This window comes from Uloborus diversus, unplaced genomic scaffold (assembly GCF_026930045.1).
Source record: "Uloborus diversus isolate 005 unplaced genomic scaffold, Udiv.v.3.1 scaffold_776, whole genome shotgun sequence".
In the NCBI taxonomy this organism is placed as follows: domain Eukaryota; kingdom Metazoa; phylum Arthropoda; class Arachnida; order Araneae; family Uloboridae; genus Uloborus; species Uloborus diversus.
In genome coordinates, this window is record NW_026558985.1 from 1 (window position 1) to 72,089 (window position 72,089).

General features: G+C 34.1%; 2 protein-coding genes across 2 annotated transcripts; one reads left to right on the plus strand and one right to left on the minus strand.

The window, feature by feature from the left end:
- Positions 1-783: 783 nt before the first annotated feature.
- Positions 784-12,973, plus strand: LOC129233885 (isocitrate dehydrogenase [NADP] cytoplasmic-like; the record flags this gene model as incomplete). The annotated part of the gene is made up of 8 exons (XM_054867814.1): positions 784-944; positions 4,074-4,220; positions 6,350-6,417; positions 7,545-7,613; positions 8,284-8,435; positions 9,600-9,740; positions 11,999-12,161; positions 12,660-12,973. Coding segments are annotated over 8 exons (983 nt in total), but the record flags the coding sequence as incomplete, so codon positions are not given.
- A 47,172-nt stretch (positions 12,974-60,145) lies between these two features.
- LOC129233886 (histone deacetylase 6-like) lies at positions 60,146-63,040 on the minus strand. The gene has a single exon (XM_054867815.1). The coding sequence runs from the start codon at positions 63,038-63,040 to the stop codon at positions 60,146-60,148; it is 2,895 nt and encodes a 964-aa protein (XP_054723790.1).
- Between the last annotated feature and the right edge of the window lie 9,049 nt (positions 63,041-72,089).

The following is a 72,089-nucleotide window of genomic DNA, read 5'->3' on the forward strand; positions in this document are numbered from 1 at the left end:
GATTGTGCACCGGCAATTTTCCCATTTTTAATCCTGTTTTTGGTTAACTGAGATAAAGAGAGAGAGTTTCTAAAATTCATCGTAATTATTACAAAATTGAAGTTTTAAAACAAAAGTTTTGAATACCTCTTTCAACTGAAAAAGTTCATCCAACGGGAAAAAAACGGGGGTCTCCTTGGTTAAATCTCTATATTTTAGTTGTTTTAGATGAAATGCTGTGACAGCCCCACCCCCCTCCAGAGCATGAAAAAAAAAATATGTTGTAAGAAGTAAGTTAAAAAATCAATCGCCCCTTCCTTGAAACATTTAATTGCTGTTATTGATGCACCCTGTTTAATCTGTATCACACGTATATACTATAGGTATATACTAGTACATAAGTTTATTTCCAGCATTAACACAATTCTCATATAATTTTATTTTGTTTATTGGTCTTCATCTGAAAGTGAATTTCATAATACAACTTTTAAATTGAATACAAACTTTTCATTTTGATTTTTGAACTTACATAGGCAATAGGAAAGCTTAAAAACAGTGGCCACCGCTTATATGAATCATGTTTGTTACAGTTTTGATTCAGTACAGTGGCTAATTCAATAAAGCTGGATTTTGTTCGTTTTTTTTCACGATTTGATTCAATCAACCACTGATTCAATTAACCAGCATCCACTGTAATAGCTTATATCGAAGAATAGGTCAATACATACCTTAAAGTAATGTAATCATATTTCTATTTTTTTTATTGAAATTCATAATATAGTTCACTCTTGTTGCTTTTTCCAGAATTCAACTTGAAGCAGATGTGGAAATCTCCTAATGGTACAATCAGAAATATACTAGGAGGAACTGTTTTTAGAGAAGCAATTATATGCAAGAATATTCCTCGTCTTGTGCCTGGCTGGACCAAGCCTATTATTATTGGCCGTCATGCATACGGTGATCAAGTAATGTATTTATTTAGCTTTGTAAATTTACATCCACAAATGAGGTAGTGAGAAGCAAAGGGATGCAAGTGGCAAAATTAAAAAATTGGAGATAACCAGTACACATTGATAGGTGAACCCCTCCTCAGTCTTGGGGCTAGAGATGGTACTAGTAGCCCTGGTAGGGGCTGCTGTATAGCATGATTTAGGAAAAAAATTCAACGAAAGTCTACCTAGGAGCTAATCTTTAAACGCGTTTTACTCGAAACTGGAACTGTCCACTTACATCCCTTTGCTTCTCACTGCCTCAAATGTTTAAACAACATTAGAAAATCAGTTTTATGGCGTATTTAAAAGTAATTAATGGATTGTTTTCAGCATATAATTTTAAACAGATTCTTTTTTTTTAAAGTCAGCAAAGCCAGCCGTTATCTTAAAACATATTTAAATATTAAATTTTTGAAAATTTAAAAATCTTTTACAGAATGCAGTTGAGGCAGTGAGAAGCAAAGGGATATAAGTGTCAAAATTAAAAATTTGGAGATAACCGGTACAAATGGTAGGTGAACCTCTCCTTTGTCTTGGAGCAAGAGATAGTGCTAGTAGCCCTGGTAGGTTCTGCTATACAGCATGATTTAGAGAAACATTCCAATGAAAGCCTACCTAGGACCGGAACTTTTAACGTGTTTTTCTCAAAACTTGAAAATCTCTACAAACATGACTTTGCTTCTCACTGCCTCAGTTGAACTCGATTAATACGGACTGACAAAAAACCACAAATCTAAAAACTAGTACATTCAGAAAAATTAAACTTATTTCTTAAACTTGAATGGTTGTGGTAAAAAATTGCAAAAGGAAGATGAAAATCATCAATTGCGAGACTTTTGGTCCTCAATGGAAGATACAGTTTTATCTCCAAACATCTTCGGACAAACAAGTTTATGGGCTTTATTCTATGCGCAAAAGAATTAACATTTTCTTCTCAATACTCAACTGGCCTTATTTCTTAAAAAAAATGTTACAGTATTCAATCTCAAACGTTTTCTATAAAGAGGTCTGAAATATTTGTTTTTCTTAGCCGAGAAGAAACCCCCTTTTCAGTGAAAAAGAAGCGAGCTAATGGATGAAAAGACATTGGTATATTGCATGTAGTTCTGCCTTAGCCCTGTCTTAGGGACGATAACTTACTGCTAAATATCCAAGTATTGCCTTCAATTCCAAAGTAAAAACCGCACCATACTGAGGACACTCGCTAGTGGGATAAATTTACTTTTATCAAACAGTTTTTGGCTCTCTCAGCTTGAATGAGATGACATCTGCCTGCAGCTTGGTTATTAACTATTCTAGACTGATGAGTTATAATAAGAACAAAACTGCAGTCTCTGGATGTGATGTCTATGGTTTTAGCTTCTGTCGGATGTTATTTTCTCAATCATCTCACTTCTTTGGCGTTGAAAAACGGGTTCCTTATAACCCCAAAAGACGCGCGTGAAGTTTTCCTGATAATTTGTGCTTTTATGTTTTTTTTTAATCTTAGACTAAATTCACAGTTAAAAGGGGGGAAATTTTTTTAGCATTTCCTAAAAAAGTAGCCATTTTGGTACACTTTGACTAATTTGAAACAGAATAAATGAAATGTTTTGCCTATTTTTAGCCTACTTTCCCAGTAAAAGTCAGAAAAAGAAGAAAAAAGCATGAAAGAAGGCTTAATGCATCTTAAAAATATCGTGAAAAACAAAAAAAAAGTCAAAAATAAATAAAATAATTAAATGAATATTGAAAAATTAAAAATTGGAAAGTAGGGTATTGAGATGGGGAAAAATGTCTGTCGGTCTGTCTGTCTGTCTGTCTGTCGGTCTGTCTGTCTGTCGGTCTGTCTGTCGGTCTGTCTGTCGGTCTGTCTGTCTGTCCCCCCCTAATAACTTTTGAATGAATAGTCCGATTCGAACAAACTTTTTTTTGTTCGAAAGATCTCGGCGAGGACACCTCATTCCCATATTTCACTTTTTGATTTGAACTATTTTTTTGTTCAATTTTGAACAGTTCAAAAAAACTTAACATTAGCGCCTACGGGGAAATTCAAAGCAATTCCAAACTGTGAGGCGAATTTGCTTCAAACAAACTTTGTAGGAAAAAGCTTTTGATAAAAAACTTGTATATAAGATATCTTTTTGATTTGAACAATTTTCCGTTCAATTTTGAACAGTTCAAATCCCTTAACATTAGCGCCTACGGGGAAACTGAAAGTCAATGTAGATTCCGTACTTGAAGGCGGATTTACTTCAAACAAACTTTGTTGGAAATAGCTCTTGACGACCAACTCCCGACTCCGACTCCGAGAATTTAGGGGGACCTGACACTGACTCTGACTCCTGTTCCCGACAGTTAATCGGACTCCGACTCCCCGACTTCGACTCTGACTTCGTAGCTTTGGCAAACATTTATACACGGAGGACAAATGACTGACTCCGATTCTTGGATATTTGACTCCAACTCTTTTATCCCAAAATGAGATTGACTCCGACTCCGACTCCGCTGCTGTGGTTTTAACTGTGAAATAATTATTGTTGATATGATTTGTTTTTATTTTCACGCTAAAGTTTTAATTTAGGTATTTAGTTTTCGGTGAATAAACTCGTAAAATATGCGCAGACGATTTTTTTTTTTTTTTTTTGACAATGAAAATTATTTCTTTAAGTTGACATTTTATTGTTTTTTTTTATTTTGGTAAGTGCATTAATTCGTTTAAAAAATTATTTTCGGCAACAGGGGAAAAAGAAGCGATTTTTTTTTTTATATGATGTATTTATTTTAATGAACTTATTATTATTTTTTCGTTTTGAAAGCTGTTAAAAAAATTTTTTTAATGGAAAGAAGTGTATTAGCTGCTTTGTTTAAAAGGTGCTGCTATTTTATTTGTTCGTTTTTTTTGAAGAAAAGTAAGGAATATTTTATTCCTAGAAATCAGCTTAAAATATTAAAAAATATATGTTTGAAAAAATTTGCGATTTTAGCTATTTTTGAGAATATTGATCAGGTACTAGAAAGTAGTATGGGTATACGGGAAAGTAGGCTCGTCTAGTTCTAGACGGAACTTCTTGTTTTGAAATAAAGATTATATTTTAATTGCAAATCTTTTTTTTCCTCTAGTATCGAGCTACAGATTTTGTTGTTCCAGGACCAGGGAAACTGGAAGTTACATATACGCCTACTGATGGCACACCTCCTTTAAAGTACACAGTATTCGACTTTAAAGATGGTGGTGGTGTATCTCTTTCAATGTACAATACTGACAAAGTAAGTTTCTCTACTTATGCTTTAATTTAATTTTTTTTATGTACCAAAAATAAAGTTGATTTTGCTTTTTTTTGCTCAGACCCGGATCTGCGTACCCACAGACTCCGCAGTGTGAGGGATGCATCATTAAGGGGCCCAACGGCCCAAGAAATTGACAAACAAAACTTTTAAAAAAACTAGCACTAAGGCTTATTAACGATGCAGTGCTGACCTCTGGGACGGGGCCCTACAGGTTTTATTGTAGGGGGGCCCAAAATTAATAGATCCGGGATTCTTTGTGCTCTTTTTGTCTTACTATTTCATGCTTGCCATTTGTACAACAACCACGCTCAACAGATGGCAGCACGAGCCCAGTTTCCTTTACGGAAGTGTGTAAAGTTTTCCGGTTGACGCGGAGCTTAACTGTTTTCCCAGAGACTCGTATCATGCTTGCCATGTGGTAAAAACACGTTTTTGGACTCTTGCTTCGACGACTGAAATGCTGTGCCACACGAATTTAGATTGATTATGTTCAAGTATTAGTTCAATGTTTTGGTCATGTGTTTTTGATTAATAATGTTTACTTAAGCTTGTGATAATTACCAAAACATCAACAACTAAAGTACTGTTTTTTTATGGGAGGTTCCTGGAGTTTGAGCATTACTCTCAATTGTGTGTAGGATGTAAGGAACTTGCATTTGACTGTACTTTGGAGGATTATAAAAAGAGTTCCTATTCTTCCCTAAATAACAATGATAAGTTCAACATTGCTGCGTATTGCAATCGGCTGCTGGATTTTTTTCCTAGTAGATGTTGGCAAGGCAGATATGCTATTTCACCAACTTGTGATTAATTTCTATGTGTTTGTCTTTTATAACTTTTGCCTTTGTAATGTATATCTCCTGTGGCCCTCCTAGCACTAGGTGTCGCCCAGAGAGATGGATCTACCATGAAAGTTTAAAGTTTCTATGTTGGTGCCAATCAAAGTACCATCTAACTATATTTTGCCAAAGTATTAACTCAAGTAATTTTTTAACTACTACACAATTGTTGCAAGTTGTAACGTTTTCATATTTTATGATTATGTGATGATTGTCTCTGCCTTTTTTGTGCATGTTTTGCTAAAATCGTTTTGTATTTTATGTGCTCATAATAGGCATTAATGATCTGTTATATAAGTAAGTGATAATGTATTTTGAGTAATTTACAATTCATTTATCTTTATCAAGCATGCAGTTACTCTAAATCCAGTTTTTAAATGCAAATAATTGTATGTTTCTAAGTAGCTTTCTTCATCTAAATTTTGGTTTTTTTCCTCCTCCAATCTAGTCATTCCTTTTGTTTTCTCTTGCCACTTTTAATTTGCCTCTAACATAGTAATAGTAGAGCCATTATGTATGTAGGCCGAGGCATCAGCTTAAGTTTAGCCATTTTGGATTGAATTTTCCATTATTGTGGAGTTAGGGTTACCAGAGCAACGATTTGGGTATTTGGCCAAAAATTATATTTTACTTAATAAGCAATTCACACGTTGCTAATGATTGCTTGCAGTGAACACTCACCAAATGCAACACTTACCAAAAAAGACATCCATCCAAACACGCGCTCCAATCCAAAATGGCTGATATTAAGCTCATGTGTTGGCTCTTATATTGTCACCTCAGAGCAACAGTACTTAACAGTGTTGCTCTGAGCCGACGATGTATAGGGGCCTTAGGTAATAACAGGGGCGCCCATATGGGGGGGGGGCTCGCCCCCCCCCCCCTTAGAAATTAGAACTTCCTTGTTTTTAATACTTTTTTCTTTGCAAAAATGTAAAAATATTTCTTCTCCAGCCATTAATGAATAAGTGATTAAAAATGTCCAATTTTAATGACTCGAATCTGTCCTGAAATTGGTTTTCACGGGGAAAATATCCTGCTAAACCATGGTTAAAATATCTGAGCCCCCCCCCCTTACAACTTTGCATATGGGTGCCCACGGGTAATAATATGCTAAACAATTGTTAACAATTGATTAAACAATGTTAATTTATAAATAAATTATTGTTACTATCATCTTATTCAAAAATATTTGAAGTGTATTTTAAACAGTTGCAGCCTGAAGTATTTAATAAAACCAGTTTAAAAAAATTAATTTGTTTTCTACAGTCTATTACAGATTTTGCTCACAGCTCCTTCCAGTATGCTTTGCAGGCAAAGTATCCTCTATATTTGAGGTTAGTGAAGTTTACAAAAAAAAAAAAAAAAACTCTATTCTTTTAGTAATTTGTTATGAATAAATGGTTGATTGAGCACTGTCATTTGAATTTCTGTTGATTGCATAATTTGTCATTATGACTTCTCAATACATTTTTTTCTGACATTGGGGCACTTGTCTTTTTTGACATTTGCCTTTTATAATTCCGGAATAAGGGACATTTCTTAAGAAGCACCTACTAGGTAACCACAACCACCCCTTGACATAGAACAGTACTTTTTTTTACTCATGCGCTGCACCTTATTCTAAGATGAATCTTGCAGGTCAAAACTCATATAAAAATAAAATACATTTAAATCTTTGTAGGTAACAATATGGAAAAATCAAAAAGAAAAGTAAATTGCAAACCAAGAATTGTTATCATATTACATGACCTTAGCTACATGCTTAGGGAATATTTTTCTTTTTTATAGGGAATTTTTGAGCCCATTGCCCTCATGGTAATGCGGTTTAAAAAGACTGTTGTCCTCATTCAAGTGAGGATTTTTTAGGGACTAATTTTGAGATTGTAGGATTTTCAGGAACTGTTGTCTTATTTCTAATGATATTTATGAGGTCTGTTGACATGACACTGTTTTGGGACTCTTGCCTTTATTTTAATGACCCTTTTAACAATATATACCTCCTTATTCATTCGTGTATTGGAATTTTTGGAAGTCAGTTTATTTTTGAAATTCTCTTATTCGAATGGGGAATTTTTTAGGAATTAATATCCTAATTTTACTAAGGATTTTTAGGGACTGTTGTGACTATTCACGTGGGAAATTGTTAGTTGTTCAGATTAAGCTTAAATGCTGAACACATATCACTTGACACAATTTTTGTTTTTTGATAGGTGCTGCAAAGCCAGCCAAATCAGCTACTATAGTCAAAACAAAACAAAAAAAAAAGTATTATTGAAATTTTCAGTAGATCTGATTAATTTGTTATCCATATTAAAATTTCAATTTGAAAAACTATTCCAATTTTTGAATTTGATATTTCTTTTTACAAATATGTTATTTATATTAAAGGTAGTTTCTACAAACTACTTCAATTAAAATTTGCTGTCTCACTCATATATTAATTTTTGTAACTTTTATCTAGTACAAAGAATACCATTTTGAAGAAATATGATGGTCGCTTCAAGGACATATTTCAAGAAATATATGAAAAGTTAGTTTTTTTTTTTTTTTTTGTATTACATTTGAATCTACTTGTGTCAATGTGTATAATAATCTTTAAATTTGTGCTAGGATACATATTTGGGAGTATTAAGACTGACATTCTGAATCTGATTTTAGTAGAAAATAGTCTGCTTTTTTCAAAAATATAAGAAATATAAAATTTGAGAAAAATTATTGGTAAACTTTTTACTAAATTCTATGTTGCTAGTAGCATTTTGTATGAAATTTGAGTTAGAATTTTCAGATGTCAGAAGCTATTATGAAAGAAGAAAATTAAAATTTGTTAAAGGGCGATTCTCGAAAAAATGTCCCATGTGTAATGCTAAGGTTTAAATTTTTTCCAGCTAACCAAAGCCTTCAAAAAAAAAAAAAAAATGCTGTTGGGGAATAATACATGCTTTAATATACCATTAAAGCATAACAGCTACTCCTATATTTAATAGTTACTTGAATAAAATTAAAAAAACTTAGCGTTACCCATGGGACATTTTTTTCGAGAATCTTCCTAAAGTGAAACATTGAAAACTATATTATCAGCACTTAGGAATATATGTACACGATGCTTCAAAAAAAAAACTTATTTTTATATCTGTCAAATAAATTTAATTTCAATTTGGCTAAATGAAATAAAGCACTGCTTTTCTGTTTTATCTTGTTAGAGAATATCAATCTCAATTTGAAGCGAAAGGAATTTGGTATGAACACAGACTTATAGATGACATGGTAGCTCAAGCAATGAAGTCTGAAGGTGGATTTGTTTGGGCATGCAAAAATTATGATGGAGATGTTCAGTCCGATTCAGTTGCGCAAGGTAAAATGTATAAGTTTAATTTTCTTTCTCAGTCTTAAATTGGCATGCAATTTAAAAATTTCATAACAAGCCTTTATTGAAATATGAGAAATTACTTTTTAAAAGATTTTTACATTTTACATGTTTATTAGAAACTGTTTAGGAACTTGAACTACATTTTCAAAGTTATACATGTATTTTCAGTATGCAATTAGGATAGCATTTACAGTTTTTTTCACCTTTATTTCCCCCTGTAAACAAACTAGATGATGAAGTTTAGAAAAATACTGCATTTATAAATACAATTTAAGAAATTACTCGTTTATTACATATTTTTGTTTTTCTTTAGTAAAAGTGGTAGAAAAGATTTTAACCTACATTAGTAATTTCTGCTATTTGTTAAAAGAAGGATTTTGAAAGACTTTTCTTTAAATTTAGAAAAATCAAATTTTTACTAGGCCATCTTTTGAAAGCATGAAATCATTTCTAAACCCAAATTCATTACACTATATATTAGAGTTATGCCCCAATAGGAGGTCATTATGACCTGCTGAAAAGTTCCTTTTTTAGCAACTTTTATCTGATCTGGAATCATGGTGACAATATTGAGCTGCTTTTTTTTTTCTTAATTTTTTAATAATGCCTAATGTATCTTCTCATTAGATGTACAAGTAGATGTTATTTAGTAAAATTCAGTTTTATTCAATAATTTACGAATCCCCCCCCCCCCCCTCAAATTTTAGTTCTGAGTGCTCTGACAGTATACAGTGAAGCACTGTTTATGTGTTTCTCTTTTATATGTTTTAATCATTTATGTGTTTTTTAAATTGGTCCCTGCAGAGTTCAATGCATATTACATGCACCTATAATGCGTTTTTTCCCTTTATATGCTTTTTTTCATACAGTCTCTTCCAAAACATATAAACGGTGCTTCATTGTATGTGTAAGGAAAAATAACTTTTGAACTCATAGAAATTTGTTTTTCACATATTTATCAGAATGATAAGTTAAGTCAGTATGAGAAAGTATAAATATTTATGTATTAAAAGAAAAACAAATTTTTTTTTGCTTCTGCATTCAGAAAAAAAAAGTCTTCTTCTATATCCTGCTAAGGTTTTCCTCTTCAATTTATTTTTGAAGTTGAATGCTTTTTAAGTGTGGTTTTCTAAACTGACCCTTTTGTAGGATATGGTTCATTGGGCTTGATGACTAGTGTATTAATATGCCCTGATGGAAAAACTGTTGAAGCAGAAGCAGCGCATGGCACTGTAACTAGGCATTATCGAATGCATCAAAAAGGACAAGAAACGTCTACTAACCCAATAGGTTTGTGTTTTATTTGATTAGTCGAGTGTTAAGAATATTAATGTATGTAAAAAAAAAAATCTTGAAAAAATATGGGTCAATTTTTTTATGTTGGTGTTATTTTAACATAGTTCAATCAATACCTCGAACTTTTATGTAATATTTGGGTTTAATAAATATTGGTTTTTGCATAATGTGTACAATAATACATGTTTAAAACAGAAAGAGACTAAAATGATAAGAACTGAAAATATACTGAAATATCGATGCAAGGCTGCTGAAAACAAAGCCATGAAAAAAAAAAATTCAAAACAAGCACACTTGACATTATCTGGTTTTCCACCCTTTGACCACCTGCTTGCTGGTTAACATTTAGTTTACTGTTCTGATTTTTTGAAGGCTCTTGGTGGAGGTTGCATGTAGGTTGTTTTGGACCCTATTTGCAATGCAGAAAAAACCTTGTGAAAGTGGGTCTGGTTATAACACTTAACTCAACTCCAGTCCTTGCTTCAAGTTTTTTCTTCAGTTTTAGCCTTCTCATATTGCAATTCTTTTTGTTTCTTCATTTGTAGATAAATGAAGTGTTTGTTTTGAAGAATTGTAAAAAAATTGTAATATGATAAGGCTAAAACTGAAGATTAACATAAGCAAGGACTGGAGTCATCAGGTGGGATAACTAGATCCCATATCACAAAGTTTTTTTCTACATTGCAAGTAATGGGTCCAAAACACATGAAATCTTCCCCAAGAGCCTTCAAAAAACCAGAATACCAAACTAAATGGTTAACCAGTAAGCAGGTGGTTAAAGGTTTTAAAACAAGATTGTGCCAAGTGACAGTGAATATATAAAAGTACAGTGCCAAGTGACCATAGTGAAAACTAGGTTAAAAAAACTTTTTTAGAAGGGGGAAAATAACTAATCAAACTACATTAGACAATTTTCAAGAAAAATATCTCACTAGACTTTCATAACTTGGGAAGCATTTCCGTACTTTAAATGTAAAGTAAACAAGGTGAGAATGGCACATTAAAGGCTATCTACAAATGAAGTCATGTTCGGGGGGGGGGGGAATCATGAAATTGTGAGTTTGTGACAAGGTGGAGGGAGGAGGTAACAAGATGTGACATCACTCATTTTTACAAGAATATGTTTAAGAAAAATAGCTTGACATGTGACATAGGCGTGTTGAAAAAAAGTGACATTTACAGACAACTCCTTATTTGAATCTAAATTACTTTTCTGTCATTTATGCTGTTTATTATCAATTTCCTTCTACTGATTAAAGCATTACAAAATGCCTTAATGTAAATACTAGAACTCTGTGATATTGGCCAAATACCAAATTATGTAAAAGTTGAATGATTGGAATTTGACTTTCAATGAAAGGTATGCTTTTTTTTTTTTTTTTTTTGTCTGAATGAATAACAAATATAATGAAAAAAAATGTATGAAAGTTATCTTTTAAGCTGCTGTGTGTTACAGGTGCCTGCTATTTAAGAGAAAATGTATGTGATGTTCGAATAATATTTGAATATACATATACTAAAAAAGTTTGGAGAAGGTTTCATAAGGAGAAGTATCAGTTCTGGGAAGCTGTAAAATGAATATAATATTTAAAAAATGACCAAAAATATTACAATTGTTTAAATGGAAGAATTTTTCTGATTCATTAAAGTTATTTATTGATCCATTACTGTTAAAGAGTTGTGATAAAAATGAATTCAGCAGTCATTTGTACATACTTCTTTTGAGTCTAGGCTTGCTCCAGCATGAGGTTTTAGCGAATGCTGGGGTTGATGCAGTTCTACCCTCTAAGCGGTGCCATAGCCAGAAAAAAAAATCTATGAGGGAATATCTCTCCTGCAGCCAGAATTACCTTCTGGAGGGGTTTTTTTTTTTTGATCAAAACAATCCATAAATGTGCAAGACAATCCAAAACATGTATAAATGTCCACTACTGCGTTAGGATTGACAATAATGTAAAAATCAAGACCTTTGGGGGGTGTTTTAGCCCCAAAACCCCCCTCTGCTGCACCAGTAGGGAATATGATTAGGTTTAGTCCTTTTCTATGGGCAAAAAAGGTAAATTTCTGGGTTTCGGTTGAGAATGCATCACCGAATCTCTCTTACCCCACGGATACGCCACGGGTAAATAGGATAATGAACACCACATGTTTTTTAAAACTGTTGTTCTTTTCATTTTTATTATTTCTCTGATTGACTTCTTATCCAACAAGTATTATACTTGCATTCATTTGTTTTAAAAATGCTTTTTTAGCCTCAATATTTGCTTGGACTAGAGGATTAATGCATCGAGCCAAGTTAGACGGCAATTCAAAATTGGATGAATTCGCCAAAGCTTTGGAACAAGTTTGTATAGAAACCATTGAATCTGGTTTCATGACAAAAGATCTTGCCATTTGCATCAAAAGTTTAAAAACGTAAGTGCATAAAACGTTATTTTTATGTTTACTTTTTTTTTATCTGACTATTTTATAGTACCAAAATTGGTATTTTTAAACTGTCAATCTTGAATTTCACGGGATAGAAGAAATGATCTAAGACACAGAGGTTTTGATCAAAATTGCTAAAATAAGCATTTGGAGCAAAATCGAAGACTTTTGTGACATGTTGTGATTACATGTTTTACTTATTTTAATGATTATATCGATGGCAAGTTTATGGAAATCTTTTAGAACAAAATTAATCGTTCAATGATTGTCGTTCAAAAATGTTGCAATTTTTACTTTTTTCCTGAAGCAAAATAATTTAAACATTAAAAGGGCATGAACAGAGAGAACACAGAAAAATAACTGTTCTGGAAGCCTCAAAAGTAAAACTCTAAAAAAATTTTAATGCTTCTAACTTCACTGTTCCAAAAAACATCAAATTCTCTCTTAAAATAACTCTTTACTGACTAAAAAATATCTTTATTTCAGTGTTACAAGAAGTGACTATTTGAACACGTTTGAATTCATGGATAAACTTGCAGAAAATCTGAACAAGAAACTGCAGGCATGACTGAAAGAAGCAAGTAAATTGTAGCATGGAATTTATTGGCAATTACATTAAGGGCATCTGCTTTGAAACATATATTATTTCCTACTTATCAATATCAGTATTTTTCAACTGAGTTGCATCTGAATTTATTTTATACAGTGATTGTGAGAATTTATCTGTACTCAAAACTCCTGTTGATCTTGGGGAAAATCTCTTTTTTACATATTGATATTTACAATAAAATGATTATTTACATTTTTTGTGTGTGGGTCAAATCTCTTTTTCACAAATGCGATTTAAGAACAGGGAATTTATTTAGAAATATTCTTATCCAAGATAACATTTATTTTGTTGATTTCCAAACATTGTTGTCAAGCCCTCTCCCGCCAGGGGGAGGAGGAATAGCACAGCCCCCCCCCCTGTGGTGCATCTCCCCCCCCCCAAAAAAAAACATGAAACAATGGCTTGAAATTTTTAATTGCGCTGTCTGCATCCTGAACTGGGTCAAATACAGGGTGTCCCAAAAGGTCGTTTACAAACTTAACATGCAAGTCTGTCATGTCATGATGAACAAGATTAACATAGGAACATGTGCTTGCAAACGCAATGTTGGCGCACTACATGCACTAAAGTCAGACACTAACGGATACACGACATGTCGCATATCTCTTACACAAAGACGATTTTACACAAAATTTTAGTTTTTATGGAAAGCTTGAAGCAATTGCTAAAATTTGCGACCCGCCAGCTCTCATAATCACGTTGCAACGACAACGCAGCTATCGGTGAAATCTTGTCGGAATAGATCGTTATTACGACGGTCGGTACTTTGTCGTTGCGACGCGTGTATGGCAGTTAAAGGCAACAAATTTCAACAACAGCTATTAGCCTTCCTTGACAACTAAAATGTTGCGTAAAATCATTTTTGTGTAATAAATATGCGACATGTGTGCATCCGTTAGTGTCTGACTTTGTGTGTATGTAGTGACCAACATTGTGTTTGCGAACGTATGTTACTATGTAAATCTTGTTAATCATGATATGACAGACCAGCATGTTAAGTTTGTAAACGACCTTTTGGGACACTCTGTATAGCCTTGTCAGCACTTTGATGGTAGTGTCTTTGTGTCGTACAAGGGTACCTATCCTTCTTAAGAGTGATGTCCCCCCCCCCCCCCCCCATCTCAATAACGCGACTCCCAAAATGAGATCAGACCCCTCTAAAATACCTCTTTCCAAAAGTTTCAGTGGTGTAGTCTTCGCTATGACCCCCTCCCAGGCACCTCTGCGTTACAAAACAAGCGGATATGTTTACTTGTGTACATGTTTTTGCAGCTCTATTTTTCAAATTCATATTTTTTTAATGAATTTCAGCATGAATGAGTTATAAATTAATATGACAGATTGAGTTTGACATCAGAAAATTGTATATGTAATTCACAACATCATGAAGTTTTTTGAACCAGAATTTCAGCCAAGAGAAAAATTCAGTATTCAGATTTCAACCTGCATGAAATTTCAATTAAATATCCAAATACATAATAAAATTAACTCTTTTATTAAAGAAAAAATAAATTTCATGTTAAATCTTTCTGCAATGCGATTTTGAATTACAAAAAAAAAAAAAAATTCCATTGCGGTGAAGTGATTTGATGACATTACTAATTTTGATGAATTATCAATTACATCGATAACATTATCATAAAATTTTATCTGATAAGAATGAGGAGAGCTAAAAATTTGCTATGAGCTTGTAGGTACTAATTTTTGCATGCATCTTTTGCTCATCATTCATTTATAAATACAGTATCTTCTGTTTATTTTCATATTATGAATGCATAGTCTTCTGCTTTTTTCGTCTAGAAACCTGCATCATTTTCTTAAAATTACAATTTGATTGAAAACCGGTTGAATTTTTATCATCTTGTAAACTACTCATTTCTTCACAAATATTATTCAGCGATTGGAGCATATTCGATCCCAAGTGTAAAGCAATGCGCTTATAAGACTGCCATAGCTTATCATTGTCCATATTTTGATTTCCAAGTCTACAACGTTGATTATAATATGTGACGCAAATATCAGTTAGAGATTTCATAAAGTCCTTACTGCATGCTAAGCCATCTTTATCTTTAGAATTGCTGATGTTTGAAATATCCATTGGCTCATTAAGTATCTCATCTAAATGAGTAGTGTTTTCTAAATTTTCAGCTTTCCCGTTGCATTCTTTTTTTGGTAAAAAGGGATAACCGTTAGTTCCGTTTGAATTCTCGGGATTTTTAAAATTATTTTCAGCGCATTTCAACTTGTTCTCACCATTTTGATTTATATTTGTTTCGAAGAAGGAATTTCCGACGTCCTGTTTCGTTTTTTCTTCTGAATTGGTTGCTCCATCATGGAGCTGGTTTTCTGACAAATTTTCCTGATGTAGAGTTATTTCTTCTGAAACAAAATCGTAAGAGTTGATGACAAATGAGTTTTCCACATTTTTGGTAAAGGAAGACACAACTGTCGTTTGGCAATTTTCCTCTTTTGCATCAGCAACAACTGATATCTCCGACTCGGTAATCGTTTCTTTGCTATCCACTTGAAAGAATTGAACACCTTCTGAAATTGCATCAGAGTTCGGAAATAGAATAAAAATTTCAGACTGTGTTCCACCTAACATGCTTTGCAATATATTTGCATCTATGATACTAATGACATTTGCTGATTCATCGAATTTTTCAGCATTGTTTGCAGTTCCTTCAAGTTTTGAGGGAATTGATATTTCATTGTTCCCATCACTCTTAGCTTCGTTTGCATTTGGAACTTGATCCCTTGATGAATTGCTCGGCAATGAATTATTGCAATCGATGAAGGAGCTGATGGTATTATCAATGTAATTGGCACTAGTAACGTTCACACCTGCTGGAAAAATTTGGTTTTCCTGATATTGCTTTATTTGAACGCTATTATGTTCAAGTGCGAGTGGGTTTTTTCTGTTCAAAGCTGTTTCATTCCCTGCTGCAAATTGTGGAAGAGGCAAATCTCTTTTATTTTCTGTTGCATTGATCTTTAAGTTTTGACTTGGATAACAAAGCTTCTTCTCTGTTTCATGTCCGAAATTACCGTTTGTTTGAGATGGAGTTTGTTCGGTTTTTACTGGGAAAATGGTAATGCCTTCCAATTTCGTTTGTCTATTTTCCAATAAATTATTCTGGATTATTTCCGGATTTTTGTTCTACCACCGAATCATATGAGGGTTGATGAGATGACTGAACTGTGCTGCCAGTTCTATTTTCTCCTCTCTTCCGATTTTTCCTTTGATTCACTTTGCATTTCTCTCTTCCTCCGCAGCAATTTTTCGTTTGAAAATTTGAATTCTGCCTTCTCGTGTGATATTGCCTACCCTGCGCAAGCGAAACGCAATTGCAGTCACTTATATAAGGTGCTGTGTTATAGCAAGGTGCTGGACTCTTCTTGACGTAATTATCTAATGCATAGGCATTGTAAAGTTGCGCGTCATTCAATTCATAAGGGGCAGTTGGTTGCTTTGTAAAGTCAAACTTTTCAATGTCTTAGATAATTTGGTGCACATAAATTTCTTTGACTTGGGAGATATCTCACTTCGTCCACATCGTACTCGTAATCTGATTCTCTGGGCCATTGTGGAATCTGATGCATGTTCCATAATGGAGAAGCTCCCCAAGTCATTGATGTTTCGGTAGGAGTTGCGTTGGCAAACTCATCATCTAAAAATTAATAATTAAATATATTTTTAAGTGCGCAGATATGCATGTATATACACATTGAAGTATACTTTTTTGACAACGTCTAAAATGCAGGGTTTGCCGATATATATCATGATATATATCACGATATGTATCCGATATAATTTTGAAAATATGATATTTTGGATATTCATTTTTTCAACTACGGTATTTTCAATATAAAAATTATATTAATCATAGTAATATTGTTCATTTATTATTAAAAATAACCAAAGAGTTATGCACTATATTTTTATGATGTATTAATGCATCATTAATTGACATTTTCTTTTTGTTTAAGCTTCGGCTTAATTTTTGACCAATTGAATTCCTTCTTTCGGTTTTACTGTACCTCAGAGAGAGCTCTTGGCCTTTGTCTGTATTCCTGTTGGTTCCTTATCGGTTTATAATTTTCTCATTGGTGTTTGGCTAATCCGCTATTTTTATCTTTTAAGCTGTATGCTTATCTGCTCTTGGCTTTTGTCGGATGTCTTTTCATTCATAAGCTCATTACTTTTTGCATTGAAATAGGCATTCCTCATAACGCCGAAACACGTGTCTGCAGTAATCTGCAAATTAGTGCTTTTTTGAGGTTTTTTCTTACTTTATGGTGATAATCTTTTACATAAAATAAGGTACAAAATCTTTTTTCCAATGAAATTCTTGTATGAAATTAAATATTCTTAAAACAAAATGACGAAAAATTAAGATAGAAAAGAAATCCCTTTTAATCATAAATTACCTTTGAGCTTACAAATAGTACTTGCAAAGTGTTTTTATCCATTAATAATGTTTCCTGATGTTAGGAATCGAAACAAATTTAAACCCATTAACACTTTCTAAATTCGCATACAACTCCTAATGAGGCTCTCTTGCTGACATCATAAAATCTTAAAAAATCATGTTTTTCAAAACTTTATTACTTGATCGATTTTGGTCGCAGAAGAGTGATTTTTTTTTTTTTTTTTTTAGTTTAAAATGTTAGTGTGTCAAGAATGTTTTTACTAAATATGATTGCTAAGATGAAGCTGATCGATAAGATGATTGCTGTATCAAAAGTTAAATTTTGTAATTTTTACAAAACTTTTTAACTCAAATTTCATAAATTTTGATTCCTAATCATGTATTTAATTTTTTTTTTCCCAATTGGAACAATGTGCGTTATCTCCAACGGTATGCAATTTAGCTATTGGACATTGATCAGGGTGACACCTCATGTAATCTTAACTTACTGGGGGCAGGATTCTAAACCACAGTTGTATTTTACTAAAATAAGGGGGGGGGGGATGTTTATTTTACAGGGTGGCAAAAGAATCTGGAAATCAGGGAATTTCAAAAAATAACAAAAAAATCAGGAAAAATTGATTAAATTAAATTTTTTTTTTGAAAAATTAAGTACCATAATTATCCACCGATTGCATGTTAATAAAAGTAAAATGAATGAGCTGTGGGTTATATGCTGCTGTGTATTTCTGCTTATTTTTAACTTATGAACCAGAATTTCATTCTGAAGACTGCTGTGTCTGCAGGGTTATTTTACATAGCTTGAATTTTCCTTTCAAACGTTCCATGCTGCATAAAATAAACAACCCTACAAGCAAAGAAGAAGCCACATCAAATTTCAAAAGTAAAACATATTTAAAGTTTCTTTTTTTCTCCTTCATTTGCAAAAAAGAAGCAAGTCACCGTTTTTGCTATTACTGTAGCTCTCCGAGCGGCCACCCCTCCCTTTCATAAAAATGTGACCGCTCTTAAGGATTTCATTATTGAACTGGAACTATAATACTAATGGTATAATTCAACACTTTAGAGCATTTTTTTTTAAGAAACAAAAAAAAAAAAGTTTTATTTCATGATTTCATCTGTTTAGGAAAAAATGACGCAGTGTGTTTGGTAACAGTTTTACATAAACTACTTTTTCTTTTCAAATTTATTTTTAACTTGTTAAAGCAAAACCCGAAATAAGTCATCAGCTGTGGCTTTCGAATTAGCGATGCAATCATCAGTATCGGTGATAACATGATTTTCTCCAAAATTAGCTGTGTTGAAAACTTTACTTTTTTTTTTAAATCCCGAATCATATTAAAAACTTTAGACCGTATATTGGATTTAGATGATAAAAACCAAAAAACTTTTTTACAGTCATCAATTAATGAATGAAAAATGGATTAAAGTTTAAATACAGGGTGGTTATATAAAATAACGTGAGGTGTTCGGAGCCCTCTAGCAAGTGAAGTATTGGACGAAACATTGCCAAATTTCATGGGCTTACATAGCAGACCATGGGATTTCGATTTCTACAATAAAAAATAGTACCAAAATTCACCACCAGGAGGAATTTTGGCGCTGCAAAAGTGTGTTACTTGCGAATACTGAAGAATTAAATGCCAAAAATTGTCAATTAAAAGCACACATCAAGTTTTTTGCTACAAATAATTGTTGCTTACAAATGAGGTTCAATAACACCAACAAGAAATTGCAATTTGTAACAAGAGAAGAATTTAGGTGCGGCAGCAAGGATTTCTTTCTGAATAATATTCATGTAAGATGGTGCACCACCCCATGTCGGGCTTTAGGTACTGAGTGTATGGCGGCAACATTTCTTTGATAGAATTTTTATTAGTCATGCATTTCCTACGGTAAGGAAACCGTTGTCGCCCAATCTTTCACCTTGTGATTTTTAACCATGGGGATTTCGTAACAGTGTTGTGTATCTGAGACATGTTCCCGATATCTCAGCTTCCAAAACTAGAAAATGTTACAGGTAGGCAAAATTAATCACCCCCAGCCCAGAGGGGTGGAAAATATTGTGCAATGTATGCAGTACCTGGAAAATCTCGATGTTGGTCATATTGAACCTCACTTGTTGGTAAAAATCATATTTTGTGAATAAAATTCATACATATTTTATCAGGTAGCATTTGATCGTTCAATAGTCGCAGTAATACACCTTTTCAACGTCACAATTTCCCACGGTTGGCGATTTTTAGTACTAATTTTTTTAATTTCGGAAATGGAAATCCCATGGTCTACTGTGTATGCCTATGAAATTTGGCAATGTTTCCTCCCCTACTTCACTCGCTAGAGGGCTCTGAACACCTGACGTTATTTTATAACCACCCTGTATTTACCATAAAGCTAAAAATTATTGTTTTCCTTCTACGGAAAAAATATCAGTCATTACATATTACTAAAACAGCCAATTGGAGAATCAACAGTTTTACACCTACACGTGCCTAAATCTAAAAATGCCCCCCTCCTTTCCCGGCAAACTGAAAACGCATAAAGAGCTCCTGAACGTTTACGAAATTTTAGTCAAAAAAAAGAAAATAAAATAATTGAATCCTGAGTCGTTACCAATTTTACGTGAAAAAGAAATTAATTTAAAAAAAACCTTTCAAATTTCCAAAATTAATTTAAATTCTGAAATTTTGAATTCCAATTTGTTTTTCGCAATCACAAGTTGCGACAGGACACTACTCATTGGTTACTACCCCACTCGCTTGTTTCTATAAACGGTTCCTGTCCCTTTTGGGCGGTTACGTGTGCATAGTTGTGTGTGCGTAGACCTGTGTGTATGCACGTTGACATGTGTGTATGTGTGTGAAAGCGAATGTTTATGTGTGTGAGTGTAGGATATGGATGCCACCGACCAGGAGCAGCGGCTGTACTGGGAGGAGTCGCGCCTGCAGAGAACGGTGTGGTTGAAAAAGGAACCAAACATCAAAGACGGTCAAGTGAAAACAATTAACAATCGTGATTGCTTTAAAAAAAAAAAAAACGAAATGAAAGAGTAGTCACCAGTCTGTTTCGAAGACCAGGCTGGCGACTACCATGGCCCTCAGAGGAGTTTGAGAATATGGGAATTTACGGGTATGCGCCGCACCCCCAACATTTTTTTTTTTTTTTTTCAAAAAAATTAAGTAGTATTATGTACATTTAAAAATTGATGTATAACACGGATTCATGAAATTAAAAACCAAACACAGTTTTTTAGTTTAAAATGTTAAACTAAAAGAACAGAAGAAGTACTGTAGTGGAAAAAACGTTTTTCAGAAATCGCTATTGCAAAAACTAATTCTTTACAGAAATCGCACTCGCAAGAACTATACCTTTATAGAAAAACGCAATCGCAAAAACTGAACTTTTTATACGATAAAAAAATAGTTTAAAAAACTAAAAAAACACGCTTTCGTAGCAAAATGAACTAAAAAGTGAAAAATAACCTTTGGATGATAGTAGTTGACCAATCACTTAATTTCAATGTGATACAAAAAAGCGTGGAGTGCTGTCTATTTACATTTTTGCTTGGACAACAAATGGGAGAAATTCAAGACAACTGATAAGAAGCCCCCCACGCTTTTTTGTATTACATTAAAATTAAGTGATTGGTCAACTACTATCATCCAAAGGTTTTTTTTTCACTTTTTAGTTCATTTTGCTACGAAAGCGTGTTTTTTTTTTTTTGTTTTTGTTTTTTAAACTATTATTTTATTTTTCTGTTTTTCAGTCTTTTCTTGGAGAATTATCAGGCGACGAAATGATTTATAAAACGAGTGCGAGGTAATATCTTAAAGTTAAGACAAGGACACCCCGATGGGAAGCTACTGTGAGTCATCGATGTATGTTTGCGGAAATCATATTTATATTACTTTGAAAATTTGAGATGCATTTGAATAAAAGTTTTGTTCAACAATGGTCTGATCAGCAATGAATTTCCAATTGAAGGCTCACCTCAATTTTGGCATGAAATTAGTTAAAAACAGTTATGTTTCATGTTCTAATTACCTTGGAACATTGGAACAAATTTTGTCTGATGCAGAAAAATTACAGGTTTTTGTAGATATTTTTAAATAATTTTTGCGAGTATTTTTTAATGTATTTTTTAAAATTTTTCCTTTTTAACATTGTTGGATTTATGCCAAAATATTGATTAAAATTGGAGGAAACTCACAATTAAAAGAGTTAATTAATTAATTTGATTATAGAATATTGCATTGTCATCGGGTCTGAGGTCGCGTGTCAAATTTCAAAAGAATCCAATCGCAGGAAGTGGGCGAAATTTGAGCTGCAAGATTCCGTTACAAAATACATACATACATACATACAGGTGAAGCTAATAAAAGCGTGTTAAAAATATTAACATCACGTTTCTGGTCGTGAATATTTTATTTCATTTCATTTTCTCGCTTTTTAAAACGATTGCTTTCAAAAATAAAACGCGGTAAAACTCCCCCCCCCCCCGGGTTACTAAGGGGTAAACTTATAAGCGACTTTCCATTAAAAATTTGTTTCTCCTGGGGGGGGGGGGGAAGCGTTATTACGTATTTTAGTTACATTTGCTAAAATAATAGCCGCCGTTTTTTATTATTGATTGCAAAATAGTCGTTATTGGCCATATTTTCGCTAAAATGGTTGCCCTAATAGTAGCTTTAGTCGCCATTGGTTTGCCAATGGCGACTAAAGCTACTATTTTTGCTGTCAAAATAGTAGCTTTAGTCGCCATTGGCAAACCTGTACCCCCCCCCTCCCCCCACACACACCGATCTCCAGTACTGTTGTACCCCCAGAATTCACAGCCTAAATCCACCTATGGGTTTGGTTGGCCGTTCTCAATGGTTGATTTAACATTATATGAATAGACCAAAAAATTCCTTGCCGTGGGAAACTGGGGTGGCCGAATCGATTGGTTCTACTGTACACACACACACACAAAACTTTAAAAACCGGATTCTTTAATTATTTCTGTCGAGCGCGAATGCTTCGGAAGGGTCAGCTAGCTAATAAAGCAATAGTTTAAACTTTTCTGGAACAATGAACTTGGTTTTTTCGCCAAGAAATACTGCCGGATAACATTCCGAAAACAATTTAGTAAATCAAACGGTTATGATGTCCAGTACATATTGACAAATCATTCTTAACTTCGAAAACCAGCTATCATGGCAACCGATTCTGTAAAATAGGTGCATGTTAAATTAACTTGGTCTAAAACAGTAAAAGTCACTTGTAGCTAATCTCCTCGCCTGTCACTTTCCCGATCGCAATGAATGGACTCTGTAAAACACGTTTCACTGTCAGCACGGTATCGATACAGAGGAAACAAGTTCACTTCCAATCTTCTTCTACGACACGAGTATTATTTTACAAGGAATTTTACAAGAGAATTTTTTAGAAACTTATTTCTCTTCTGAATCAGACTAGCCATCTTCCATGTTACAATAGCAAATTCTAGCCTAGTTCTTTTACTTTGCTCGATGCCAGACACTTTTTGATACTCGACGTTAAATCCCAGTTATCACAAATTTGCCAATTCAACTGCGCTTGCGCGCGGACTTTGCTGATTTCAAAACTCTTGCTCAAAGTAATTAAAAACATTTTAAATTTGTAAATAAATATGAGATAACAACAGATAAAAATTAGAAATTACAAAGCTTTCTTTGATTTAGCTTTTACGCCCCTGTAAAGATTGAGTTTTGCGTCTTAATTATTAATGGATTCGGAGTCTGATTTTTCTATCAAACAAAGGCCCTTTTCGGGGCCAAATTTTTAACCTCAGAAGAGCGTACTCGAATTGCAACATCACTTCTAATATAAAGCCGAACCCTCAACCTAAATACAAATGTATAATACTAAGCTGTTTACACCTAACGTAAAATATCCGCAAAAGACGGATATCTGTAATATTCCGATCATTTTTGAAGTACATAACGTGTTTAACGCTTACGTTAAATAAATATTTCCAAACCAATAAATATTGAAGTGTCATTTTCTCTTTTCTTTATAAAGATTATCAGTTATTCATATCCGTAGTTTCATATAATGTATCCCGAAATCGCCGTGAAAATGTTCTACATTCATTAATTTGTTGGGACTCTAGCTCAACCTAAATATAAACAAGCAACACAAAATCTTAAAACAGAAAGCCCAAAAAGCAAAGTCCGTGCGCAAGCGCAATGAAATGGCAAATTTGTGATAACCGGGATTTAACGTCTAGTCTTTTTGATTGGTTACGCTTTCCGTTTTTCTCTCTTTTTCCCCCTTTGTTTGATCAGTTTAGAAAACAGGAAATAAAACAATGTGCTCTGAAACTAAATTGATTTAATAAAGCGCAAAAATACATATATATGTATTTCGGGGTTCAAGGAACCACGCTTTCAAAGCATAAAAAGAGGTTTTATAAATGAAAGAACATCCTACAAAAGCCATTCGGCTTTCTTTTTTAGGCTTATATCGAATGCTCTTTCACTCAAAACAAACCACTTTTTATTCATTGAAAAAGAGATCTCTTGCAACTCTTAGTATGCGTAGACAATAATTTGCAATTTTTCAGCTTTATTGATGTTGTTTTTGTCCATTTAATTTCAGCGAACTTTTTTTTTAAGCCAATCATGAATTGCTCATATTACTCTCACTTAACCGCAGATATTTTTGGATCTGGGTTGCTGCGAGCACTACTGTCTACCGGCCTTCGAGAGAGGAACCTCCTCCTGGGCGGTGACGTCCATGTCCTATACACACACGCCACTGCTCATGAGGAGGAACATGCTCGCAGAGATTTGTTGTATGCTGGATGCCGTTTTGTTCTAAAGAGAATTCTGTAAAGTACAAATAAAGTCGATTCTAGGGGCATTTGTAGTAACAAGAAACCCTACGAGTAGGGTCGTGTTGCAATTCGTGATTGCAAAAAACATAATTTGAATTCAAAATGTCAAAATTAAAATTAATTTAAATATTTTTTTTCTTACACACAAATGGTACCCGCCCTGCTTTGCCCGTAGTAGAAGATTAAAAGGTCATTTGGTTCGCCTGTATATTTTTAATGATGGATGATGAATTTATCGCCAATTTTTTGTTGTGTTAATTTGCTCGCCCATGTTATGGTAATTTCCTCGTCCATGTTATGATAATTTACTCGGTTCTTCAAATTGGAATAGAAAAAGAACAAAATCGAATTTCCAAAAGCACGCTTCGAGGTGCTCACCCCCATGCTACGAACTAATTCTGTGCCAAATTTCATGAAAATCAGCCGAACGGTCTAGGCACTATGCGCGTCACAGAGATCCAAACAGAGAGAGATCCATACATCCAGACAGAGAGACTTTCAGCTTTATTATTAGTAAAGAAAAGAGAGGGGAGAAAGAGGGAATTGCGAAAAGCGTTGCTGGATAAAAAAAAAAGACCTGGCATCGAGCAAAAAAAAAAAAAAAAAAAAAAAAACTAGACTGCATTTACGCAAAAGATAGGCCAGAAGTAAACAAACAGGTTGCCAACGGTTTACCACTATGGGAGTAACTTTTGGATTTTTTTTCCCCGGAACAAAAAAAAAAAAGTAAACCAATAATATTCGCATTCGCCGTCTGCTTGGCACCGCTTTGTTCTTGTGCTTGCCAAACACGTGATCGACGTCTCACAAAGGACGCATTTCTTTGTTTACATCTATAGCAGGAGAAAACCTAAACTGGCAACATCATAAGACTGTGATAAGGATCTGCATTGCCTTCACAATGCTGCCAGGTTGACTTTGTCTCAACTATAGTCTATGTTTTCCTTGAATGCAGTATAGGCTCACATTCGCTGTTATAATACGGAAGATGATTAGTGTGATTCAAAAGAGAAAGTAGTAAGTTTCCAAAACAACAACAACCTAGTATTCCAATAATACAGAAGGAGCAGAGGACTTGAAGTGTGGTTGTTTTGTCTAGATTTACACTATGCTGACAGTGAAACGAGTTTTACAGAGTTCATGCGTATTTAAAAAAAAAAAAAAAATTCGAAACTCTCCCGCGTTCTAGACGACAGGGTATAAATGAAAGGTGCGAGAAATTGAGAAATAGATTACAGTAGGTTGAAAATGTGAAGTTATTATGACATCTGTTACCGAGTCCTGAATTCGGTCTATTTCATTTTACTTGGTTGTAATTCAGAAGTAATATCTTTCTGTTTTTACCACGGAGCCGTGTTGTGCGTTAAACATATATATGCATTATAAATAGTTCACTGTAAATAAGTGGCTTTATTCTTCCGGTATCTGACTGCTCTCTTGTCTTAATCTGGCCCTGGCAACGATGTATACATTTTTGTGATGAATGTTCATAAATTGCTATTTTATAATGATTTTAGCTAAACTGGCATAGTCTAAATACAGAAGACATGGAATCTGGCAAGTAGTCAAGTTAGGACGATTCCATTTGAATGAAAAACTAGCTGTGGAGAAGGGAAAAGAGTGATGAGATTTTGATGCACGCATTTCATAATGTCCATTAAGGTTTTATTAATTTACTAATGGTACCCCCATGGTTCTTCCCGTAGTAAAAAAATTAAAAGGTCATTTGGTTCGCCTGTATATTTACAAATAATGGATGATGAATTTCTCACCAATTTGCTATGTTCATTTGTTCCCATGTGTTACGGTTCCACGTTATGATAACTTGGTAATTTACTCGTCCATCTTATGATAATTTTGTTCTTAAAATTGGAATAGAAAAAAAACAAACTCGAATTTTCGGAAAATCGCTTCGAGGTGTTCAACCCTATGCTACGAACTAATTCTGTGCTTAAATTCATGAAAATCGGCCGAACGGTCTAGGCGCTATGCACGTAACAGACACACAGAGATCCAGAGACACAGACTTTCAGCTTTATTATTAGTAAAGATTGCATTCTCTGAGGTGAAAATGAGTGTTCTAAATCGTCATTCAGAAAATGTTGCATTTTTTTCTTGTACGTCAAACAAAAACAAAACCATGTTTTGAGTTAGACCTGAAAATTCCAATTTTTAGTTGGTAGCCAGTAGCTGGGAGACACTTTTAGTTTAGTAGCCACTTATTTGTCATTTGAAGCCACTTATTCCAAAACTTATTATATTGTTTGTTTTTCACGAAAACGAAAAGGCAGTAACGAGAATGTATGCTGTGCATTATGGAAGGAAATATAGGCTCAAATGCAGGGGCGGACTGATCCGCGGGCCGATGCGCTCTCCCGCCTGTGGCTCTCAAACGTTCTCTGTGCGCATTCGTTTTTTTTTCTGTGGAACTTTTTCTTTTTTTTTTCTTTTTCTTTTTTTTTTTTTTTTTTGCTGCCTTGAACTTGTGCGCCGTCTTTTTTTGTTACGCCATCGAACCTCTGCGCTTCCATTTTTTTTTCCTTTGTGCCCTCAAACTTATGCAACCTAAGTATTTTTTTTTATTGGCTCCCTCAAAATTGTGCGACTTTATTTTTCTTTTATTATTATTGTTATTACGAGAAAGTCACCCGTCAAGATATGACGGGTGAAAATTGCTTCTACTCTTCTACATTTTAACGAAGCAACTGCCTGTTTGGTGATATTTTGACAGTTGAATTTTGACCCTAACTCCAGTGGATGAACCCTAAACTCCAGTAGATAGCGTTCATTGTTGACCACTTTTTCGTTTCTTCACTCTCCTAAAATGAGTCTTACCAGCAAAACAGTTAAGTGACAGGATCCAGTTCAGCCTTGCCAAAATAAAGCATTTCCCTGCATGTCAAACATTACCAAAAAATATTATCAAATTACCATGCCGTGGCACGAGTTTCATTGTTGGTGACGTCAGGAGCGTTACTCGATCATCCGCTATTACATATATGAGGATTATTATTATTTTCGCATTTCTTCTCCCCCCCCCATATATGAATAATGACTTTCCTATTCGTTAGCGATATGGAATACTGTGTGAGAACTTGAGATTATTTTTACTTCTTTACTTCAAAATAGGAATGAATTGTCTTGAAAGAAATAAAAACGAAATCAATAATGTAGAGTGTATCTGAAAAAGCTAGTATGTTGGTAATATTTTACAGTTATTTTAGGAGAATAAAATTAAATAAAGGAGCCGCCCTCGTTTCCACGACTTCCAACTTCGAAATCACGGATACGTAGCGGTAAATCATATTAATCTTTTGAGTCGAAAAAGGTTGACTGCATCCCGAATGTGTTACACATTTAGTGTGATGAAGCAATTTTTCATCTGCGGCAAGCAACTGGGGAAAATTCTTTTCTATTTACCAAAAAATCTTTAATATTTTATTTATTGGATCTTACATGGCCAAATATAACAATTGAAGGGACAGTAATGAATACTCTTCGACTTAGTATTCTAGTTTAAATAAGATTAAGATAGCAAGAAGTTTGAATGCAGTTGAAAATTGAAGCCGACAAAACCCTTGTCAAAGCAAATTTTAAAGCTGTGTAGAAAAAGGGTGGTTTAGGAGATGCGAGACATCAATGACAAAATACCGGTGTTCGGAATTAAAACATTGATTATACACGGGTGCCCCCCCCCCAACCATCAATTTTGAATAATGTATTTAAAAAAAAACTATACTTCAATTTAAGATGTCAAAGAGAGCAAGATTTCGGGAAGTTTTATGAAACTCTGGGAGGGCGAAGTTGAGGAACAATATTTTTTGGTTGGTTTGACATAATGACCTTCAAAATGAGCGAAATGGAATCAGAAGATTATTTTTGCTTTCCAAGAAACTTAGTACACATAACATTACCGTTTTGACCGGTAGCCCTGTATACTCAATAAACAGAGGAACACAGCCGGATCGCTGGCTGGCATCATACTTGTGGTTAGACGACGAGAGACTCCCTAGCTTTCGCTAGTTCCCTGAAAAGCCTTCGGGTGGAGCAGGGCGGGGAGTCTCGATGGGTACCTACCTGAATCCAACTTTTCCGTTCTTAGGTTAAAGACAGAATTGAAAAAAAGAAAAAAAAATATTTTACTCAGTCTGGAATAGCTATAACCGAGCTACAGACAATTAATATCATATAGAAACAGAATATATCTTTACATCGGTAGCGCGGTAGCTGCAAATATTTTAATACACCAACGGGAGGTCCGCAAACATGGTTCATATCGAAAAAGTGAAGATAAAAGCTAGAGTACGAAGCTACAAATAAGCGCCTCAGAATCGGAACCAAAGTAAATTTGCCAGCAAATACCAAACAACTCAGTCACAGCATCCAGGACTGTAATAGCGGTTTTTTTTTGGTGGGAGCACTCATCAATCTGGAATAGCCATAACGGAGCTGCAGGCAAACAACCTCATAAGTTTGCCAGGTGTTCTCATATAAACCCCAAAGTTACCTCTGCCGTGAGCAGGTAGACGGTATTATCTGCAGAAATGGGATATAACTATTGATCAATTTTCCGCTTAAAACTTTATCCACTATCTAAAATATTGCATTTAAAAAGAAGGAAATTATTTCCACTTACAACATGCGCTACTACTAAATTATTGAACTAGTTTAATAAACATTAACATTTACGCATCTGAAGTATTTTTGTAAACTTTTCTGCATGCAGACGCATTTAACGCATTAAATGTTTTAAAAACATGCAATTTCAGGTTATAGTACAGCAACCAGTGTTTATTGCTCGATTTCTTTCTTTTTTTTCCTTCCTCAAGAAGTCATAGACATTTTCAAAGGAGTGAACAATTTTTTTTGGAGTGGTGAAATATACGAAAATAGTGAAGACCATAGAAGCAATCAATTCTAATTTATGCTGGCAATACCAGCAAAGATGAAATGTATATAGCCAAGTCTTTGGCATCAAAAAATTTGACGAAAAATGGGAAAATTGCCAAGACTCCCATCTCCCAATAATCGAAATCTTTCCGAGTCTTGACTATCCCGAAACAACAAAAACTCCACTCAGGGATTTTTGATTTTCATTATGAATCATTATTTCAAGTCGCTTAAATTGCTATTGTAAATAAGTTTATTACAGTGAAACTCGGAACTAGTAATACGAAGTTCAAATGTGTAATTTTTTTTTAAACTGAAACAGAAAGTAAAAATAATTCATTCTTTCTCTTTTTTTTTTTTTTTTTTGTTGTAGCGTGTTCAAGAAAATTTAAAAAAATAAATTAATTTGAATTTTGGTTTCTTGAATTTAATTTTGTTTTCCGCAATCACGAGTGTGTGTATGTAGGCTTGTGTGTTTGTGTCTAGGCATGAGTGTGTGGGTAAGTGTGTGTGCTTATGTATGCGTGTGTTTATGTCTGTGTGCAGACATGAGTGTGTGTATGTGTGTGTGTGTGTAGGATATGGACGCAACCTGGAGACGGTTTTCGCAAGAAGAGCAGCATCGGGAGTTGCCGGTCGACGGTGGTACTGCAGAGGGAGGCGGAGGGAAAATAAAATCATAGGAATTCAAAACAGTCAAATGAGAACAATAAGCAATTTGATTGCTCAAAAAATAAATAAATAAATAAAATATATATATATATATATATATATATATATATATATATATATATTAGGGTTTCCCAAGATATAATGGCGAAAAAAAATTTTGTGAAATCGAATACGCATACCCTCCAAATTTTTTCCTTTTCACCTCAGAAACATGAGAAAAAAGTTTTATTGCAATAAAATAACGGGAACCCGTGCCGACTTGCGGTCAAAGTTGGACTTGAAATCCTGTACAGCGACTACAGTGGAAATATTGCTTACTGTATAATTCCTTACTATACGTGACATCAATTTATTTAAAGCAGATATTTATAACAATACTAGCAAAAATACCCGGCGTTGCCTGGGTCAGTAATAATTATTAGAAAAAATCGTTACTTGCTTTTGTTTTTTGTTTTAAGTAAAAAAATTTAAAACACATCTTTTTGACGTGATTAAAAATCGAGTTTCTTCCTTACCCATAAAACTAAAATAGCAATAAGTATAAAGAACAAAGTAGTATTGATTTAGAAACGAAAGCACTATATTTAAGCATATACAAATTTAAAAAACATGAAATTAATCTTCTCATGTTTAAAAAGATTAATCTGTTGATACTTTTTTTTTAACATGGCGTCTAAAACCTTCTCTGTATGGCTAATTAAGTACGAAGTGATTAAAAAAATGTAGCTGCGCTCGTAATCCCCTTATACTTGCTTTAGTTATTTCGGGAAATTTCAATCATTGTGGCTCTTGGTGCGATTTTACCGAATTTGCGAAAGTCGTTTCGAGGTACCTTCGATGATGCTCCCCCATTCTTTCCTTACTTTGTAAAACGATATGATATTAATTTTCGTTACAGAGATATCGTCGCCAGATGCTGAGACATTTTTGGTCACCATAAAATGGCGCTAAACAGTTTCATCTGAAATGTTACCAAAATAAGTAATAAAATTTGGTGATTGTTTGAAATTGTGCAAAAAGGAAAATTAATGGAAGTTTTTGTGCTGTTTAAGGATTTGCCTAATTTAGTTGCTGGATTATTTAAAACAGTAAAAAAAGTCTTTTGAAAATTCTTTGATTGGCGATATTTTGTTTACATGGTGAAAGCTGAGAAACATTATGACGTAGTCTTCGGCTTCAAAAACAGCAACGTTGAAAAAACTGCCAAATGCATCAGCTACGGAAATCTTTCTGCAAAAATTTTGGCGATCTGCTGGTTGTTTGGATAATGAGTAAGTGTTCAATTAGCATAAATAATAATAAAAACCATTAATTACATTAAAGTTCCGTTTAAATGGAAAATCATCAGCCAAATCATGTATTATTTGCCAATCTTGTGCAAAAATCTTACTTCAAGATTTGACTTGAGAAAAGCCTTGAACAATCACGAAAAGCAAAGAAAGTCAACAATACAACAATTGTCGCTATCGACAGGGAGTTGAGATGATACACTAAATACTGTATTGAGTTGAGGAAAGCCTTCGAACATGGATCTAAAAAGCTCATAACTCGTTTTTTATTCTACTTAGAAATTTCGAACAGGTGCCATCTTCAGCAGAAAAATCAGAGCTTTCGATGGACATATAATGTTAATATGTGCAAGTATTTTTTCATCCCAATATTAGAGAATTTATACAAAAATTGTGTTTTATTGCCCCCCTAAGGGAGTTTTGCCCCCCATAACGGGACGAAAACTACCCTATGTGTTATTCTGATGCATAAGCTATATTATTGTAAAGTTTCATCAAAATCCGTTCAGTAGTTTTTGCGTGAAAGAGTGACAAACATCCATACATCCATCCATACATCCATACATCCATCCATACAGACAAACTTTCGCATATATAATATTAGTAAGATTAGACTACACGAAACATTACTGTACATATTTTTATTTCAATATTTGCTTTTTGCAGTCAGGGTAGAGCTTCTGGTGCTCTTGAACGCAACGTAACACAAATTGTTTTTGTTCCTCATCAGCTGTAAGCAAACCATGAAAGTCCTGCATCATTTTTCCCGCTTTTTCAGCTGCATCGTTTACTGCTTTCAGGGCTGGATTTGGAAGTGTGGAGGCCCCCAGTCAACGAAGGAGTGGAGGCCCCTAATCAGGGTTCGAAAAGATCATCATATTTTCGAAAATATCCGATACTTTGAAATATATCCGAATATTTTGATATACATGTATATATCCGATATTTTCGACCCGTGAAAGTTAGGATATTTTGTAAAATTTTATTTTGGGGTCCATTTTGTTGTGGAGGCATTGGGGCAGTAGCTCCGCCTGCCCTCCCCTAAATCCGGCCCTGACTGCTTTAAACATTGAGACAGCCTTTTTCACATCAAAGAATGAAATATTATTGACCATACCATAAAAGCTGGATGAATTTTTGTAGAGCAGCTTTTGAGATAATTGGGTCCACATTTTCGTACACTTTTTCGAAAAGCATATATCTTTGTTGGGTGCTTTGACTGCCAAAATGCATTGAAGCCATGGTTTCACGTATATTGTTACTACAAACAAGCAGACATCAAACAATGTTTTTTTTTCCTTCGTATCTAATTTTAGTTGTGAACTAAATAGTAATAGTTTTAGGGAGTAAATCGCTCGAGTCGTCCATCGAGCTTGGTGCATGACTCATATCTTATTTTAAATTTATTTTCTGTATTTCCACCTAAAAATATGATAGGCAGTTCTATCAACTCTTGATAGTCATCCCTGACCGTAATATTAGTGAGTTCAGCACGGTAAAAGTCAAGTAAATTTTCCAAGCTAGGGTACAGTTCGGAACAACTTCACAGGTCCTCCATAGCACTGTATTTTAGTGGGATAGATCAGTTCATATATATGATGGCGGCAAGCAAAGGAAAGCATTTCTCTATCATATATTTTCTCAAGAATAGCGCAAGAACCGCTTAAAGGACCTGTTTTGGAAGCTTCAGTATTACAATAAAGAGTTTTGAACTTTGTCTTCGAGATTTCAATCTAAAACTGCCCTTCAAACAGCCTGGTTTTTGTACTTTTCCTGTAGAATTATCCAGTTTAGACTCAGCAATGAGTTGTTTGTCACATCCTTGTGAAATAACTATAGATAAGCGATATTCTTTTGATTTTTGAGCACTCAAAACAGGCAACACTTTCATATCCCAAGGTAAATTCACTACATGTGGTACCTCGTACTGAAAACCAATTCTGATATACTTATTCCAGATCGTATTTTATGCAAATGTTTTCTTCTCTGACAGCTCAAAGTCGATCCCTTTCCTCTTTATCGGCCAGTTTTTTATCCACCTTACCTAAAGTGACCACGTCGGCCAGGCTCTGTTTGGTGTTGCAAGAAAATCCCATCTTCCTCTTTTTTGATTAACCGAAGTGCATCAGCATGTAAATATTGAATAAATTGTTTAAATTACTCTCAAATTCTTGTTGGCGGTGCCTGAATACTTCCTGCAGTTTTTTTTTTTTTTTTTTTTGCATTTTTTTTTTGTAAGTCTCTCCAAATTTGATACAGGTTTTTAAGTTTATTCACACAATTTGGCAACGATTTAGTGGGATTGCGTGCCTTTTCCCAAAAGATGATGCATTCCCAAATGTCGAGATTTGCACTTTTACTGATGGTTAAATTTACTTCTCAAATGTTATAAAACAAAACAGACAGAACTTGTCCGTTAGAGGGAAGTTTCAAACCTGTAATTTGATGCTTTACGACTCCTATTAAAAGTATCTCTTTTTTCAAACTTCGCAATTCCAGTGCCATGTTTTTTTCCCTATGGAGTGACTATACTGCGCTCGCTGACCGGAATGTATCCATACTGACACGTTTGACGGTTTGCAAATTGAGACCAATAAGCCCCCCCCCTCCCCAACATATGTTTTTTTCTGTTTTCATTTGTTTTCTGTGCCCTATTTACAGCTGTTTGCTGTACAGAGCTTCGCAAAGTATCGCGTCACCAGTGTTCGCTTGCTTATGAATACACGTGCTATTTGCACGTTTAGACCTTTAGGCGCAAGTTGGCACGGGTTACCGTGCTTCAAATTGCATGAAACTTTTTTTACAACGGTTTTGATGTAAAAGGAAAAAAATAAGAGGGTATGCGTTTAAAAAAAACGACTTTCATTTTTTTGGGACACCCTAATATATATATATATATATATATATATTAATTTGAATTTTTGGCATCTTGAATTCAAATTATGTTTTTCGCAATCACGAGCGTGTGTGTGTATGAATGCGCGTGTGTATTTGTGGAGGCGCATGTGCGTGTGTGCGTAGGATATGGACGCACCCTGGAGGCGGTTTTCGCAAGAGGAGCAGCATCTTGAGGCCGGTCGACGCGGCGGTGGTGCTGGCAGAGGGTGCTGGTAGGGAAATAAAATCTTAGGAATTCAAAACAGTCAAATGAGAACAATAAGCAATCGTGATTGCTCAATAATTAACACCATCGTCACACTCGGAGCTCTTAACTGGCTCATTTATTTTGAGGGATGGAAACAGCTATGCGTCTCGAAACTGTAGGAGCTCTATGGTGTTGTTCGTTTTGATAACATGAAAGATAAAATAATTCTTCAATAAAAATTCAGAGAAAAATTACCTATTTCGTATTCCATGACTTCCTTGCTGGTATTCAAATAAAACACTGATGTATTAGATAAAAATTTCGTCGGATTTTTGTTGCCACCCAGGTAAAATTTGTTTGTTAAAATGTAAGTTGAAGCTCTATAAATTTAAAGCAAATCAAAGGCTTCTTTAAGAAATAACAACAACGTTGCAAAGCAAAATGGCTTATTGTACGTCTCAGATTTATGGGACCACAAAACCCATTACATCTACAGTGTACTATGGCAGGCGTAGAGTAGGGTGGTTAAAAAAACTTTTTTTCAGCTAGAGTCCAGGCATGAGTCCAGGACACCCTCTATTTTTTTTTTTTTTACACTTACTAATAGTATTATGCTGTAAAAGTTCCATCTTTTTACTTAAATTTTAAGAGGGTGCTCAATGACCCCTTCATTTAACATTAGCCATAGCATAGAAAATGCCAAAAATTTAGAAACGTTTAGTTTCTCCAGCTGTTTTTTTTTTTGTAAATAATTATTTTATAGCAATGTAAATGCATATTATTAGTGTACATTATAATATGTATCATTGTTTTTTTAGTTTAATGTATTTTTTAACCTCCCTCCTCATACGTTTGAAGCTTTGGGAGGCGATTGACCACCCTTTTTCAGTTGAAATAGGAAGCTAAAACTCTTCCAGTATATTACTATCCACAAGTCTAAAAATCTTGAGGGGGTGTCCTGGTATCTAGGAGAAACTTTTTTTTACATGTATTTTTGAACCACCCTAGCGTAAAGCCTATATATATATATATATATATATATATATATATATATATATATATATATATATATGTGTGTGTGTGTGTGTGTGTGTGTGTGTGTGTGTGTGATTATATTTCTATTTTAATAACTTCTACTTTAATTTAAAGAGGGCGCAGTTTTTGTTTTGTTCCATGGAAGGATAATAAAAATGGCAGTTTCGGCTGAAAAACTCAATGATGTTGTGTGGCTTGTTTTTAACACGCTTTTATTTTATTAGCTTCACCTGTATGTATGTATGTATGTATGTATGTATGTATGTATCTTGTAACGGAATCTTACAGCTCAAATTTCGCCCCCTTCCTGCGATCGGATTCTTTTGAAATTTGGCACGCGACCTCAGACCCGATGACAATGCAATATTCTGTAATCAGATTAGTTAATTAACTCTTTTAATTATTAGTTTCCTCCAATTTTAATCAATATTTTGGCATAAATCCAACAATGTGTAAAAGGAAAAAATTAAAAAAATACATTAAAAAATGCTCGCAAAAATTATTTAAAAATATCTACAAAAACCTTTAATTTTTCTACATCAGACAAAATCTGTTCCAATGTTCCAAGGTAATTAGAACATGAAATATAATTGTTTTTAACTAATTTCATGCCAAAATTTAGATGAGCCTTCAATTGGAAATTCATTGCTCATCAGACCATTGTTGAACAAAACTTTTATTCAAATGCATCTCAAATTTTCAAAGTAATCTTATACATATAAAATCTGAGTATCTATCTATCTATCTATGTCCAAGCTTCTTCTCCCGAACGACAGTGAACTGACCATCGAACCAGGTATCGATGGATTCGTAATCCTCCCGTCTTCATGTTTGGCTATTTAACATAATTCTCCGATAATAATTAGCGGAGATATCAATTAAAAACTTTTAATTATGACTCTTAGATTTCAAAATCAAATCACTATTTTTCGAAGGCTTTCCTCCATTCAAATTATTATTCAGTGCTTCAACTCAACTTTCCGGATGAACGCTTTTATTAAAATTTACAGCGTGAAGAAAATCATTGAGATGAAAGATCTGTTGCCATTTCTTTTTCTCGAATATGAACAGGTAAAATTCTTGTTTTTGTTTTGAGGCTTTTCCTGTAATCAGGGGATTTAAATTGTTTACTTTTTTGGGGGGTTTTCCGCAATCTGCCGCAAAACTACACTGCCCTTTTTTTTTTGGTTCAAGCCTGAGTGTTGAACTCGCGTCACTTGACATAACTTTTATTTTCGAGGTGGACCGAGCAAAGCCGGGCGACGCAGCTAGTATAAATATGATTTCCGCAAGCATACTTCGATGACTCACAGTAGCTTCCCATCGGGGTGCCCTTGTCTTAACTTCAAGATATTACCTCGCACTCGTTTTATAAATAATTTCGTCGCATGATAACAACATAAGACTAAAAAACAGAAAAATAAAATAATAGTTAAAAAAACCGAAAAAACACGCTTTCGTAGCAAAATGAACTAAAAAGTGAAAAATAATCTTTGGATGATAGTAGTTGACCAATCACCTAATTTTAATGTAATACAAAAAAGCGTGGGGGGCTTCTTATGAGTTGTCTTGAATTTCTTCCATTTGTTGTCCAAGCAAAAATGTAAATAGACAGCACCCCACGCTTTTTTGTATTACATTAAAATTAGGTGATTGGTCAACTACTATCATCCAAAGATTATTTTTCACTTTTCAGTTCATTTTGCTACGAAAGCGTGTTTTTTTAGCTTTTTCAACTATTATTTAAATACATAAATTAGTTTTTGTGTACGTGGAAATTTTTCCTCTGATGCAACGTACTATATATCTTAATATATAAAAATCTTCTGTGCGGACGTTTGTCACCATAAGGCTTTTAAACGACTGGACCGATTTTAATCAAATTTTTTGTCTGTAATTAACTTGTGGCAAGCATGGTTTCGAAGCGCGATGGATCGAATCGGAAACATTTTTGTCAATTAATTAATTAATTTAAACATTGGATGGTTATGTCTCCCAAATGATAAATATTTATTTTAACCTATTCGCAACTCCAACGAACTATAGGGGGCACTGAAGTCACTGTCTAATGGCGGAATTGAAAACTAAAACAAACGCACATGGTAACGAAAAAAATGCTAAAAGTGTTGTGATTTTTGTTCGTACGTATGATTTTTTCGCTTTATTCTTTTTAAATTAATTTTCAAAGTCTTGTGGATATTCTGGCCCACGTAGAAAGAAATGAGAATTCAAGAAGCATTACTAAACGTCAAAGATTAATGCAAACTACGTAGTTCGTAGTTCTAAGCAGCTATTTCCACGATGTTGAATTCGATATTTATCAATTCTTGATAAAACTAAATAATAATTGTGGCCTGACAAGAATAGCAATTAATGCTAGAAAATTCAATGTGACATTACAAATTGTTATCGAAAGAAGATGATACTTTTTTGCCTTGCTTGGCTAGCGCTTATTTTTTTTCCATTTGTAGCTGAGTTATTTCTCTCGAATTCCCGAATCGGTTCATTTAAAAATTTTCTGTTTCGATTTTTCTAATTTCTGAGTTACGATTTAATTGTGTCATGTTATGCAAATTATCAACAAAATTCTCACGGATATATGGTGGTAGTTTTCTTTTCAGTTGATTGACCATTATTTCCTTTCACTTATCGAATTCTGTAATCTTACTACCATTTTATTCCACTCATGATAAAAATTAAAAATGGTTTAACTAAAAACGCGAAATCTCGCCAAGGCTACTTTGCTCGCACTATACTAATACTATAACCCTAAACAAATTTGGCGAAACCTTTCAGCTGAGAATAAAAGGAATAAAGTAAATTCTTTCTCGGTTATTCATTTTGTTCTACGATAATATATTCAAGAAAATATTTTGCATACTGTCCATTCCAACTAAATGCTGCTGTAAAATATGGTAAGTTTAATTAATTTCAGATTAAAAAAAACCCCATATTCTTACAAATTCATACAAAACAATAAATTTTTTTACCTTGTATAACGTTATCCAAGTTTGTTAATCCAGAATTTTCGCTTTCACCAATTATTAAGGAAATAATGAAAACTAACATTATTTTGAGAAGCTCGAGAATACTACTAAGGGACGAATTAATTTCTGTAGCTGAAAGCAAACTAAGACACATCGATTGCGTTAATAAATACTCAGAACAAACTGCTTGTGTTTACGTCAACTGACAAACGTGGAACGCAACGTGGCAATGCTTAAGTTTCATTTGCAGTTTTGTAAATCACCGCAAGGTAGCGTATTCGAGCGCTGGAGTTCCGAATTGTTGAGCGAGAACTGAAATAAATATTTAACCCGTTGCCAAAGGACAATAAGAAAGTCAGCTCTGCTTTTTGTAATGAAATTTCCTACTGTGATATATGTCAATCAAAAATAGATAAAACGTAGAGAGAGAGAGTGTGAAGCCTTCATTTGTGTGTTAAAGACAACGATTTTAGGTCCCATGATATATTTAAAACTAAAGTACTGGAAGAAATCAGGTAAACGTGTCTTCTTTCGTCGTAGTTGAATCATATGGCCGGATCGGTGCTTTAGGTTTTCTTAAACAAATGATCAAAAACTACCATACCTAGCAACATTTGTTTCTCGGCTCAAATCCATCTGAGTTTCGGCACCAATGGTAAGAACGTTTAAGGATTATCAAACTAATCAGTACATAGATAAAGGAAAAAAAGATAGTGGAATTTAAAGACAAGACAAATTTTATTTTAGTCCAACAGGGCAGCTATGTACACAAAAGATTAGTGCAGGGGAAGATTTTTATCTTCGGTGGAAAGAACAAATTAAGCATCATATGAAGATCGTCCAAGTACGCAAGGAAAAATAGCAAGTGAGACAAATGCTGAGCGAGAGAGCTGGATTTAAAAGTTTTCGTTCAAAAGATCGGACCGCTAATCGGTCGGAGTTCGCTTCGCTTTATGATTGACTAGATTACAGTAACGTGGTGGCTTGGCGACTTTGGTCATAAACAATAGTTACGTGATCATTTTTTTACATTTTAAAGCTACTGTTAATGTAATTTATTGTATTTTTTTGTTTATTTGGCGAAATATTTTAAATCGCAAAGAATTGCTTTTGGTTTTTATAGAGTGTTTAGTCTTTTAGTTGAAGAATGTGTTTATTTTACATCGGGAGGGGGGGGGGTGATTTTCGCTAATTCAGGGAACTGTTTTTACTTTTATCATTTTTTAAACGATATCCTTTCGATTGTTTTATTCTTTTTCAAATGTGGGACGTTGCAGCGGGATTTCCCGTTTGTTCTAGATAGGTAGTTAGTTTTTTACACTTAATATCTGAGGACGATTTTTATCCTTTGAGTATGACTGAAGGAACAAACCATACAATCTATGAAGATCTTTCAAATACGCGAGAAAAAATAGTTAATTAAACAACTGCTCAGTGGGCGTTAGATAAATCAAGTTGTAATAAACACACGCATTCTGACACCAGGCATCTTAAAAACATTTTCCTTTTTATATTTTTTTCAACAAAACGATTCAAACACTTAATAGTTTATTGAAATATTTTAACTTTTCAATTGACAAAGTTTGAACAGAACAACATCTGTTGGGTCCTCTAGTCTTAATATATAAAAATCTTCTGTGCGGACGTTTGTTACCATAAGGCTTTTAAACGGCTGGGCCGATTTTGATCAAATTTTTTGTGTGTGATTAAGTTGTGGCAAGCGTGGTTTCGAAGCCCGATGGATCAAATCGGAAACGTTTTTGTTAATTAATTAATTAATTTAAACATTGGATGATTATATCTCCGAAATAAATATTTAACCCGTTGCCAAAGGACAATAAGAAAGTCAGCTCTGCTTTTTGTAGTGAAATTTCCTACTGTGATATGTCAATGAACGTAAAGAGATAGAGAAAAGTCTTCATTTCTTGAAAGCAACGATTTTTTTTTTTAGTAGTTCCCGTGATATACTATTTCAAAGTTAAGTACTGGAAGAAATCGGGTTTCTTTCTCTAAACAAAAGTACCGTACCTAGCAACATTTGTTTCTCGGCTCACAAACCCATCCGAATTTTGGCACCAATGGCAAGAATACTTCAAGGATTATCAAACTAATCAGTACATTATTAAAGGAAAAGACGGTGGAATTTAAACACGAAAGAAATTTTTATTTTCATCCAGATAAATTACAACAAGGTAGTTCTGTACAGAAAAGATCAGTGCCGTGGAAGAGCTTTATCTTTGGCGGAAAGAACAAATTTGGCAATATATGGAGATCATTCAAGTACGCAGAGAAAGATAGGGGGATATTTCGATAATTGGAAATCTGACACGATCGTCTCATTCTTGGCGTTAATAGTTTTATTTTGGCAACAATGCTGATTTATAGTAACCCTATGTAAATAGATGTTTCCGTTCTCTTTGTTTAACTTTGCAACGAAAAATACCTCTCGCGCAGGCGCTGGAGCCAAAAATTGACGCCAATGAAGAAAGATTGCCAGATTCCCAATCATCGAAATATCCCCAAAGATAGCAAGTGAGAATGCTCAGCGAGAGAGCGGGATTTAGAAGTTTTCGTTCAAAAGATCGGACCGCTAATCGGTTGGAGTTCACTTCGCTCACTGATCGGCTGAATTACAGTAACGTGGTGACTTGGCGACTTTGGCCATAAACAATAGAGCTGCGGGATTATTTTTTTGCATTTTAAAGCTACTGTTAATGTAATTTATTGTATTTTTTGTTCATTTCGCCAAATATTTTAAATTGAGAAGAATTGTTTTTGATTTTTAAAGAGTTTAGTCATGTAAGTTGAAGAATATTAGTTTTATATCGGGAGGGGAGGGGGTGAGTGGTTTTCGCTTATTCAGGGGACTGTTTTTACCTTTATCATTTTTTCAAGTGATATCCTTTCGATTGTTTTATTCTTTTTGATATGGGGGACGTTGCAACGGGATTTGCTGTTTGTCTTAGATGGGTAGTTAGTGCTTTACACTAAATATCTGAGTACGATTTTTATCCTTTGAGTGTGGCTGAAGGAACAAATCATAAATTTTATAAAGATCTTTCAAGTACACGAGAAAAAATAGTTAATAAAACAGCTGCTCAGTGGACATTAGATAAATCAAGATGTAATAAATATGCGCATTCTGACACCAAGCAGCTTAAAACATTTTCTTTTCACTCTTTTTTGTCAACAAAAAAGTTCAAACACTTGGTAGTTTAATGAAATTTTTCAACTTTTCAATTTACAGAATTTGAACAGAACAGCGTCTGTCGGGTCCTCTAGTATATATATATATATATATATATATATATATATATATATATATATATATATATATATATATATATATATATATATATGGGCCTTAGGCAGGCGTATATTACAGAAACTTGCGCCATATTAATCGGTAATATTCATCCAATCACCTTCTTATGGCTCGGATTCTAAAGTTAAAGCTGTAGGTTCTATAGAGGCACTTCGTGCTTGGTCCATTTAATCAGCATAAGTGCACAAGATGGTCGGTTTTTGGGTTACATTCAATTTACCAAGTACAAAGCTCAATGGTTTAGCGAAGTCTAAAAGTAGAGAATAGGCTTGTATCACAGATAAATTTACTTTGATTCTGAATTAGATCTCAAAGTTTTATTACATCCGGATTTCAATAAATTGAATGTAATTTCAATACAAACTAATTGAGTGAAAAAAGTATTTAAATCTTAAAGAATGGTACAAACTTCTCTATGATTGTTAATAGAATGGAGGGTGGAATTTTATAATAACCTGCAATGTGCACAATGCAATAAAATTGACCATGGTTAGAATAAATAAATTTGTATCAGACTGATGGATTTAATTCAAATATAATTCGCAGTTTGAGAACTCAAAATACGCCACCTGGTGGTGATTTAATTTAAAGAGGTAAAACGTTTCAATCATGGACGTACAAAGCAGATGTCTCACTTGAAACAGTACTGGAAGTGACATACTTGTACATATGAAGTCCAAAAAAAAAAAAACGAGCTGATGTGTGCATCACATTACTTACTTCCTCACCAATTTAATGTTATTCCCCATTATCAGCAATTTTAATGTGATTCAGTAGTTAACTCTCTAAATATCCCCAACAATGGCCTAATTGAAACCAGATTTAAAAAAAAAAAAAAAAGAAAAGAAAAGAAAAAAACCGCCAAATTTGTCGCCAAGTTGGAGACAAAACTTGGCGATCGAAAGACTGGCGATATATCGCCAAGTGTCCGCCAAATTATAACACCACTTGAGTTAGCATTGAAATTAACAATGATCCTCCCCCCAAAAGGTGCAAAAGACCCCTTTAGAAACACCCGAATGCAACCAAAAGGGGAGGTGCACAACTAGACCCCACTAGGAGTCTATGTACCAAATTTCAACTTTCTAGGACATACCAGTTAGTTTAGCTCAGCTTGATAACTCAGTTTGAGTTATGCGACATACATACGCGTACATACAGACGTCACGAGAAAACTCGTTGTAACTAACTCGGGAATAGTCAAAATGGGTATTTCGGGCGTCTATACGTTCTTAGGTATATATGCACGTGAGGTCGGTTCGAAAAAAAAAACAACATTCATTCGGGGGGTGAGCAAAATGAAAATTAAGGTCGATTTTTGAGTGAAAATTTTTTTGCGAATACAATACTTCCTTTTTTTTTTGTAAACGGAAGTAAAAAACATCAAAACACTTGAAAGCAAAAGTCCAATTCCTCTGGGGTGGTGTAAGACATCCCACCTCACCAGTTAATTGTTAAATCACCAACACCAGCAGACGATTCGCAACTCCAACGAACTATAGGGGACACTGCAATCACTGTTTAATGGCGGACGAAAAAACTAAAACAAACGCACGTGGTAACGAAGAAAATGCTAAAAGTGTTGTGATTTTTGTTCGTATGTATGATTTTTTCGTTTTATTCTTTTTAAATTAATTTTCAAAGTCTTGTGGATACTTTGGACCACGCAGAAAGAAATGAGAATTCAAGAAGCATTACTAAACGTCAAAGATTAATGCAAACTACGTAGTTCGTAGTTCTAAGCAGCTATTTCCACGATGTTGAATTCGATATTTATCAATTCTTGATAAAACTAAATAATAAGTGTGGCCAGACAAGAATAACAATTAATGCTAGAAAATTCAATATGACATTACAAATTATTATCGAAAGAAGATGATACTTTTTTGGCTTGCTTGGCTAGCGCTTATTGTTTTGCATTTGTACCTGAGTTATTTCTCTCAAATTCCCGAATCGGTTAATTTAAAATTTTTCTGTTTCGATTTTTCTAATTTCTGAGTTACGATTTAATTGTGTCATGTTATGCAAATCATCAACAAAATTCTCACGGATATATGGTGGTAGTTTTCTTTTCAGTTGATTGACCATTATTTCTTTTTACTTATCGAATTCTGTAATCTTACTACCATTTTATTCCACTCATGATAAAAATTAAAATGGTTTAACTAAAAACGCGAAATCTCGCCAAGGCTACTTTGCTCGCACAATACTAAAACTATAACCCTAAACAAATTTGGCGAAACCTTTCAGCAGAGAATAAAAGGAATAAAGTAAATTCTTTCTCGGTTAAACATTTTTCATTTTGTTCTACGATAATATATTCAAGAAAATATTTTGCATACTGTCCATTCCAACTAAATGCTGCTGTAAAATATGGTTAGTTTAATTAATTTAATATTGAAAAAACCCATATTCTTACAAATTCATACAAAACAATAAAATTTTTTACCTTGTATAACGTTATCCAAGTTTGTTAATCCAGAATTTTCGCTTTCACCATTTCTCAATCAACTCATATTTTAGAAGGAAATAATGAAAACTAACATTATTTTGAGAAGCTCGAGAATACTACTAAGGGACGAATTAATTTCTGTAGCTGAAAGCAAACTAAGACACATCGATTGCGTTAATAAATACTCAGAACAAACTGCCTGTGTTTACGTCAGCAGACATACGTGGAACGCAACGTGGCAATGTTTTAGTTTTCCCGGCAGTTTTATAAATCACCGCAAGGTAGCGTATTCGAGCGCTGGAGTTGCGAATAGAAACTTGTTCAGAGAGGTGGTCACGTCTGATTTATATTACTAGGCCACCTGACAGATGTTGCTCCGTTCAAACTTTGTAAATTGAAAAGTTATAAAAAATTTCAATAAACGATCAAGTATAGTATTTGGACCGTTTTGTTGAAAAAAGCTATGTACAAGCAACGATAAAATTAAAATTTTTAAAAAACCCCGACTGAGTCGCAACTGTAGAATCAAGAGGGAAAATTGAAAATTATTTTAAAAGCCTTATATTATTCAAAATCAATGTCAAGTATTTTATTTGCTACTAGTGGTATCCGCACGGCTTCGCCCGTAATAGCAAATTAAAAGGTCTTTTGGTTCGCCTGTATATTTGCAAATGATGTGTAGTGAATTTTCTCGCCAATTGGCTTGTGCCCACGTTACGGTTCCACGTTATGATAATTTCGTATCTCGCCAATTGGCTTGTGCCCATGTTACGGTTCCACGTTATGATAATTTCGTAATTTATTCGTTCATCTTATGATATTTTTTTCTTAAAATTGGAATAGAAAAAGAACAAAATCGAATTTTCGAAAAATCGCTTCGAGGTGCACACCCCCATGCTACATACTAACTTTGTGCCAAATTTCATGAAAATCGGCCGAACGGTCTAGGCGCTATGTGCGTCACAGACATCCTACAGACATCCTACAGATATCCTACAGACATCCAGACATCCAGACATCCTCCGGACAGAGAGACTTTCAGCTTTATTATTAGTAAAGAAGATTAAATAGAAACTGGCAACAGATAAAAATTTTAAATCATTGCGTTTTATTTCTTTGTCGGCCAACAATGAATTCGGTTATCATATCAATCGCGTTAATAAAGTCTTACTACCAAATGGCACGACCTTGAGGTTCACAGACTTGGACGAAATTATAGATACAGGTCAATGCCAACTAGATATGAGCCCAGGTAAAACGGTTTGACCGGCATAACTAGAATTTTGAACTAGCGGCATAAGCCCTAGTTCGGCTGCAACGGGGGACCAAAGTTGATAATTTAAACCGAGAAATGTAATGGAGTTTCCTTTAAAATTACCATTTTTATCGCTTTTTCTGCTATTCTACTGCAGAATGAGCCGTTTGCTTGCTTAACTTTGAATTAATTACAATGAATACTAATTTTTAATATGTGGTTCTCAAATTCAAATTAGCTGCTTCTTTTAATTTCAATAATTTGAATGCCAAAATAACATAGTAACGGGATATTTATCATTTGAAAATGAAACTAATTATTTTTGTTTTATATTAATCATCTGCTAGTAAAAAGTATTTATCGTTTGCTAATAAAAACATTTACTTTAACTGGATAGTTACCGTCTGCTTTCAAAGATATCCCACATTAATAAGCAAAAATGGGAGAAGAGAAAAAGCTCTGATTTATTGCACATGGCACCAAAAAAAAAAAAAAAAAAAAAAAAAAAAAAAAAAAAAAAAAAAAAAGATAGTTTCGACTTTTCAAATAACTTAAATAATGCCCATAAATAAGTTGCAGAGAATCGTTGCAGAGAAACTAAGACGTATGCAGTCAAACCGCTTTACCTGCGCTCATATCTAGTGGAAATGGACCTATAGCTAGAATTTTGTCCAAATCCGTGACCCTCAAGGTCGTGCCGTTTGGTCGTTAGACGTTATTAAAATCTCTTTTAGAAAAACATTATAATTCGAATTCTCTGAAACATGGAAGTTCCAAACACATTCTATCAGACGCGAAAAAAATGACTATTTTGGTACTAAACTTTTCAAATTTTTAACTATGTTTTCACTGCAAAAATCGCGAAAAACCTTTTAGAGGTTTTTAATTAATATCTTCGTTAATTAATGTGATCCAAAGATGCAAAAAAGCTAAGAACACTCTCGCTCAACTCTCCTTTCGAACATTTTTTTCCCCTTTCAAAATCGGTCCATCCGTTTAGGCGCTAGAGTGCCACAGACAGACACACAAATACACAGACACGTGCGTCACAGAGATCCAGACATCCTCCAGACAGAGGGACTTTGAGCTTTATTATTAGTAAAGAAGATAAAGATCAAGATTTTTCCTCGCGTACCCCCCTTGAAAGATCTTTATATACTGCATGGTTTGTTCATTCAGCTACACTAAAGATAATAAAAATCGTCTTGTGATATTTAGTGCACAAAACTAACTACCAAAAATTACTCTTCGTCTCTCCCCACAATGCCAAATTAAAAACCTTCTTTAAATAAATCAATAAATGCATAAACAGTAAACACCCTTTAAAAAACCGAAAAACAATTCTTTGCAATTTAAAAGAATTCCAGTTAAACAAAAGAGACATTAAAGTAGCTTTTTAAATGTAAAATAATCCTGCAACTCTACTGTTTATCATCAAACTCGCCAAGCAACCACGTAATCCAGCCAATTAGCAAGCGAAGCGAACTCAGGTCGATTAGCGGTTCGATCTTTTGAACGAAAATGTTTAAAGGATAATCCTGCTCTCTTGCTGAGCATTTGTTTCACTATCTTTCACTTTCTCTACTTTTTATCTATTCTCAATTGAGACATTAAAGTAGGAAATTTTCACTGCAGAAAGCAGAGCTGAATTTCTTATCGTCCTTCGGCAACGGGTTAAGTATTTACTTCAGTTCTCTCTCACACTAAGCAAAAATACATATTAATCATTTGGGAGATATAACCGTTCAATCTTCTTTACTAATAATAAAGCAGAAAGTCTCTCTGTCCGGAGGATGTCTGTGACGCGCATAGCGCCTAAACCGTTCGTCGTTTTTCATGAAATTTGGCACAAAGTTGGTATGTAGCATGGGTGTGTGCACCTCGAAGCGATTTTTCGAAAATTCGATGTGGTTCTTTTTTTATTGCAATTTTAAGAAAAAAAGTATCATAAATTACGAAATTATCGTAACGTGGAACCGTAACATGGGCACAAGCCAATTGGCGAGATACGAAATTATCATAAGGTGGAACCGTAACGTCGGTACAAGCCAATTGTCGAGAAAATTCACCATACATTATTTGTAAATATATACAAGCGAACCAAAAGACCTTTAATTTTTCTATTACGGGCGAAGCCGTGCGGGTGCCATTAATAATAAAGCTGAAAGTCTCTCTGTCCGGAGGATGTCTGGATATCTGTAGGATGTCTGTGACGCGCATAGCGCCTAGACCGTTCGACCGATTTTCATGAAATTTGGCACAAAGTTAGTTTGTAGCATGGGGGTGTGCACCTCGAAGCGATTTTTCGAAAATTCAATTTTGTTCTTTTTCTATTCCAATTTCAAGAACAAAATTATCATAAGTTCGATGAGTAAATTACGAAATTATCATAACGTGGAACCGTTACATGGGCACAAGCCAATTGGCGAGATACGAAATTATCATAACGTGGAACTGTAACATGGGTACAAGCCAATTGGCGAGAAAATTCACTATACTTTATTTGTAAATATACAGGCGAACCAAAAAACCTTTTAATTTTTCTATTACGGGCAAAGCCTTGCGGGTACCTCTAGTGTTTAAATAAAAAAACAATTAAAAAGACATTTACTACCGGGTCAAATAGTGACGCTAAAACCCATACTCGAATCATTTTAATCACACACAATTTTTTTTTATCAAAATCGGTCCAGCGCACAGTGGGCCAAAAACGCCAAAAAGTGCTTAAAAGTGTTTTTAAACCTCTCTCGCTTGTTTGTTTAGACAGGCATGTTATAATGGATTTTTCTCGATTTGTTTGGGCTCAGGGTCTAAAGTTCGCAGATTCACGCAGCGAATTCTTTTGCAGGGTCTTTCTACAGACCATTTATGACTAATTACCATTAATTTCTAAGAGGACATTTTTTTTTGTAGAGTGTTTTGAAAAAAATAACCTTTAATTCCGAAGTTTTTGGTGCTGATCAAAACCAATTTTTGGTTTGAGAATTCGAGTTTGAGAATTCCCCTGTTGCAACGTTCATGAACATAAAGTGATTGCGAGCGATTAAAATGAAAATTTAAGTTAAATGTGTGTGCGAAAATTAACTTACAAGGTATTTCTTACTACTATTATATATGCGAAAGTTTGTCTGTATGGATGGATGTTTGTTACTCTTTCACGCAAAAACTACTGAATGGATTTTGATGAAACTTTACAATAATATAGCTTATGCATCAGAATAACACATGGGGTAGTTTTTATCCCCTTTTGGGGGTCAAAAAACCCCATCGGGGGAGATAAAACCCAATTTTCGTATAAATTCTCTAATATGGGAATGAAAAATACTTGCACGTATTGACATTATATGTCCATCGAAAGCTCTGATTTTTCTGCTGAAGATGGCACCTGTTCGAAATTTCTAAATAGAATAAAAAACGAGTTATGAGCTTTTTAGTTTCATGTTCGAAGGCTTTCCCCAACTCAATACAGTATTTAGTGTATTATCTCAACTCCCTGTCGATAGCGACAATTGATGTATTGATGACTATTTTTGCTTTTTAATAACAAAACGTAAAATCAAGTGTAACCATGCTTCGTTCATATTTTTTTCAGAAAAGCATCCAAAGTTACGAACGAAACATTTATATCGTTATTCAAATATGTTGTCATCAATGCATACTTTATGTGATAATGAAGAAACTGGGCCTGGTTAAATTTATAGTTGTAGTTGAGTTATGGCTGTGAATGATTTTATCTATCGTTTTTGCGCCAACTTCAAAAATTATGTTTAAAAGCATTATCGATGGTGTTTAAAGAATAAAATTATTTTTCACTTTTAAGAGCAAATTTGAAGTCGGTTCTATTTTTTCTTTTCAAAATTTTTTTATTTCATTCTTTTTAGTGTAAATGTAGGTATTTCAGAAATAGTAAGAAGTTACCATCACGAAACTTCACCTTTTTTTTTTCATAAAAATACTCCATAATAAAAAATAAAAAAAACTATAAACACGCGTTAAACTTTAAGCGATTGGCACTAAAAACTTATCTTTGTTCCTCTTTGGAATTAATGTGTAGTTAATTTAATTATAACCATTTAAGTATTACGTTTTTCCTAACTAATTTACATTTCACAGCATTTAAGTTGCTCATGTGGCAATTCTGTATTTTCTTACTTAGCCCCCATCATTTGTTATTGGCATAGATGATAACGAAAAAAATACTACTGTAGTTCGGAACTCCAGCGCTCGAATACGCTACCTTGCGGTGATTTACAAAACTGCCGATGAAACTAAAACATTGCCACGTTGCGTTCCACGTGTGTCTGTTGACGTAAACACAGGCAGTTTGTTCTGAGTATTTATTAACGCAATCGATGAGTCTTAGTTTGCTTTCAGCTACAGAAATTAATTCGTCCCTTAGTAGTATTCTCGAGCTTCTCAAAATAATGTTAGTTTTCCTTATTTCCTTCTAAAATATGAGTTTATTGAAAATGGTGAAAGCGAAAGCTGGATTAACAAACTTGGATAACGTTATACAAGGTAAAAATTTTTATTGTTTTGTATGAATTTGTAAGAATATGAGTTTTTTTTAATCTTAAATTAATTTAACTAACCATTTTTTACAGCAGCATTTAGTTGAAATGGACGGTATGCAAAATATTTTCTTGAATATATTATCGTAGAACAAAATGAAAAATGTTTCACCGAGAAAGAATTTACTTTATTCCTTTTTATCCTCAGCTGAAAGGTTTCGCCAAATTTGTTTAGGGTTATAGTTTTAGAATTGTGCGAGCAAAGTAGCCTTGGCGAGATTTCGCGTTTTTAGTTAAACCATTTTTAATTTTTATCATGAGTGGAATAAATTGGTAGTAAGATTACAGAATTCGATAAGTAAAAAGAAATAATAGTCAATCAACTGAAAAGAAAACTACCACCATATATCCGTAAGAATTCTGTAGATGATTTGCATAACTTGACATAATTCAGGCCGAGGACTGCTGATGACCTTTGAAAAAAGTGAGAAAGGTGACAAATTTGAAAACAAAGGTGACTAAAAGGTGACAAAAAAGTAACTAAAAGGTGACCAAAAGCAATTTGTTAAGAACTCAAAAAACAGAAAAGGATTATCCCTTTTTACTGACTTTTACCAAAATAGGCCTATATGCTTTTTGTAAAGATTTCTACAGTTTCTCTTTCAATATATGTTTTAATTTTTTCTATTTTCTTCTTCACAATCCTTTCTTTTTTGCTCTTCTTTTTGCTTCTGTTTCAATTCCAAATCCTTTTTCCTTTCACATTCATCCATGTATGTTGTGTAATTTACGTGTGCTTGTTGTGCACATTTAATTATTTCTGGACCAATTGGTAAAGAAAGCAAATGGGAATATTCTTTTACAGCGTCTTTAACTATAAGTATGCTGTTTAAAAATCTTTCAGTCCTTGCTGTCTTATTTTCACCAAAAAGGTGCTTTGAAATAGAAAATAGTCTTTCAATGTCAGCATTACCACGTGATAATGCAAGTGAAGCAGGGTTGGCAAGGTTTTGGACACTATGATAAAAACCATGGTAAAAACCATGGTTTTTACCGTCCTGTCCAAAACCCTAGTGTCCAAAACTATATTTTAAGAAAAATAGTATTGTGTGAGAAAACATCAAAAAACAGAATAAAATGTATCAAAGTAATGTTTTATATTGAACATTTATTCAATGAGAACATTCAACTTACTTATGCAGCTGATTTTAATCTAGTCGCATAGGAGTTGAATTCTTGATAAAAATTTCAATTTTTATGCATAAGTTTATTTATTTTTGATAATAGGAACAAAATTTCCCTATATTTATGCATGTGTGCAAATGAAAGCAGGGTTGGCAAGGTTTTTACCATCCTGTTCAAAACCCTTGTGTCCGAAAATGTTCAAAACTATTTTGTGAGAAAATATCAAAAACAGAACAAAAAAGTGTCAAAATTATTTTATTGACTATTTAATATATTTATTCAATGTGAACATTCAGGTATAAATATATATGTAACTTATTTATGCAGCTAATTTTAATCTAGTTAAGTGGAAATTATTAAATTCTTCATTAAAAATTTCAATTTGTATGCAGGAGTTTTTTTTTTGCATAAACTAAATTTTTTGATATTTATGCATGTGTGCAAAAGAAAGTGTTCAAAATATAGTGCAATAATTGACTTAAATGCAATAAATTACAATTTTTTTAGTTACAGAATGTATATTAAAAACGTAAACTAAAAAAAGAATAGCACAAGTTTTATAATATAAGTGTTTAATCATCAATTTCTTGTTCTTTAATCTAAGATTTAAAAATGATTTTTGTTAAAAAATCATGTAAAACTTATTTGCAAAAACCATTTTAAAAATTTAGCTCTTTTCTTGCACCTAAATATTGTACATTTAATAATATTCCTTTGTGTTATGAATGGAACTGAAATTAGTTGTCTTGGTATTGTTGTGAATTTCCTTTCAAAACTCTACCAACTGTTAAATAAGTTTTTGTGAAAAAGTTATTGGCAATTTTTTTTTAGTAAAATGTTTTTTAACTGAACATTTTGAAGAAAAATATTATTAAATACAGATTAATCAAACCTCATTAATATCTTTATTTATGCATCATGAATACTGCAGTGAAAACGAATTGATTAGATTACACCCCTTTAACTTTAACATAGTTTTGGAAAGTTTAAGGCAGTTTCGGACACTTTTGAACAGTTTTAGACGGTAAAAACCACCTGTCCTGTCCTAAACCAGTTTTGGACAGTCCAAAACCCAACCCTGAAGTGAAGTTTTTATCACCTTAGAAACATTAGATTATTGGAAGTTGAGTCGTTTTTTGAAATGTGCTGCTGCCAGTAGATATCAATGGTTTTGTTTTCGGATGCTTCATCATCTTTTTCCAGCTGCAAAAGTTTCCATTCATCTTGCAACTTATCGAGTGGAACATTAAAAGGCATGATTTTGGCAACCTTTATCAAATCCTTACAGCTTCTAGATTTACTTCTCTCTTTTGGATCCAAAAATTTAAAACTTTTCAGTAACCCGTTTGATGTGCAACTTTTTTCTATTACATACTTGCATGCAGTCACACAATGCTTTTTAACAGCTCTTAAAAACATAACCTTTTCATTTTCTTTCAGTTTTGACAGTTCATCTGTCACCTCTCCACTAACAACGAGATCTTTAAGAGGTAGTCTGTTACCAACTGCAAACAGTTCATCCGTGTCTACGTTTAAAAAATCAACTCACTTTACGACAGAGGCTGAGGGGGGGGGGCATATTTAAGGCTATTTTTTAATTAATTTCACTGTTAAAGCTATCATTCAGATACTTTTCAAAGGTTTAATTATTTAAAAAAAAATCCTAAGACGCATTTCAAGAAAGGTGAGAAAGGTGACAAAGGTTGCAAAAGGTGACTAAAAGTAACCAAATTTTCAAAAGGTGACTAAAGGTGAGAAAAGTGACTGACTCCTCGGCCTGACATAATTAAATCGTAACTCAGAAATTAGAAAAATCGAAACAGAAAAATTTTAAATTAACCGATTCGGGAGTTCGAGAGAAATAACTCAGCAACAAATGCAAAACAATAAGCGCTAGCCAAGCAAGGCAAAGAAGTATCATCTTCTTTCGACGTAGTTTGCATTAATCTTTGACGTTTAGTAATGCTTCTTGAATTCTCATTTCTTTCTACGTGGGCCAGAATATCCACAAGACTTTGAAAATTAATTTAAAAAGAATAAAGCGAAAAATATCATACATACGAACAAAAATCACAACACTTTTAGCATTTTCTTCGTTACCACATGCGTTTGTTTTAGTTTTTAAGTCGGCCATTAGACAGTGACTGCAGTGCCCCCTATAGTTCGATGGAGTTGCGAGTTGAGGCAAACCCAATGGTAGCATTGTGAAGGCTAAGCAGATCCTAATCACTGCATCACCTCGCTTCCAGGTTAGGTTTACCCCCACTATGGAGCAATAGCACTGAAGAATGGAAGATTTCGATAATTCACATATTTTTACTTTAAATTAGCAAGGTTACCAAAATAAAATTATTTACGCCAAAAATGAGACGACAGCGCCAAATTCCCGATTATTATCGAAATATCCCCCTGAAGAAACTTGATGGTTGCTTCAGAGAAGCCATTCAAAATTATCATTACAATTACTATTAATGTTCTGTCGTATGGCACCAAACTTTCATAACAATGGGTTTTAAATTTAATCATTTAATAGGAAAATTGCATGAAATTTATGGTTTTTTGCCCATAATTTTTTTTCTAAAGGACAAATATGGTCAAGCAAAGCAATGGGACCTAAGTTGAGCCATCCCCTATCTATTAAAAAAAGAATCATCAAAATCGGTTCACTAGGTGAGACGCTGTGAGTGGACAAACAAACAAAAAAAACGGTATGAACTGATAACCGCCTCCTTTTTGAAGTCGGTTATTAGAAAAATAGAAGATGAAATTAAACAAAATGACATTTTAAAAACTTATTCGATAGTCAAAGTTATGAAAACGTAGTCGGGACGAGTGTTCAAAAATCTTGGCGCTACAACCATTACAAAGTTGAATTAAATGTAAAAATTTCCCAAAATTAATTTTGGTAAAAGATCATTAAATACTATGTATAAGATATTGAAGTTAAAATTAATCCATCAAATTAGTGAAACAACACGCTCAAATAACATTAAAACTACTATTAAAATATGATTTAATCGGCCAAATCTTTTTTTTTTTTTTTTTTGTCTCCAGTCTCACCAGGTGACTACGTTAGCGCGTTGGTGAATTATTTTTAATTTTTATGAAACTTTTAATTTTCTTTGTTATTTTTTTTTTTGTGTGTGTGTTTTTAAGAATTAATGATACTAATTAGGATTTTGTGGAATTAATGTCCCCATTTTAATGGCGACAATGAAGAATATTGTTCTTTCTTCTTTTTTTTTTTTATTTGTTTTTCCTGCTATCGGACCCGTAATGATGAAGATTTTTGGAATTAATCATGACAGAGATCTTCAGAAGGAGATGTTATTTGAAAACGCTGATATCATCATTCTAATAGAGACTTTAGGGAATGTTTCTCTTTCCGAAATGAGAAGTTTTTTGTACTATTGTCTTCATTTAAATGGAAACTTAAAAACTTTTGTGCTTACTCTGATTTTAATAATATTTTTACACTGAACTTTTTGGTATTTTAATCAGGATCATTTACGTTTATTTAGAAACAGTTGATTTCCTTCTGATGGGGATTTTAAAGGTTTGATGTTCTAACACTCTCTAAAAGCACATTATTAGAATCAGGATTTGTAGTAACTGTTAACCCTATTTTGGGACGATTTCTCCGGTTTTAGCTAGCCGGTGTAGCGCTGGACATCATGTGACGGAGATCGGGATTATTAGGGAAATGTTTGACTTTATTTTGTTTGAATTGTTGACCTCATTTGAATTGGAATTTGATTTAACCAAACTGACTTCTTTACAACTCCTGAACGTTTTCTGATTTGTGTTGTGTCATTATTTGGGTGTCTTCCCAGTTTCGCCGACATTTCATTTACCACCCCCCCCCCCCCCTCATTTCTGATTTCCAACTTTAATCATACCTTTTGATGTATCAAAGGGGAGAGGGCAATTTGAAATGTCGATAAAACTGGGGACAAACCATTTTTTGGTAACTATTTGACCTCTGCCTGTGTTGACCATTAACTAGAATTGATTAAAAAAAAAAAAAACTACATCAACGTGAGCGTAGCCGCGGGTAAAAGCTAGTATACAACAATTCCTTTACCTCGTACAAGGAAACAAAAATGGATTAATATAATCCAATGCTACTTTCAATAATTATTTTCAATTCAACAAAATGTAAGTTAAAAAATACATCAGAAAGAAAACTAAAAAAGTGTTTTCAGAGAAACAGTTGGTGTGGAGTCGTAGTCCAAATGTTACAGCATGAAAGAATATTTTTCTTAACTATTAAAATTTACAAACCACATGCAATTTTGAATGAAGAAAATGGACACACTCATCACTCTAAACTTGATAATTAATAAAATTATTTATTTTTATTGGTTAAACATTTCTAACTCATCAAAATAAAACCATCATACTAATGAATTAATAAAAACATTTGCCAAAATAGCATAAAAAATTTAACATTTGATACAACCCCTAAAAATAAAATAACGAAGTTTTCACAGAGACAGATAACACACATTTGAAACAACATAATACCTTGAGCAAATAAAACTTTTACAACCATGCTTGTTATAAAATAGCAGTGGCATGTGATTTATTTTTTCATTAGTGGGTTCTAACCAGCTTATTATTGTTATTATTATTTTACTAATGCAGTAATTATTTCAAAAATTATCTATTAGATGTCCAAATCTTCGGTATCAGAAAAGCATCAGCATCAAATTCCCTTTTCAATGCACATAAATACAACCTCAGATAATAAAGTTCGGTGAACAGTCCTGTTACATTAAGGTAGATGAAATAACAATGAAAGTTACCTTACTATCCTTTGAAGTAGTCACCTCCTATAATTATGCACCGCTGAGATCTGTTATACATGTACTGGCAATTTTGCAAGAAGTCTTCTTTTGGGATGAAGTTCAAAAGTCTCATGACGTTTCATTGGATGTCAGGAATATCGTCGAACCTCTTTCCTTTCAAAGCGAGTTTTATTCGTGGAAATAGGAAGAAGTCTGGAAGATTGAGAACTGGCGACAATAGTGGATGTTTAGTTTGCACCACCTCCTTTTTTGCCAGCAGGAGCTTTGAATTGATCTTTTGTTCATCCATTTTCCTGTTCTCAGTTAAGAACCAACGCGCTAAACAAGCACTTTGTAAAACAAATCTTACACGGAACACAATAACGCTCAACTGAACAACAGTGGGAGCAGATGGACCCCCAGTTTGGACGTTCTGACTTCATTCATTGAACTTTACTTTCAGAGGTTGTATAATGTTTTTACCAACTCAAAAAAAAAAAAAAAGTGAAGATTTTGAAGCACTTAAAGCATGAGGGTCACATTTTTATTCAAATTGTTAGCTTCATATATACTTCTAAATATGTAGAAATTTCAGCAAATGAATAGCATTTCATTTACATGTTAATTGATTAACTCTTTGGTTAAATTGTAAACAATTTTCGGAATGTTTTGGCAAGTCATAAGTTTAATATAAAAGGATCCACCTATAGCGAACCCACATTTAGCAAGATTCTGGACTTAATTAAGAACAGAGTCTTTTGTTTAGTATGATGAACAGTTAGTATATAATTGGTGTGTATTCTTTAGAGAGCACTTTCATTACTTTCCTCAAATTTGCCTACAAAGGAAAATTATTTTTGAAAGTTTTAAATAAGGATAGAAATTATGAAAAAGTTTTAAAAATTTTGAAAAATATTAGCATTTTTAATTGTTACTTTGAACATCCAGGTACCGTATTACCCCCCATTATCCGGCATGCCAGAAAAAAAGCGAGGTTCACCAGCATGCCGGATGATTCGAGGTTTATTTTGCAACAAAAGAAAAGTAAATTTCCCCATTCAGTTAAAATCAGAATCAAACCACTGTAAGGAAAAAAAAATAAATAGATCCTAAAAGTAACCTTTTTTCAAAAAAAAAAAAAAAAAATGTGTAATGCATTTTTGCATTATGTGCTTGTTATTTATGGTAGTTTACTATTGGGTTTAATTATATGCTAATAAAGCAATCAAATCAGAAACAATCATCGTTACTGCGATTTGTTCATAATTTTTTGAACTAAATTATTTGAGGTTCTTTTTAGAGAAGTAAGTTTAATTTTTATTTATTGAATAGCTATGGTAAATTCTTGAGCACTGGTTTAGCGGTAACTTACTGCTAAATGCTTGCTTACTTAGTTTTAATGTAATTTTTATAAAATTATTTGTTATTAAACAATATTTTTCTTGTTAAAATACAAATGACATTGTTAGTAAATATTTTAAAAAATTAAAACTGTTTATCAATAAATCAGATATGTATAGAAGTAATGGTCATTTTTAAGCTGAACATATATTTTTTATGTTATTAATTTTTTTTCCTAACCTCGATATTTCCGGCATGCCAGAAAGGACCAGGCAAGTGTTATTGAAAATCTGGTGACCCCTGAATTTTGTGGCATGTCGGATAATGCGGGATAATATGATATATTGAACTCAAAATCCAGGTTTCTCCAGCTTTTCAGAGCAGCAAGAATCAACATTTTATGACAGAATAGTAAGTGTGACACAATCCTGACTCCAAAATTGCTTCAAGAGAGCTAGATTGATAGGCAGAAGGGATTGTGACTCGTAAATAAAGAGAAATTTCCAATCACTGTCAGATTACAACAAAAGAACATTGAGAATTTTCAAGATGCTTTAAACATCTAAGGATTCAGTGGCGGATTTACCACATCGCAAATGTTGCAACTGCCCCATGGCATTGGGGTCCCGAAGGGGATCCAAAAAGGCACATGAACAACATTTTCAGGACTTTTCCGTTAAAGGTACATCACTTAGTGCATTTTTAATTTTTGGTGATTTCAATTTATTTATTGCTATTGCAAACTTTGATTTCTAAATGCTGGTTGCTATATACTTGTAGACCCAGTAGCAAAAGTTCTTTCAGCACTCTGTGAAACCAGATTAAAAAAACCAAAAACAATCTACATGAAAGCCGACTTCATTAAGAAATAAAGTAAAATATAAAGCAGTATTGAAAAATGCTTAAAAATAAGATGCTAAACTTGACAGATAGCACATGTGGATTAGTATCCCATTAAATACGGTACAAATCCTCGCTCACTAAAATTCAAGATTTTTTCCTTTCAAAATTTTAGGTTCTTTTCTGTCCCCTACTAAGAAATAATCTGAAGACATTTTCAAGAATCCATGACATATGTCAGGCGGTCTCTGCTGCCAAACTTGTAGATACAGTAGAGTCTCAATGATCCTAGGTTATTGGGGGTCACCTCAGATTACTGTAAACTCGAACTATCCGGATAATTCTTTCAGATTAAAAATGTACACTATTCGAATGACATAAGGAGGAGCACCTTCTACTGCCTTGTAAAAAGCAAAGGAACTATTGTCTTCAAAAAAAATTTATCACTCAAATCTCAACATTAATTTCCTCTTAATTGTGTCTAAACGAATTTTAACTTAAGTTTTTCTCGATATTCGTATGTGTGCAAGGCAACCAAAATGTGCATTTTGGCTGTGATCAAATCCATTTTGACGAGTTTTGTCATGATGACTGTATCAATGTGCGTGCATGGATTTGTATGTAACACAAAAATGGTTAGCTGAAGTAAGGTTTAAATACCGTATATGCAACTCACATAGAGTCAAGTTGTGCACCTCCTTTTTTGATTACGATCGGATATTCCAAAAGGAATGTTAAAATGTTCTTTGTCGCAAATCAAATTCAATTTTATGTATCTAGAGCTTATGTCCGAGGCATCTCTTCTTGCAGTCTATGAATATTTCGTGCCACCTACGGAGTGTTGTTGAAACCAACCTCTTAATGTATTTTTATTATTTACTAGGCGTATTAAATAAGTTTTACAGTAGCAAGCTATTTCCGTTTTCAGATTTTAATAAAAATCAAATTCTTAGCTACTAAAAAAATTTATTTAAAATATAAATAAAGCACCGCGGATTAAGCGGAATCTCAAACTTTCAAGACTTGGATTTTCGAGACTCTACTGTATTAAGATAAATAAATACCTTTGTGCTGAATAGTAAAGTCAGAACAAACAACGTAAGTAGAAGCACAAATTTGTAAATTACAGCAGACACGTGTTTCGGCGTTACAGGGAACGCCTATTTCAATGCAAAAAATAATGAGCTTATGGATGAAAAGACATCCGACAAAAGCGTCGGATGTCTTTTCATCCATAAGCTCATTATTTTTTGCATTGAAATAGGCGTTCCCTGTAACGCCGAAACACGTGTCTGCTGTAATTTACAAATTTGTGCTTCTACTTACGTTGTTTGTTCTGACTTTTCTACTGTATTACTTTAAGCAATTTTTCCATTGTCAAGGTATAAAGTAAACAAGTCCCCAAACCAATTGACATACCTTTAATGGAAGAGTACTCCTTTTTCCATAGTTTGGGTTCATCGCTAGAGGGCCCATTAAAATGCATTGCGAGGAGCCTGTAAATGAACCACTTTATGGATGCAGTGATATTGGATAACTGTTGGGCACACTCTACTGAGAATATCCAATAGAAGGTAAGTAGTAAAAGCAAGTGATTGCAGTGACTTGGAAGAAAAAACGTCATAAAACACTGACACTTGTTCTGAAGAATCTTCAATAATATTTTGAACCAATGGGAAACAGTAATGATGAAACAGTCAAGTATTTAAGTGTTTTACGAAGACATTAAATGAATGCTTTGTGATGTTTAACTTCAGATTTGTTACTTTCCACCAAAAATCACCAAGAGCAATTTACACCTACATTACTTAAATTTACCATTTTAAAGTTTTGGTACTAAACTTGATTTTGAATTTAACGAGCATTTTTTTGCATCCAAAGCTTCCTGTTTAATGCAGGCCCTACAGTAATTTCATAAATATTAAATGAACAATATTGAATGTAAAATTGAATGATATTCTGTTAGGAAGTAAAAAAGAAAAATTAAATAAATAAATTTCAAATTTTAAATGTAACAATCAATGCAAAATTAAACTGAAAAATATATACAAACAGAAAAACTTAAAAATGTATACCACATTATTTTTAAAATGAGCAAACAATGTTGCTAGTGTCATATAATAATACACTAAAAATATCTTCTGAAAGAAATTAAATATTTAAATTTCTGATGCAAATAAATAATTTTAATGAGCTTGAGAACAACTTCTTAAACAGCATTTAACTCAATATGAAATGAAACTATTAAAAGCAATCTTCAACCATATCTGCAGCATAACATTTAATAAATTACGTCCCTAAACTCATGATTGACACAAAAAATAGTTTACAAATAATTCATTCCTATAAATATTTCTTATATCAGTTTTTTCCATCACAATTAATGAAAGTACAATAAGTGAACCAGAGTAATTTATGCAAATTTTTTGTGGCAAGCATGTTCTTTGATAGGCACAAGAACGTTGTTATGAATGTACGCATCACAGGCATAGCACCAAACAGACAAATCTGAATAGCTCAGGGTAAGATAATGTTGCATGTCCATGCCATGCTGAAGCATGTGCTGATTTATAAACCTCCCACAATATACCTGATAACAATGTAGACACACCCAATTTTCGGTAGGATCGTTGCAAGCTTGGCATGGCGAATAAGGGTTTAATCCCTCAGCAGGTATTTGCTGCAGCAGTTCCAAGTGAGGGCAATATTCAAGTGGTGTGACACAATAGAATGTTTCTCCGCCAGATATTCCTACAGCTCCATCACAATCATTCATGCAAAAGCTGCCAGATTCTTCTCGTCTAGGGATGGCGACTGGGTCACTGGTTCTCAAGGGCTTATTACGATTGAAATCGTTAAAATTAATATCCTCTGACATGCTCATGCTAGTCACATCAGGCACTTCCACATCAAATTTCAAACTCTTCCAGTACTTCTTGTGAGTTTTCACAACGCTTTGTATTGTTTTCATAGCATTCAGTGTGGGTTTCATTGGTTTGTGAGGCATAGGGAATTCATTCAGCAAGGAGCCGATACAATAAATAGCCGCATCAGATGTGTTCGGTATGTTGTAACCGCCTTCTAAGGCCAAAACAATTTTGCCGTTGCATAACCCACTCAGCAATTTTGTCATGATGCCAAAACATGGTGGAGTGACGAAGCAGCCTCCCAAAGGATCATCGTGAATGGCGTCAAAACCTGCCGAAACCAGGACAAAATCAGGACTGAATTCGTAAGCAACAGGAAGGACTATGTGAAAGAAAGCTGCTAGATAATCCCCGTCACCGGCAACATAGCTGAAAGGTATATTTATATTGTATCCTTCTCCTTGGCCATGTCCGACAGCGGTATGATCCGCTTCTGGAGATCCGGGGAAAAAATCCCCATCGTACAAATGCAAAGATACGTATAAAACATTACCGTCTTCATAAAAAATACGCTGTGTGCCATTCCCGTGATGTATATCCCAATCCAATATGAGAATTTTCTGCATATTATGATGAGTTTGAAGATATCTGGCAGCAACGGCAACATTGTTGAAAATACAGAAGCCGCATGCTGTTTTGGCATCGGCATGATGACCTGGGGGTCTAATTAATGCAAATCCATTCACACATGCCCTCTGCGCAACAGCATCAACAGCTTGCAGCAAGCTTCCACAAGCAGATGTTGCCGACTCGTACGTTTCGTGACAGATATAGACCGAATCTAGCTCAGTTTCTACTTTTGCAATGTCTCTGTACGACATGGTTGATGTAGACTTGATATAATTAATATAATTAATGTCATGGACTAATGCAAGCTCGGCTTCGGAAGCTACACGAGATTCAAGTAACAGGCACTTAGATAAAAGCCCACTGGCATGCAACTTTTCATAAATTTTTATAACGCGGTCGGCTTTCTCTGGATGGTTCTTTTCCCTCTTGTTAACATGCTGATTGATCTTAGGGTCGAATATCAAGCAAGTTCGGTGAGAAGGAACGGACAGGTCAGTCTTCATAATCAAATTCTGAATTTCGGAGGTGAACATGTTTACAACGTTAGGATCCTGAACGGGATAGTATCCCTGGGTGGGAAAAGTGACCAAGCCAGCAAGTGGATTTCCGGCATATTTAGGGCAGACGACGTGTTTGACGCTGTCATCATCATCGTAAGAGCTATCGTAAACATTTTGGATTCTGATGCTCTCCCAGAAAGGTCTGTGCACCGATATCACATTTAAAATAGTTTCTACGCAGCTTTCAGAAATGTCAGAGCATTTGGGAATGGGAGGACATGGATACCCCAACAAGCCTCTCAAAGTCAATGCCACGCTTTCGGAGAGTGACGGTAAACAATATCCACCTTCTAAAATAACACAGATCCGCCCATTAGCCAGACTAGATACGGAATTCAGAAAGTGAGGATATGTCTGAGGAGTCACTGTCATTTCTCCTTCTGGGCAACCAATGGCTGCATCAAAACCAGCTGATATGATAACCAACTCCGGACAAAATTCATATGCAATAGGTAATAAGACATTGTTGAATATTGATAAATATTCTGCGCTGCCTTGTTTAGTAGCATTTAATGGTACATTAATATTGAAGCCAGGCGCTATATTGCTGCCAGTAAAATCAAAGTTGGATTCTCGTAAATGTGGCCAAAATTCCCCATGTTCATATCTATGTATGGAAAAGTAAAGAACTCTAGGATCATCATAGAAACTTTGCTGTGTGGCTTGACCATGGTGTACATCCCAGTCAATAATCAATATTTTCTTTATATCAAATTCTTTAAGAGCATATTTTGCTGCAATAGCGACATTATTAAAAAAGCAGAACCCACACGCTTGCTGCTCCATGGCATGATGTCCCGGTGGCCTCACAACTGCTAAGCCATTCCTTACAGTGCCTTTCAACACGTTTGAAACCAATTCAATTGCTGAACCAGCGGCCAACAACGCTGCATCGTATGTTTTGGGGTGAAAGTAGACAGAATCGTATTTAGATGATAGTTTTTCTAGCTCAGACACACTATTTAAGGTTTTGGAATTCTTAATTTCATCGATGTAGTTCTTTGAGTGGTTCAAACACAACTCGTCTTCAGTTGCACATCGAGAAGGTAATATGTGGCAATTTTCTATTAGATTATATTCTTTACATCTTTGCAACGATAGCATGTAACGTTCCGGCCTCTCAATATGTGCCGGATCCCACAAACATGAATGTTCGATCATTCGGTCATCGTATACGAGGCCGGTTTTCCGGCTCGAGTCAATTAACCCCTGAACTGACAGCTTTGATAAAGCATCAGAAATATCCGACATATTTTTTGTTATGAATTTTCAAGTTTGATCGCTTCGAAATAATTAAAAACTCAATTCAGATCGAAGTGACATAAGAAGAGAACTCGTGATAAAAACACTGCACGAGTTTTACACGAAAATTAAGCGGTGTTGAGGTTACTTAATTTTATGAATATTAATCGAAAATATCATATGTATCAATCCCTCAAACTATATTTGCTTGCAACTCCCTCCATACACAGCCGATAAGAAAGCAGAAAGAGAAAGTAAACAACAATAACAGAACTTTGAGAAACGGTTACAGTCTTTTTGTTAAGCTGCGTTCGGAAACAGTTCGCCGGTTACACGAGTAGGAGGTGAATCAGTAGGAGGTAGAGTCCCTGTAGGAGGTGAGGTACTTATTTTGAAATTTTTCAAACGGGCGAGGGGGGCAAAGGATATATACTCAATACAAAGTACATCGAAATTAATCATAAACCACTCCCACTTACATGCATATGCATTAGTTTCTTAGTACCCAGTTCTGACATCATGCCTTTACTTACAACGTAGAAATAAAACCGTATTCGCAACTCCAGAGCTCGAATACGTTACCTTGTGGTGATTAACATTATTGAAGAAAGAGGAAAAACATTACATTCCACGTGTTTTTTTAGGGGGTAAATTACAGAGGCTTCAGACAGTTTATGGTGCAATGTAATTTCAGAAGAATAGAAAAGAAAGTTTCCCACAAACACGATGAAAAATTACTGTCATTCACTAAGCGTAAAAGCAAGTTATGAGTTACGGCATTTGTTTGTTTTACCCTTTTCATCCGCCATTAGACAGTAGCTGCTCAAACAACTTTTTGCCCCATTCCTCATCTCAAAAGTGGAGATGTTGCGCCTGCGATGCTAGATAGTAAAAATAGTCAACGATTTTGCAGCTCAATGCCAGAGTAGACATTTTCAGGGGGGGGGGAGAGAGAAGTTGAGAGACCTTTTCATATCATTTGTTGAGCATCGGGGCATTTGAGGGGTCTAAGGACCTTTAATCTTCAGAATTTTCGATTTTCTGGAAAAAATATATGTTATGCATAATTTTATTCTGAACAATTTGATACCTTATTTATTACCATACGCCAAAAACTTTTCGAGTTATTGTAAAAATGCGTAAACTTTCCCCGTAGAGATTTATGTTAACAGCAGCTGTTTAAGCCTCTTTTTCTCAGGTGTCGATTTCTTCGGTTTTCTCGTTTTGCGCGCATGATATTTCAGAAAGTTTTTTATATATTTCCGTAAAACTTTTCATGCGTGTTTGTCTGATACATTTTAACGATCTGAACCTAAATTTCAACTAAAAAGTTAAAGTTAATATTTAAAAATAAATATTTTTTTACCCAAAATTTTGGAAATTTTCGATATTAACTTACCAAATTTCAAAACAATAAATAAATAATTTTAAAAAAATAAATAAATTTAGGTTCAGGTCACAAATATAAACTAGATAAACATACATTAAAAGTTTTACGGATATATATAAGAAACTTTCTGAGATATCATGCACGCAAAACGAGAAAACCGAAGAAACCGGCACCTGAGAAAAAGAGGCTTAAACAGCTACTGTTAACATAAATCTCTATGGGGAAAGTTTAGGCATTTTTACAATAACTCGAAAAGTTTTTGGCGTATAGTAATAAATAAGGTATCAAATTGTTTAGAATTAAACTGTGCACAACATATATTTTTTCCAGAAAGTCGAAAATTTTGAAGTTTAAAGGTCCTTAGACCCCTTGAGAGGCGAGAGCCGACATCCTTTTGGGCGGGGATAGCCATCCCCCAAAGAGCAAGAAAGCACCCCCTCGAAATTGGGAGCCCCCCCTCATAAGAAAAGAATTCCCTTTAAAACCTTTCCCCCTTAAAAATTTCTATTGTGCAGCCTGGGGAAGGCAGGCCTGTCATCACAGACGGATTTCAACTATCAACTATCAAAGGACATTGTGACCGAGCATATTTAACGTCGCCCAGTCACCATTAATGATGACGGTGGATCTTCAACCAGCGAGGATCGAACCTGAGACCCTCCGGCCCCAAGTCAAATGCCTTACCGATCAGAAGGTAGGGGCCGATTACCACCACGGCCCCGCAGACGGTTTTAGGTCGATAATTTTGAGGGTGCAACAATAACAGCGATCTGGGAGGGGGGGGGGGGGTATTCCGGGAATAACAAGGCAGTGGCGAAATCAGAAAATAATTTTCGGGCGGGGGCGCACTTTTAAGTCTAAAAAACGCGATATAAACCATAGTTAGTAACATTAAGGGATCGGCATTTCGTAACATTTAAAACTGCAGAAAAAGTCTTAAACGAAAGTCGATGTTGTTAGAAGCAAAGGGTGAATCCAGCTTTTGGTATGGAAGGGGATTCCCGCCCCGCAGTTTTTCAGTTCTTGGTGATATTTTAGGGGCAAGAAAGGTACGTGGGGCTCCAAAGCTATTTTTAGAAATTTAAGTCTTATAAAGGTGATTATAGTCCATATTTATAGTTTGGGTTAAAAATGAGACTCATGGACTGTCTCCAATCGATTTTTTGAAAAACAGAAAGAAACACGCGTATGCAACTCCCCCCTCTCCCAAACACTACCTGTGTAACTTTTCATAATTGAAGTGTTCCAAAAACGCTATGTTGGACAATTTTTGATGCTGTTACCGGACGGGATGTTCTGGAGCCCTCCCACTGGAAAATTTTTGAAATTGAAGTCCTAAAAATGAAGTTCTTATACAATACTCCATGGTATTAAAAAAAGGATTTCAAAGACTACTGTCGCAAAAGATTCTCCCACTTAAACACTGCAAACTATAATTTTCAAAACCAAAATATTGACAATCTTTAATGATATTAGAGAAAGGGGATCGGAGGCTCTTTGTTCGAATATTTTCCAAAATTAAAGTCTTAAACACATGAGTGTAAGACCATATTTGGTAACGTTAGGAACACTGCAGTTTCTCAAAATTGAAGCTCCAAAAACGCAATTTTAAAGGATTTTCGATGTTTTTTTTAGGAGATTGGATGATTTTTCTTGGAAACTTTGCGAAAGTGAAGCAGAAGAAACAAAATTTGAGGTACTCTGTAATAACTTTGGCTAGAGAGAGGGCTTCGGAGAAGAAAAATTTTGAGAACTAATAGAAAAATTGAAAAAAAGAAGGGGGGAGGGAGGGGGATATATGAAAGAAAGAGGATTGTGTGAGGACGGGGGGGGGGGAGGCACACAATTCACTGCTAATAATCTGAAGCTGTTGAGAAAATTTAAATGTCAACATTCCTCTTTTTGAAAGAGAAATTAAGGTTTTTTCCCAACATTCTTTTTTTTTTTTTTTTTTTGTCCCTTAAAATAACTGCGTTTTCTCAATATTAGATCTTTTCTTCTCTTCAATAATAAAGAATATTTTTTTCAAAACATCCACTCGGCATTTTATGGGGAAGGTCACCAGTATTGTGCCCCCCCCCCGCCCGGATGCACCACTACAGCAAAATGTCCGGGATTCGGAGATTCTATTGATATTTTTTTTTTTTGGACTTGATCAGCCTAGTTGTTTCAAAATAGAAGAATTGGCATTGATATACGAATAAATACCCAATTACAGAACATGCAATTATTCTATACAATAACGCAGCACTGAGCAATAAATTGTTTGAGAAATTTCTTTATTTGCATGAAAATGAAATTATGACTTTTTTTTTCAAGCGGATAAAATTCCTTTAATTGTTAGTATGAGCAGTTACATTTTACCGCACTAGCCACGTGTGATACACTGGATTCAAGTAAATTTTCTAGTTAGCAGCTATGAATGTTTTTTCCCTCAACTGCATTTCTGGGTGAAATATACTAAATTATTTTTTTTCAAAACCCAACCAAAAATTTTGGGGGTGCGGCGCACCACCGTAAATCCCCGTACGCCCGTCATATTAACCCACACTGTGTTTCAAAAAAAAAAATGTAAATGCATTTTGGTGTTTTTTCCCTTTATAAGAGCACTATAAGTATTATACCCTCCTTCTCCGGAAAACTTTGAAATGACGGCCTGATGCTGGGGGTGGAGGGCTACCCTGCGGTGTGGTACAGCATGCCTTTTTAATTTCTTTTTTAAATTCCAATTTGAAGCAAACCTTTGCTCAAAAACTTGTTATCTGCTGGGACCACAACTTTCGTCACATTTCAAATTTTCATTCAGTTTGAAAGCTAGTGGCAGGAAATAAAGGCCACTTTTTTGCAATTGTTGTTTTAAAATGTAGAATCTCCAAGTTTTATGACGGAAGCTACAGAAATGTATATGTACAACAGAATAAACATGCCAAAAAAATAAGGGTTCCAAATATCTTCCGAAGGAGATATGTGCCATCAAAGTTTAGGGTCTGAAGTTTCAAATGATCATAAAAATCGGTTGATCGATTCGTTTGTGGTTCTCACTAAAAGTATTATTTTTATCAATATTTTCTTGAAAATAAATTTTGAAAATATAGTTTAAAGAATGCCGATAAAGGGCGCCTTAGACTTTGGAGTAACGAACAACTATTTTTTTACCGCTATTTTTGAATCTCATTAAATATTTTCGAATGCTTGTACTTGAACTTAAATTTTCAGCCCAAAATCAGAATTATGGGGAGTGATTAAGTTGCGCAAATTGAACTGTGTTCGGAAGTTGAAATACACTGTCACAAAAAAAAAAAAAAAAACACATTCACCTGGAAGGAAACGAGCGATCTTCATGAAACTTAAAATGCTTACGGCTTATGAGAAGATAAGGAAATGATTACAAATTCAGTAATAAAGATTGTTTTATTAAGAAGCTATGACGCAATTTCGGTTACAAAACCGTTAGTAGTTTTGTCTCCTCTTGCAGCTATACAAGACGAAACACGGCGTGCTATGGAATGAAATAGGTTACCTATGACCAATGGGACTAAATCCGGATTCATCGTTGAAGATAATACGCCTTCTTTCTGTCACAATCCAGCTAATCAAGTACAGCGAAAATCCAATCTATCACAATGGACGCCGATTCGAGATACTAGCGTCTTCCAACCTACTCCGCATTGTTTTTCTTGATACCATCAGTGTCTTGGAAGGTGTTAAACGGCATGGAACTAATATTAGCGATTTTGTTAATACGGTAGAGGGCGCTCTTATGCTGTGCGATCTTCACACTCACTTCTGTTTTTAGAATGCCTTAACCGACCGCAATGGAGTAATTAATTTTCGCCTATACTAAGCTACTACCATATCGCTCCGACCGAAGTAGCGGGAGATATGCCCGTACAACCAACCTTTCTGAGACCTACTGGAGCTGTGTGATGAGGATAAGTTTTAAACCAGAAGATAATTAAGTCAAACTATCAAACCGTTCATAAAAATCGCAGAAACAAAGCTAGAACCATTTTGTCCAGAAACATGAAGATCGCTCATTTACGATTGTAAGCATGTTGCTTGCAATTCATTTTCTTACTTTTTAAAACGCTTATGTTCAAACCAACGCAGGAAAGCGTTCTTGATTTTTTTTTCCTTTAAGGAAAGTAGAGTTAACTCAACTGAATGCTTTTTTTACTTCAAGTAGCAGGTCAAGTTGAGCTCTAGAAACTTAAATAAAACTGAACCACATCGTCAACTGTTTGTAGAATGTCACACTACAGAAAGTGACACAACAGATAAATCTTGAAAACATCTCAAATACTGCAGCTATGTTGAACATTTAGCAACTAACTGGCAAGCTTGGGCGTAGCCACAAGGGGACAGGAAGGGGCAACTGCTCCTCCCTAGAAGATAACCTCCGGTTCCCACGATCTTCCTTCCCAAATGTCACCAAGATAATTTAAAATTGCAATTTTAGGGCTTCAATTTCAAAAAATTTCTGGAGAGCCACATAATCCCTTTTCCTGCTCGCATCTGACCTGAAAATGTTTCTTTAGGGAAGGAGAAAGACTATAATTTCATTAAATGTTCGAGGACCGCACTGGCAGGGGGGGGGGGGCAACTAAAAATCCCTATCTGGTTGCATCTACGCCAGGGCCGTGTCCAAGGGGAGGGTTTTAGGGGTTAAACCCCTCCCATTGGGGGAAAATAATGATAAAAGCAATATGAAGAAAATGATATTTAACTTATAGTGTTAATGTTTATGTCACTGCTCTTTTTTTAAGTCATTTTCTTTGATTTTTTTTCTGCAATTTACGAGTGCCCACTCTTCACCAACTGAAATTATATTTTAGAAAACCAGTTGCAAAAGAACCACTGAATACAAAACATCCAATGGGAATATTTTTTGGTATACAGCATGTAAAAAAAAATATTTGTGTGAAATTTTTAATACCATTTGCAATATGCAATGTAGTTAACAGATAAAAAGGCTTGTTTCTGAAGAAGCTGTAAAACAACATTCTATCCACTAGCGCAGCCGGAATTTGGAGAAATAGGGGAGGGGTCACAAACGTCCCTACATGTATATAGTACTATTGCTTGTTATCTCTTCCTAGGAATAGTAATGTGCTTTAAAATTCAATGGCTCTGGTCCCTAAAGTACTCCATTGCTTGATTATAACCATAAAACAGGAATGAATTATTTGGTACAAGAGGTGTTTTCATGCCACTGCGAGAAATGATTTTTAAAAGATCTTTGAAACCCCTCCCTTTGTGAAATCCTGGACACAGGCCTGATCTACACTTGCCTCCTCCTAATGGCAATCCTAGCTATAACCATGCTGGCAAAGTTTGGTGAATTTTGTGACTACTGCCTTGAAAAGTAGAAAAAAAAAAGTAGGGAACATTCTCCAAACATCCCCTTTAAAAAACTTATGTTCATAATTTTAAAAGATATTACGAAACCAAGTGTATTTTTCTGAAATCCAGAAAATGATTGCAGTCTTGAACTGCCAAACCAAAACTATAATTAATTGAGAAATAGTACCTATAATAATTAATCAACTATGCCATGGACTGAATTTCAGTAAGACAAACTCAGAACCTCCACATGACGCCCAATGGCTTCTATCTAATATTACAACATTAAAAGGTAAATTGCACGGAACTGTACTACTGTGTGAAATAACTGGAAAGTTTTCATTTTTGTCATCTATCCTCATTAAGAAACTTATTTCTTTGGTTTCTTGTTGAAGATAAAGCAAAAAAAAAATTGCTTCCCTATTGTTAGTATGGAATGAAAAACTCATTCTTTCAAACATCTCAAAAACTCTGCAGATACAGTATTTAACCTTCCCACAGAAGTACAAAGGTTTCAAGGAATCCTTTTTCGATGCAAAATCAGTGAGCTTACGGATAAATAAGACATCTGAGAAAAGAAACAAGACAGAATAAAAAAGAAAAATTAATTTGAATTTTGTCATCTTGAAACCAAATTATGTTTTTCGCAATCACGAGTGTGTGTGTGTGTATGTAAGCGTGTGTGTTTGTGTGTGGGGGTATGTGTGTTTGTGTGTAGGGGGTATGTGTGTGTAAGCATGTGTGTAGGGGGTATGTGTGTGTAGACGTGTGTTTGTGTCTGTGTGCAGGCATGAATGTGTGGGTAGTTGTGTGTATGTTTGTATGTGTGTGCGTGCGTGTGGTTGTGTATGTATGCATGTGTGTGTAGGATATGGATGCAATATGGAGACGGTTTTCGCTGTAGGAGCAGCATCGTGAGGAGCAGTTCGACGGTGATGCTGCAGAGGGCGGCGTGGGGGGGGGGGGGGGGAATAAAATCATAGGAATTCAAAACAGTCAAATGAAAGCAATAAGCAATAGTGATTGCTCAATAAACAGTTTAAAAAGTAAAAATAGCAGATTCACCAAACAACTAATGAGAAAATGACAAACCATTAAAAAACAAATAGGTTCATGTTTTGCATTGAAAAGATGAGTCTTTGAAACCTCAAAATAAACAAGTGTCTGCAGTGTCCTCCAAATTTGCATTTTAATGTTGCAATATAATCTTTTACTAAATCTCATATCCAGCTATTCACATAGCAATTGGTAAAGAGTTTCAAAGTGTCACTTATAAAGAAAAGTTTAATATAGATTTAAAATAATTTACTTGAAATGTACATATTCTGCTAACACAATAAAAAGGGCATTTTGAAAATAAATTAATTTATAGTACTTACATACATTTTTTATATTTACACACAAAGAAATAATATAAATTCATAACTACATTTCATTTAGGAACAGAAGAACAACAGACTTTCTTTTGTCTTATCCAAAGAAAAACTTTTCACAGCAACAAATAAAGAAAAACAATAAGTAAAATAATAACAGTGAGTATATGGCAGTACATTAAAAAAAAAAAAAATAATAATGATAATAATTTATCTCAACCCTCTTGCATGTTATTCTTGGTCTGGACAAATACATTATCCATGCATTTTGAGTTGAAAATCATAAATACATATAAATTATCTTAACTACAGTATTTCTAATACAGTAAAACCTGTGAAGTTGACTGTTTTTTCTCAAGAGCCAAATTACTTAATATTTTACAATGAAGGAAAATTTTTAAAACATGACCACCTAGCTTGATAACCTTTCGATATTGACCACTAATATACACCCAATTTGTGTATGAGTATTGTAAAATCCCTATGTGAGCTGATCACTTGATTATTTGTTTTATTTTTTTGAAATTCATTATATTTTTAGGAATTATTTATACAGAATAAGAAACTTTTCAGAACTAATAAGATATGCAACTATATCTTAGATAATTTTTAAACAAAATATTTAATAAATTTTAAAGTAATGTTTAAAATTAAAATAAATAAAAAAACTATTTTAATTGCCAAAAAAAAAATGCATGGTGTAAAAAGATTGCAATACTGGGAAGAAAAAAAAAGAAAGAAAAAAGAAAAGAAAACTCTACCTACTAAAAGCTAACCACCTGTCTAATTTGAATGTTCAAGTTCTGCACCGTAAGAAGTTGACTTTACAAGTTTCATTATATATGCATTCTTTAGTGAAACTAATCTTGCTTGATGTCAAATGAAAACTGTACTTGGAACTAATTATGCTGGCTTAAACAAAATAATCGATTTAATGCATTTTTCTGTAACA

Coding starts and splice junctions, on each gene's coding strand:
- LOC129233886 (XM_054867815.1), bottom strand. CDS start 63,040: ATGTCGGATATTTCTGATGCTTTATCAAAGCTGTCAGTTCAGGGGTTA.